General features: G+C 39.8%; 1 protein-coding gene and 1 long non-coding RNA gene across 3 annotated transcripts; both read left to right on the plus strand.

Moving 5' to 3' along the window:
* Window positions 1-26184: 26184 nt before the first annotated feature.
* SDHAF3 (succinate dehydrogenase complex assembly factor 3) lies at window positions 26185-54983 on the plus strand. The gene is made up of 2 exons (XM_054273799.1): window positions 26185-26346; window positions 54205-54983. The coding sequence occupies exons 1-2, from the start codon at window positions 26185-26187 to the stop codon at window positions 54403-54405; spliced, it is 363 nt and encodes a 120-aa protein (XP_054129774.1). The 3' UTR covers window positions 54406-54983.
* Window positions 28046-28743, plus strand: LOC128935435 (uncharacterized). 2 transcript variants are annotated; one of them, XR_008482947.1, is made up of 3 exons: window positions 28046-28168; window positions 28395-28474; window positions 28640-28743. It is a non-coding gene; the product is annotated as an uncharacterized LOC128935435 (long non-coding RNA). The 2 variants fall into 2 exon arrangements; XR_008482948.1 differs by having other exon boundaries at window positions 28643-28743.
* Window positions 54984-72089: the final 17106 nt, after the last annotated feature.

The raw sequence follows: 72089 nt of genomic DNA on the forward strand, positions 1-72089 counted from the left end.
GTCATGGAGGCCTGCAGAGACCCAGAATCAGAAAACCCAGCTTCTCCCAGTGGAGTTGTTCTTCTACCTGCCTGCTCCTCAGGCAGCTGCATGTTGTTATTCCAAGGACTGTAGGTGCTTCAACTGATGTGAGGCCCAGTGGTTTCAAGGAAAGCCAAGATACAAACCAGGCAGAGCCCTCTCCAGATCTGCAGTTTGGGTCAGCAGTGAGAGCTGCAGAATCAAGGCTCCCTGCACAGCTGCCCGAGGTTTCCATAACAGATGTTTGAGCATGGATCTGGAGCTGCGTGGGCCAAGCTGCTGCTGGAGCTGCTGCTCTGATGCAGAGCGTGAGCCAGCACCACTGGAGAGAGCTGAATGTAAAGTCTCTCTTTGCCAGGAACACTACAGGGAAAATATTTGCTCTAGCTGCTCTTGCTGCCCAGAGGTGGTGCCACAGGGAGGGCACTGCAGACATCTGGCACGGCAGACAGTGATGGCAGTGACATCCTGGGAAGGGCCTCCAAGCAAGAGCAGAGGAGGAAAGGACCTCAGCTGTGGCAGCAGGAGGGGCAGGCATGAACGACTTCAGGAAATTCAGCATCCTGGATGAGTGGGCAGCTGGGCGGGATGACTGTAATGATCTTTTCAGGCCTTAAAATTTATTACTGTAGCTTTCAGCTCTGGGTAGCCAAAGGCAGTTGCTCCTTGAGGAACAGAGTTGATTCATCCCCAGCACAGACATTCTCTCTGCTTATTCTCTCCCTGCTGTCACATCTCCTTCAGCTGTAATTCACTTGTCGGCCTCTCAGATAGGAGCAGGATTGCTGCCTCTCTGCAGGACTTCAGATGTGAGATAAATCCCTTTGCATCCCAATGCCACAGGAATGCTTTCCTAGACCTCTGACATCCCTGTTAAAAGATGACCGCTCAAGGAATTCGAGGCACAGCTCTTCAGGCCCTTTGGAGTGCTTTCAGCAGGGCAGGGCAGGGCAGGGCTGCTGGCTCAGGGGCTCAGGGAAGCCTGCCTCCGGGCCCTTGTGGATTTTAGCTTACAAATCTCAGGAATTAAGCTTGCAATTTTCCTTTTGCTCTTTTTATAATGATCTAATACGTTGTTTTCCTACAGAGGTCAGCCAAACTTTTATAATTTAGACCTTGAAGGATTTGCAGATGATGGGAGCCTTAGGAAAAAGTCTCAAAAACTGCTGCTTAGCTAATGTGCGTGCAATCAGCTCGAGTCGGGCAGTGTTAGACCATACACAAATCCACAAAGAAATTAACAACAGCAATTAAACAGTGGGAGCATTGAATATGAGAAGGGACACTGAACAAGGGACAAGGACAACGTGGAGGTCAAAGATTAAAATGGCAAATGCACATGTCTTGTCTTATGGTTCTGTCCCTATTACTTATTCCTTACATGGTCTGCCTGGCCTTACCTATTAAGTTTATCAATATGTACTCACCAACAGTTGAGTACATACTCTAGCTAGCAGTAGAATATATCTAGAAAATTACTTCATAACATCTGGCATCTGACATAAAACCCATGTTGTGTTCAGTGCTATAGCTTTGCCTTTTTAATAATACTTCTAAAGTAAGTACATGCTTGGCTTTCCCCATGCAATTCCAGGGCTGCATTATTTTATTTCATATCATGCCATCTCCTGCCTTAGGTTTCATGTTCTTCACTGACACAAACACTACCATAATTCAAACTTGGTCTCCTAAAAGTTCCCTATGCAGTACAGGAGGACCTTCCTCTCTTTCATCTTTCACAATCCAGTCTGCAGCTGCCAGCAGCCTGCAGGGAAGTTGGATGTCACTGGCTGTGTTGTCAGTGCTGTCTCTTCAAGGGGCTCTGTAAGGTCACCACCATATTTATAAGCATAGAGGAAAAGACTTTTCTTCTCCTGGTATTCATTTTTTCATCTTTGAATTACATCTTTGTCCTTGAAAGAGGGCCTGCTTCAAGAAACATCAAGATGCTCTGCTTTAAGATTCATTTTACATTCCTGTGAAGATATTAATTTATTGGAAAAATGGAGGTTATTTTCTTCTTCAGCTAAGATTTCTTTATCACAATGTTCTCTAGTCAGTGACTGAAAAATACCTCTTGGGGCTGTATAATTTGGGCTTCTGTAAGCCTGCTCATTCTTGTATTTTTAAGAAAATGCCTTGGTTGGGAATGAGAAATAAAGTGGTTTTCTTCAGAGACAGATTTTGAATATGCAGGCACATATTTTGAGGAAAAGTATCCCCTGGGTGGATACCTACAGAAGGAAAAGAATTTTCATTAAAGATATTTAAGTGAAAATACATTTGGATTAGAAATAAGACATGTTTTACAATTTTTCTTTCCTTCTTTCAAAAAGCATAAATTAATTTTTGAAAAGAAGTCCAAAAGGTTATGGTTGCTTCTGCATGACTCATTCTTTTTCATGAAGATGCCTCCTTTTCCAAGTGAGATCTCTGGATCAAGCAGAAGAAGAAAGAATGATGGAGACGTGACCAAACAAGGTTGTACGGTTATGCTGTACAGGAAACCAGAGCAAATGATTGCTGTGTTCCCTTCTGGCCTTCACATCTTTTTGTCAGTTTCATAAAAAGTTCCACTTTTTCCTCCCATGCTGCCAAACAACATTGTAGCACACTGATTTCAGAATTATTCTGTATTAGAAATGGTGTGTGTGTGATGATGCCTGGCTTTGGGACTTTTCATCCCGTGGAAGAGCAGCAGTTAACCCTACAGCTCTGTGCAACACGGTGTGCATGGCCACATCTTCCTTCCTTCTTTGATCTCCACGGGGAACCCACCTGACACAAACCACCACCATGATCCACGTCCTGCTAAACCAACAGAAAGGGTCTCCATTGGCTTCAGTGGGAGCAGATGGAAGTTTTGTGTGCCCACCTTCCCTCTCCTGGTTCAATACCTGGAGCCACAGAGCTGTAGATTCTGCCTTACCCTACTCATTGCAGCGCCTGTTCTTGGCTCTCAGCTGCCCTCTCTCCATCCCATTTTGCTGCAGGACTCCACTGTGATGGGTTGGACAAAATCTTTTCTTCCTCTGGCACTGTTACTGAATTTAGGCAGCTGAGAAAACCTCGTCATGCTTGCTGTTGCTCTCTGCCTTGGTGAACTTGCAGTCTGGAGAAGGTACAGATTGAGAAAGCCACTGCCTTTACGCCTGTCCTCAGCCTTTCTGCTGTGCTATACAAAAGATGACAATTATCCTCTCTGGCTTTGGAAAAGAAGCTAGATAAAATGCAGAGATTATGAAGGGAAACAGTCATATTACAACAATTCTGGGCAACAAAATAATAGTTGTGGGTGGAGTGAAAGGATGGTACAGTGAGATCCAAATGTGCGCTGGTGCCAGTGTGAGTCTTTCCAGCCGCAGTCAAAGGAACTGTGTGCAGCCCTTTGTTTGCTTTTACACTGTGATATAAAAGGTGAAATCTTCCATGGACTGAAGTGACCAGGATGTTATTAGTGTTATTTTACATAGGATTTCAGGGGAGATGGCTTCAGGTGTTCATGACCAGAATTTGGACTGAGGTTCTCTATCAAATCTAGTTCTTTTTTCAGTGGAGTAATTGGTGGTGTTGCAGCTTGAATGGAGCAGAGCTCTTTGCTGAAGGCTTCACATTTAATCTTTTCTCACTAGGACTTCAGGAACTAATAGAGTGTTAACAAAAGAGTGAGAATCACATTTTTCTGCACATTTTGTTTTTATAATTGTAATATTATAGTGCTGTTTACTCAACCAATATAAACCCAGTGCTCTTGGCAAATACTTACAATGTGTGTGCTCTGAATTTATTCTTTGCAAAGCAGACTTTACACGCCACAGATGAAAACGCTTCTGCCTTTATTTAAATAGGAAATAAAAAGGATTCCATTACTCTACTTCTTTGCAAGCTGAAAAAAAAGGCATTGTCCTCTTTCAGAGTTCAGATTTCATTTTCTTCAAATGAAGTTGCAGTGGTTAGATTTACAAAACCTCTATTCTTTTTTTTTTCCACAGATCTGCAAATTTCCTATCTTTAAAGTATTTGCACAGAGTCAAAAAGGAAACAATAGAAACACAAATCTTCAAGCTGGCATGAAAAATGGCAAGAACAAGATTTGAACACTTCTTAATACCAGTGCAGCTATGAGATTACTTTTAAAATATTTTTTTTTCTGAAAATTTTGTACTTTATTTATGAGAGCAAATCAATGTGTAAAGTAGAGAAGACATTTCTAAAGATTTTCTTGGACTGTTTAAAGCTACATCTGAAGACATATAGACAAATAATAGAAACACATAGACCAACCAACTATTGTGTTTTACACTTTGGCATTTTTTGCAAACTTCTGTAATTATGTCTTTTTAGTACATTAAAACAAACAGCAAGGAAATAGAAAATATTTCTTCCACAGCTGTGTTTACAACCTTAAATGTGTTTTTTTTTTCCTCAACCAGGCAACCAGTCTGAGATAAGAGGTTTCCCTGCTGTGTAACACAGCATAATCAGAAGTATACACAGCACCTACCTGGAGTATTCCAACACACAAGAGTAGTGGAAAATTAAAGAAATAGAATGGAAAAGTCAATAGCTTTTTCCAGTGAGATACATTTGACACATCAATAGACATACTTTTAAAATATATGAATGTACATAAGATGTTGGAGAATTTCTTTGAGTGAAAATTCTGCTCAAATGGGGGGGTTAAAAATATTCAAACATTCTTGAATAAATCAAAATTTTAATGGAAAAATTTTAAAAGAGATCCCCATTTTACCATAATGTGAATAATGATTTTCCACTTTCTTTACTACTTTGGGGAGCATATTTTACATAAATGATAGCCTAATGAGCTATTCCTAGTAAGATGAAAATATTTTGTCAAAATTGAAAATATCTAATTTTTAGTTGAAATCAGCAGCACCTTCAGAGATTTCCTGGAGAGTTTTAAGCTGCTTGAATATCTGTTGAGAAATTAAAATAATTTTTTTAACTGCCATTTCTGTAGAAGAAATAAGTTGCAAATTCACTGCAGAAAAGTATCCTTCCCTTGAAATGGTCAATATTTCTTTCTGATTTTCACCCATTGCTAGTATGATATAACCACTTTTCAAAAAGTTCAGACATTTTTAGGATTTTATTTCACCGGAAAGCTTTATGAATCTTTTAAAAACTTACTTTGAATCATCACTCAATAATTATTCCAAATGTTGTAGGAATCAGAAATTCTGACAAAAATTTTAGGTCATGTAAAACATACATTTTTCCTGACTGAAATGAAATATTTTATTTCAACTTCAAGTGTTTCTTTCAGTTCTTTTGTTTTGTATAAAGGAAATGAAAGAAATTTTGTAATCACAGGATGAAAATGTGTTGTAAAACATCAACATGGACTTTTCAGTCTTCCATACTATTTTGTTTTTTTTTTTTCCTTAGTATGGGCCACTGAAGATAAAAACCTCAAAAATCCAGCGATGGACTATTTATGACTAATCAAATTTCTGGTTTTTGTTAAAAAATCCACCTTGGCTGAAAACAAGTGATTGGAACCTACTTTGTTGTTTAAATCAAGCACTGGCCAATGAAGTGTAAGCCCTGAGAGCAGACAGGCACTTAGGAAAGGAGGGTCATGATGCTGATAAGGGGAGTGGAGCACCTCCCCATGAAGACAGGCTGAGAAAGCTGGGGCTGTTCAGCCTGGAAAAGAGAAGGTTGTGCAGAGACCTCACAACAACCTTCCAGCATCTGAGGGGCCCCACAGGGAAGCCACAGAGGGATTCTGTCAGGAACTGCAGTGACAGGACAAGGAGCAATGGTTCACACTGACAGAAGGGACACTTAGGTTGGATATGTGGCAGGAATTCTTTACTGTGAGGGTGGTGAGACCCTGGAACAGGTTGCTCAGAGAAGCTGTGGCTGCCCCATCCATGGAAGTGTTCAAGGCTGGGTTGGAGGCAGCTTTGAGCAACCTGGTCTAGTGAAAGGTGTCCCTGCCCATGGCAGGGGGGCTGGAACTAAATTATCTTTAAGGTACTTCCAACCCAAACCATTCTATGATTCTGTGATTCTATAAGTTCTCAGCAGCTGAAATGTTAGGCAATCTCCTTTGTCTTGTTTGAAGGTTCTGCCCATGGACTTTGGGCATAATCTGGTCAGTAATCTTCATTAACATGGTCTTTGCCACTTTTCTTGCTTTAGCCACATAAAATCCAGGTTTTGAGTCGAGGCCAGTACCTTCAGCTTCCATTGCTGACATGAAGAAGGATTGGATGTGTCTCAAGGTGGGATCACTACTAGGAGAGACATTTTGGGACAGCAGTGGGGATGAAACCCTGAACTTCTACCAAGAATATGGTCACACTCAAGTTTTTAGGATACAGGTGGATGCTAATGTAAGCTAATATAACCTGTCAGGAACAATTTCCAGGTCACCAGTCTGAATATTTAGTACAGTATGGGCATATAATCCAGGAGAATCACCAAGAACCAGCAAATAAGGGTGGTTTTGTTCTGCGTGCACATATTCCATGAGTTTATTCTTTGACTCTTCAAACTCTTAGCTAAACCCATCCTCTAGCATGAGTGCCACTCCAGGAACTATGGACAGGTAGTCAATCACAGGGACAAGTGTAGTTTGGTTTCAGGAAAATCTAAAGTCAGAATACTCCAAACCGCAGTGACACAACTCTTAATAATGAAGATAATTAAACCTCAGACACCATAGTCTAAACAAATGTCATGACAAATTCATTACCATCGGCAAATCATGTCAAAAGGGTTTTGGAGCCAGGCTGCTCCCACTGATGCCAGGGGAGCCTTCCCCAGAAGCCAAGCCAGGTCAGCACCCAGCTTCTGCAAATACTCAGCTTCTTGTCATGGGCCCTAGTTTAGTCACTGAATAAGGCAAGATGAGAGTGACCAGATGAAATTTTGTGTCTCTGCTGCAGCAGATGAAGCTGGCTGCTTGCTCTTACAGCACGTTATTTCACCCTTTGCTACATTCTCCACAGCACCTGGCTTTAAATAGGACTTTGAGATATGTTTAGAAATAGTTTGGTTATGAGAGAGCTTAGCTCTCAGAGTCTATGTCACAAACTTAATAAGATAAATGCAAGCTATTCCTTAAAGTTGGGAGGTGTGTGTTTAACTCATTCAGTTCACATCCCTGGTGGGCTGGCCTTGCCCAGCATCTCAGTACCCACACTGCTGCTCTCTCACTTCCCCACCCAGAAGAAATAGGAAGAGCAAAGAGAGCAAGAGAACTCTCAAGGTGATAGAAAGGCAGTTTCATTGGTGAAGAAAAGAGGAAAAAACAGCAAGCAAAGCAAAGGCAACCACTCACCACCTCCCATGGGCAGACCAATGCCCAGAGAGTTGCTGAACTTGACCAACTTGGAAACTGGCTCTGCATCCCTCCCTCTTCTGCCTCAGGTTTTATTGCTGAGCGTGATGTTACAAGGTAAGGAGTGAACAGCTGCAAAACACTGATCCTTCCTGAAAGGATGTGTGAATTTCTAAGAACTTGTAACCCTTAAAAAATAGATATAGGGACAGATTTGTCCTACCTGCAATGCCTAGAGAGTCCCTTCTTTAGGATGGTATTTGAGTTACGGGATGCAAGTTTCCTTAAGGAGGATAACTGGATAAGTATTTTGGTTTTCTTTTTATTTCAAAAGAAAAAAGACTGTTTACTTATACAAACAATGCAATGAACCTTTCTATTCCCTTTCAGAAGAAACCTGGAATTATAACTAGTTAAAAACCACTTTCTCCAACACAAAGCACTCTTCTGCTCATGGAGATATTTATAGAGAAAATTAGCACAACTTCTTAATAAATCTGCTGGATTTAAAAGGGATGTGACTGGTAAACATAGTTTCCCTTTTTAGCTTCTTGAGCATTTCTGTCATAACAAATATTGTCCCCCAGTTGTGGGACCTTTTCCTCTCACAAATTTTTGTGTGGTGCTGGAACACACTCTGATATGATTCCCTTTCATTTCTGACACTGTTATGTCATTTTATGGATTTGCACTGACAGCATTTCATTTTGACATCATTATAGCATCTCAACTTTCCACACTGAGCACACCAAGAGGCTTTTGTGATGATGCTGTACTAAGAACAGTTGGAATAAATAGGTTATTAACATGATTACAAATAACCTCACTAAAGATTAATTATTATGCATGAGCATGAACAGGTTTTCTTGCTTAAATTTTCAGCTGCTGCAAAACTTTGTATTTTCTATCTTTTACAACTGGTCAAGAGATTCAAGTTATAGGTAAAGCTACCTTGCAACTGAAGGATGCAAGCCTGGTGGGTTCATTGACTGCTGTTACAGCTAGCAAAAGTGGGCACTGCACTCACTACGAGTCAGTTCATCATTTTGGTTCCTTGGGAGTCAGGTGCCTGAGCTGGGCAGCAAGGTGCCCAGGAGTCTCAGTTCCCATCACAGACAGCAGGAGGAACCAAAGGGGGTTTGACCTGTCAGTGTTAGACCAGCTTCTTAAGGTGTGATGGGATTTTGTTGGGACCATGGTGGTACCAACTGCAGAGGGAGGCTGGAGAATTGAAAGGTGTCTCTGCCCATGGCAGGGCAGCTGGACCTAGGTGATCTTAAAGGTCCCTTCCAAGCTAAACCATTCTATGTTTCTATGATTCTGTGAATTAGAATCACTGCTTTAATTAAAAAAAAATTAAAAAAATATTAAACTTAGGAGAGTCTAGTTCTAGCCAAATAGGTAAAAAAAAAAAAAAAAAAAAAGGAAAGTGGAGAAAAATGCCATGACAGAAAACAAACAAAAAAGGAAGAACCCCCAACCTCCAACACATCTCTTCTTATGTGTCTTAGTGCTGTGTCTTAGAGATTCATGGCTGCACTAGGGCGTGCAAAGGAATCCCAAGTGACAAGTATAAGACAGATGCCTTTCTGAGGCCTCTGTGGTTAGACGGAATCCGTGGTGGCAGAGCTGTTCTTGAGGTGACATTCACGTAGGCTGGCAGTGCAGCCACCCCAGGATCAGGCATCTCTGTGGGTGCCATGGCCGGTGTCCCTGCTTCCCTGAGTCAAGAAACACCTCTCATCCAGGTAGCTGGGCTTGCAAGATGCAGATTGAGGTGCAGATTGAGATGCAGATTGAGCTCTGAGACAAAAGGACTCCAAACCTTTGGGATAACAAAGGCCATGAAGAGTCAAGGTGAAGGGACACTAAGAGACACTTCAGGAGCCAGGAACTGCTGACCTTTTGGATAATAAAGGAAATGAAGACAGGTGAAGACTCCTTTGTTGAAGGTCTTCCTTTGACACACCAGCTCTGGCAGTTTCTATGTTACAGTGCTGTGAATAAATGGAACTAGACATCTGAGACTCTGCTATGGGAAAACAAGAGCCAAACTGGTAAGGGAACCTTGTCTGACTGTGTGAGTGCAGTGTGGAGCGAGTCAAGTGGGGCTCCCATTGGCACACTGGAGCTGCCTTCTCTGAAGGCCCTCTGGTCCCAGCAGCCCCAGTCTCTGCTCTCAGGAATGTGACTGGCAGAGGCCTCAGAATGGGTGCTCACACTGGGGTCTGGCTATCTGGGATCTAAGGGTCGTTCCCTTAAAACCTGAACCCTGCTGCAAAACCTCCACCTGCACCTGAGCGTTCCCAGACTTGGATTTGCTCTAAGCAAGAAAAGATATGCAAACTCATGCACAATTACATTGAAAGTTAGAGAATATTTAAATAGCAGCAGAATCAAATACAGCAAAACTTAGATTTATCAAAATGTACAGATATTCAGAAGGTCTTCACTCATCTTCCTTCTGGAAGTGTGTTCCAACACAGGCTCTAATTACATCAGCAACTATAATTTTTTTAATAATAAATTGGAACATTTGTGTTGGTGAGGATATCCAAGGCGTACTTAGGAAGTGAGATAGGTGAGTATTTTTACTGCCATTTTTAAATTAGTGATCTTGTTCACTAGTGCATTTGGTACAACAAGTAGAATTAGTCATTTCGTCATGGTCTTTTGCAGGAGTAGGAATTTTCTACTTTCTGTAATATGCAAGTGCCTTAACAACCTCGATAATGTTTTTCCTAAGGTGAAATGAGACAGTGAATAGCATTACTTCCACTGTTTTAGATGGAAAATTAGACAGAGGACATTTACTGGAGTCCAGATTAAAGTCAGCAATTTGGACTCCCACATCCATCTCACCACTGTCTCCACCTCTGTGAGGATATCCTCAGGCAGATAGAAAAACAGAGATCTCTCCTTTACATTTTATCCTTTACATTTTTCTTCTCCTTTACACCTTCACATTGCAATGATATAGTCAATTGCATGGGAAAAAATGTGCACCTGAAAGAAGAAAAATTTATGGTGTGTTTTTAGTCAGCTAAAGCCTCAGATAAATGTTCCAGCAAGCCCTGGCTGCATGGGATAGGGAACAGGACTGAGAGGAATCAGATGAGGAAGTAGTGAACTGGGAATACAACTATTTAAGACAGTGCTGCATATTTTTTATTTGATATTTATGGATCAGCTGATGCAGATCAAAAAAATTACCAGGGGGCAGTTCTAAATGATCTTATTCGAATGAGAAATCCCAGGTAAATGTGAAAGTCTGGAGGCACAGCACTGGGAGCTCAGCAGCCTGACACTGCTCTCAGTTGAGGAGTACATAGTTTCCTCCATGTGCTTTGGAAAGTGAGCAGCCATAGCAGGTATGTCATGAATGTGGAGTGGTGTGTAGGAAATGGGTATGCCACCTGTAGCCTGACCCATGAATTATTAAGCTGATGTTTTGTCACAACAATTCTGGGGGTTTTTTTGGTTTTTTTTTTTTTCAAGGAACTACTTTGGAATATTAATAAAGACTAGTTCTGCACCCTGGATAGCTCAAATTGCAGGTGAATTTATCTGTAAGACAGCAGGTGAGGCTGCTGTGATCCTTAAACATACAGCCCAGAGGACACTGCTGTAGTACCTGTGGACTTCTGGCTGTTCATCCAAGCTCAAGAGTTTGGTGGTCTAGATTGTCCAAGGGGTCCTCATTTACAGGACCTCTGTATGTATGCCAAACACCTCCTATCCAAGCTTGGAAACAGCCACAGTTCCCATCCATAATTGTGAGTGACCCACAGAATCACAGAATGAACTAGGTTGGAAAAGACCTTTGAGATCATCAAGTCCAGCCTATGACCTAACACCATCTCATCAACTAAACCATGGCACTGAGTGCCTTGTCCAGCCTTTTTATAAACATGTCCAGGGATGGTGACTCCACCACCTCCCTCGGCAGATGATTCCAGTGCCCAATCACTCTTTCAGTGAAGAATTTTTTCTTGATGTCTAACCTAAACTTCCCTGGTGCAGCTTAAGGCTGTGTCTTCTCGTTCTGTCAGTGGTTGCCTGGGAGAACAGACTGATCCCCAGCTAACTATAACCTCCTTTCAGGGAGTTGTAGAAAGTGAGGAGGTCACCCTGAGCACCCTTCTTTCCAGCTCCCTCAGCTGTTCTTCATAGGGCTTGTGTTCCAAGCTCCCCACCAGCCTTGTTGTCCTCCTTTGGATGAACTCAAGCATCTCAATGTTCTAACCAAACTGAGGAGCCCAGAACTGGACACAGCACTCAAGGTGTGGCCTGACAGTGCTGAGTACAGGGGCAGAATGACCTCCCTGCTCCTGCTGGCCGTACTATTCCTGACACAGGCCAGGATGCCACTGGCCTTCTGGGCCACCGGGGCACACTGCTGGCTCATGTTCAGTCAGCTGTCGACCAGTACCCAGAAAGGCCAGGTCCCTTTCGTCCTGGCCACTGTCCAGCCACTCTGTCCACCATTGGAAGTGTTGAAGGTCAAGTTGGATGGGGCATTGAGCAACCTGACTGAGTGAAAGATGTCCCTGCCTATGGCAGGGGGTTGGATGTGATAATCTTTAAAGGACCCTCTCAACCCAAACCAGCCACCTACCTGTTCAGAAGTCTCCCAATCCAGGAAGAGTTTTAGATGTTTCCATGATCAAGCAAGAGGATGAGCCACTCAAGGGAGGAACAGAGTTTCTCTTGTGCCATCTCAGGGTATTCCTGAGCTGGTGAAGCCTGAGTAGAGACTTGTGAAATGAAGTTTGTCCTTTCAAATCCAAGCCTATGCCTTTCAGCTGCCTCACCCCAAGACAGATGTGCTGCGCCAGCCTGCAGAAAACCTGATTCATGGCTTCATCCACAGCCCATTGCCAAAAAGCAAAACATTTCCGTTGACTTCACTCAGTTTCACACTGGCCCCTGGGACTCAAAACACACTGCAAAACACCAGTGCTCTGCTGAATCTGTCAAGGGTCTCCTGTGTTGTTAGAGCCAGCAGGGCCTCCTCACTGGTTACTGCCAGCAGGGAATTCAGCCTTCTGTGCCATTTTCAGCAGGGATGTTTCAAGATGATGGTTCAATGATTTCTCTGGAGTTTTTACTGATAAAAAAATATGTCAGATTTTTGGAAAACCCTACCTCTTGTACCACTGCCAAGTGTTTCCTTCTCTATTGCTACCAAGTTTTGACTTCAAATGGAACTTTCTAATTACATCACAAATATTATATCATGCAAATTTGGGACCTGTTAACATAGTCCAGAATAAAATAACTGAAAAAGAACAGACTACAGCCTCTTTTCATTACACTCTGAGGGTCTAAAAATTCTGAAGTATAAATTCTCAATCCTGTCTGAGTATTGAAGGACAGATGACCTCACAGCAGAATGAGCTGGTGGCCTGAAGAAGCTGGCTAATCCACGAGACATTATTTCTATCTTCTTCTGTTGGCATCTTTTGTAATAGTTTATTAACAATGATTTGTGTCCTATTGAGTAAGCTGTGTTTGTATAACACCATTGGCACTACATTAGCTGAAGCCAAGGGTATTCTGGCTAGTTAGTCACAGCTATCAAATGCTTGGAACTTAATTTTCACTCTTTTCTTGCTAAGAATTTTTAAGAAATATTTTGCTGCAGGGTAGAGAAAATCCTAAATACTCAACAGTATTGTTTGCAGGACCAGACAGGCATTTGCAGCCAGATGAATATGTTTGATGTGCTTCTGTGGTGGAAACACAATGACATCTACTGGCCAATGAAGATGGCTGTCAGAGTGTCTGCTGGAGCACAACAGCCCAGAGTGACTCTGCAAGGAAAGGGCATGGCATTCTTCTGAGAGGCAGGATGAGAAATCAGTACAACACCCACAGATATCCTAAGAAATGCAATAGAGATTGAAAAACAGAAAATATAAGGTATTTTATTTAGGTACCACTTGTTTATTGTTAGTTGAAAAACAAACAAACAAACAAACAAACAACACAAATCCTCTGATGGTGCAAATTTTCTCTATTGTCCTCAGTAATGGCTGTCAGAGCTAAAAAAGTTAAAGCAATTTACAGTGGGTGTAGCCAGCTAAAATTCACAAACAAGATCCAGAATGCACAAGTGCCTCCTCTCCTCTTAAAAAAGGGATGCATGCAGGCAGGACTTTCTGATACCCTGAAATGACACAGTTCTGCACAGCACTGATATTAGTGCACTTTTTCTCTGATGCATGCAATCTCTGTAAGTCTTGTGCAGAAGACTATACCTAATCAACCCCAAAGGCATGGTGCTCCAGCAGTATGGTATTTCTCTTGCAAATAGTGCTATTAAAAATAAATAAAGCAGGCAATCAAAACTTGTCTGTTTCTGAAACTGTGAATGCTAATAGCAATTAATTGAGAATGAATTTTCTACCAGCTCACACTTCTTATGTTCAAAATGTGTATGATTTGAAATCCCTGTCTTCCATCAACTCTGCTCCTATAATTTTTAGTTGTGTTGCCTCAACAAGATGATGCAGTTCAGCACAACCAGCACCTCTGAAAATCATCATGCTAGCTTTCTAAAATGGATAGGTTGTGCAATTTACTCAGCAAGTGGCACTGGGTTGGAAATGTTATACAGCTAGTATATCAGTGCAGCATCCAGAAGAGGAACTGAGTGGAAAAGAAGGCTTTGGCTTCCATTCATGGAAGCAAATCAATCCAGAACTGAGGAGTGCAGCATTGCCTAGATCCTGTCCATGGTTTAGAGGCTTCTAGGTGGTGACAAGAAAATTGAGGCTGTCTAAAATGAATGAATATTGTGCATGGAAGTAAGAGTAGCAAATATGAGCAATGCATTAAATGTGGTCACGGCAATCCATGGAGACTTTAATACCATTTCATGTTGGGTTTAGCAGGAGTCAAGAATGTGCTTGAACTGGAGCAGCATCTTGTATAATGTAAGTGAATGCTCCAAAGCTCTGTACAGTTTTGCATGTCACTCCCTCACTTAGATTTCATCCCTTACAGAGGAGATGAGGGAATGTGAGCAAAAGGATTTGACCCTAATGTCACAACCCTACTGCTCAACAATGGGCCTTTCACAGGGCTGTTGCAAGGAAGAAAAGGGGAGAAGGGAGATGGCATAACACAAACAAGCAAAAAATGGTTCAGTCTGTGATTATAAAGGTCTAAAAGGGTCCTCCTCATAGCAATAAAAGAGAAATCTGTGATAAAAGTGGTCTGACCATCAAAATATTGCAGGAAGTTCTTACCAGACCATATACAGTAGATGATTCCTTCTGCACATTGTATAGCAATGGGAGAACTGTGGGCTGGATTTCCCTCCTCAAATAATTTCAGAGTGTCAGAATTGGCATTTGATTCCTGACTGTCAGCATTCAGGATGCGGGACAAAACAGGAATGTGTATATCTGTGAAGCTCCTTGTTTGCATATGTCATCCTGAATTTGGGTTCTGAAAGGCTACATTCTATTGAGATAAGAAAACACGACCAAGAACAAGGAAATGTCTTCCATATTTTTCTGATATGTGTAACTTCTATAAACAGAGCTCTTATGGGATGTGAATTGTCATGTTAAACATAGTGACACCTAACATGAGTAAAAAATAAATCAGATGCAGATTTCTGGGCTGCTGTCCTCTGTCACCACACCATCCGTGACTTTTGCAAGTGGTCATGTATGTTAGTGGTTCTCACACTGCAGTAGCTGGGATGCAGCCTGAAAACAGCCAGTGTGATACTCATGTCCCTGTTCAGTGCCAATATAAATCCTCTGTCTTTCATGCTGGCAGGCGGGTGCACCATGTGTCCATGGGTGCATTCCACAATAATTCTGGGTCATAATTATTTCCAGAATAATTACTAGGGAATAATTATTACCAGAATCATAACTAGGACTCTGTGGAGTCCCCCTAGTTATTGTCTTCCCTCATTTGACTTTCATTTACATTTCCTATGAAAGTACTTACATAGAAATATTAAAAAATATTTGTTTAGATAACAAAGGCTGAGATTTGTTTTTTTTTTCTTCCTTCCAAACCCCAAAAATCTGCTGACTGTCTTGGCCAGCCAAGAAGATGTTCACTGGTAACCTTCACTCCCCCTCCAAAAAGCATTGCACTGCCTGGATTATTTGTTTAAAGAGATACTGTGATGTCAAACTGGGACCTAAAGATAGCAACTTTAAACACAATTCTTTTAACAAACCAAAAACTCCTGGAGACATTTCTATGTTTATAATTTCCAGTGGATACAGGGGATTTTCTTGAATCCTTATTGCAAATAAACATCTTCCACTCAGCTAGTCATCCCAGACAATGCAGCATGGGAGTTAGGGAGTAAAAATTATGAGAAATTCATTACTTAAACTTGCAATGAATCAACTAATTTTGTTTAATTTGGAAGAGTGAGAAAATACAGAGGGGCAGCTAAATACCTGAAAAATATTTATGAAATCTCAGAAAGTAAAGGTGGGAGGTTTAAGCACTCTGGTTAAAAACACAAAAACACAGTTGGAAGAACATTTGCCCTCAGCTGTGCTAGATCACTGCTATTTCCAGTTAAACAAAGTTAGGAGGAGCCTTTTACATAATTTTCTTCATTTCTGTCTTCAATACAGAGATCTGTTTGCATAAATATGTACCTTCTCCATATACATATGTAGAGATGAACCAGAGAACTTTGCATGCACAGAACTGCAGTCTCCATCTGCAGGATCCACTTCAGGACTGAACTGCATTATTCATTTTGTGCTCACTTTGAGACATCCTGGAAGATCCTGCTTTTGGGGAGCACAGAGCCTATACCATCCTTGGGACACTTAATCCAGACTCTAGACGTGAAGAACACTGTTTCCAGCCTTAGAGCCTCATCTGTCAAGCCTAAAGACAAAACTCCTCTAGGACATGCAAAGCTGGGCACAGGAACACCCTGGGTGAGGGGTGATGCCAAGAGAGGCAGGTGAGGATGCTGATGTTGAAGCTACTCTCATCTTGCCTTGATCCCTTGTTGGTCCTGGGTAAATGTCTTCATTTTTTCAGCAAGGAGACACCCAGTGAGGGACAACTACTCGACAGTGAATAAGCCAACTGTGGAATGGCTAAACAACATAACCATGCTAATAATTCTTAGCAGTTTTTAGTCCTCATCTCATTTAAAATAATTTTTTTTCATCCTGTGGCAACATTCAACTGCCTTTCTCTGGTCCTGCAATGTGGCACAATGCTGAGGTTTGGCTTACCACCATCTGGAGATGAGATGGATAGAATAAAAAACTTCCACTTTGCTAAATGACCAAATACAAAGGGTTGTCTTTGACCACTTCCCATCCTTCTCCACCCTGAAAAGACCAACCAGAAAATGGAACAGGATGTATATAAAATATCCTTAAGCTTGTAAGCATCTCCCCGTAGTTGGTGTTCGTATGACTTTCGAATGTTTCAGCATATCTTTAGTTCTCTTTGATTCCTCTGAGGTTATATGGGTGGTTGCTGGCAGAATTACACAAATACAGTCTTCACAGCTCAGCAATCCTTGCATCCAGATTTGGAGCTCAATGTGGGTGGCATAGGAGTAGATGCCAATAAGAAGGCTAGGACAGTGTTGTTACTTTCAGAAGCTAAATGACTCAGTACAGAGCCTTTGCAAGCAGCAATTAAAGAACCAGAAGAATGTTTTGTAACTACTAAAGAATAAGAGGGAAACCTCATTTTTTTTGTAATGATGTTTTATTTTCACTCTTTAATGAATGTTTTAATCTTGCCTTAAGATATATTTCTGTTACTGAATGTCAGATAGAGACAATCAGTATCTTTCAAGTTTTTTGCTGCTAGGGCATTTCCACCTTTGCTGTGGGAACACCTTTCAGTTCATTCTAGGGTTAAGGCTTCAGATCTCAGTAGCTGCACATTCCTGTTGTTGAAAGAGCCTCTATAGGATGTATAGAAAGCATTTACTAAAATCCTCATAGGCTTTAGGTTGATTTGTACAGGTAATCTATCTGATGATGATGACAATGATATTTTGTCCAAAAAGTTTTAAATAAAATCTGACACACTGATAAGAATGTGGAATAATACAAAGTTGTCCAAACCTCAGAGACAATATCAACTATTAACTGAAGCACTGAACTGAGACACAGGAAAGCCTTAAGTTGTTGTACCATCTCTGACACTGTATTACTGAAGGCTAGGTTGGCATGATGACCCACTTTCTCAAGTTTCCCATATGTTGAATGGTGATGTGGTACTCTCACACAATCTCAGTGCACCTGGAGGCACATTTTGATAGGCAAGTGTGCAAAGCAATCAGTGAGTGTCAAGTACACATGCACAGGACACAGTTTATATTGTGGAAAGTACTGGAAAGAGCTACCGGAAAGAAAAAAAAAGCACATATTAAAAGCCTTAAAAATCTGATTACAAAATAAGCCAGGAAAAATGGATTTGTTATGTTATTTCAGGAAGTTACAGTAACAAAGTTCTGTGTGCACTTGTGTGTGTGTATTTGTGTCCATGGTCATAGATAACTGAGTTTGGAGGGGCATGTGGGGGTAAGTATATGTATATACATTTTTATAAAAACAGGTACATGCACATATAGCTCATACTACTTGTGTGGCATGTCTATTCCTTTGCTTGTACAGCAGCACATGAATCAAACGGACAATACTTGAAAAGGAATTGAAAGTATTTACTGACAGCAAGAGAAATGATTCATGTTCTAGTATCAGAAAAGTAATTTTTGATTTTGTTTTGCTTTTTCTGAGCTATCACTCTAGTGTTAAATATTTCTCAACTTGCTGTTTACCAAATTTCAAGTGTCTGTTTGGTTAGCTGAAAAATTAGGCTTAGGATCAGTCTGCAATAAATAAATATTTCATGGTTTCATACCCTCAGATTTCTCTGAATTGTGCTACAAAAAAAAAAAGATTTAAAAAATCAAGAACCAAAAGTTGCTTAGCAGTTTCACAGGGAGGGAGGAATTACTCCAAATTTACACTGGGAAATGTTCCAGTTATTGTCACGACTAAGTTTTCAAGACCATCATCATATCCTAGTGGATTTCCAAGCACATAAAATGCAGCTCTACTGGGAAGGTTGAAAGAAGGGGTATTATCTGAAGACCTGTTAGACCAATTGACTTCAGACCTGCATGGATAATGATGCCTCTAGCTCTGGTGAGGTGTAACAATTTTCAAAACATGTTGGAGATGCCTGTGGATTTCAGAGCACTTTGAAATCCAGGTCTTTAATGAGAAGTTTTGCTCCCAGGGCATAACTTTGAAAGCAGAGTGCAGGAAGACAGTAAATGAGTCCCAGCAAAGCCCTCCGGAAGCTGAGAAGAGTACAGTTTTGATATATGAAGCTGAACAACAGAAAGGGTACAATTCTTGTCCTTTTGAAGAATTTCTGAAGTGCTGATCTCCTCAAGAACATCTTTTGATATCACGGCCTGATATTTTACATAGACACTGTACCCTGGACCTAGATGGGATTCTCCAAGTTTTCAAGATGCCACAGCAATTATATGAATTTTGGAGCTCACAGAAAAATCTTCTGTCCTACAGAATGTTGTTTGCACCATAAACTCCAGGAGTACATTGCTGCACCATTAAAAAGTTTGCTTTCAAGATTAATTTTAAAGGATTTTAAAATGTACATTATCTTTACACCCTACTAATGAATATATATATAAAAAAACTTCTATATAGTGGGAAAATAAAATTGGAGAATAAACAATGCTAGGACACTTTGTAGTTGCTATATTCCACCAGTGAAAAGTCTCCAACTTTTTTCCTTTCAAGAGACTGTGACCATCCTACTGTCTAACACATTAGAATGAAAGAGTTGAAAATTTTCCCCTACATTTTGGTCTGTGCTTTCTACAGCACCTGGAGCTGCTACTGCTCCATAGCATACAAGTTATCTTTCAACATCTCAGTTTAAAAGCAAATCTCAAAGAAGTCAAAAACCAAATGCCACTTCCACAAAGCAACAAGCAATTTGTGATCACTAACTTGTTTTCAGTCTAAAAATTATTCCTGTGGCACCTTGCAAATAACTTTTGTTTTGGTTTAGGAGAAGTGAAAAGCCATTATTCACAGAGCAACAGCAATAAACTCACTATTAAAAACCATATCTCACTGAGGTGATAATTTCAATGCTAAGAAATGCTACGTGTCCTTTGATCACCACTGATCCTGCCTTCAGGTGGTTTGGGGAGGGGGTGGAGGGAGGAACTGATTAACAGTGATAATGATGTTGGATAAAAAGGGTTTAAGGAACCTTGAGTATTTATTTAAATACTTTTAAATATTTTTTTTTCATGTGGTATCCTATAGTTCTATCTTGAATCCCAACCATTAACACAAGATGTTATATCAAGAAACCACATAGGAAAATCCTGACTATCAAGAAATGTAATTACAAATATTACCAGATCCAGTGAATAACAAACCTTGGATGAGTAGCCATCCAGATACACCCCCAGTTTGCAGTGTGGTGCTGAGTTTCAGGGCAGGGAACACAACAAAAGAGCACAAACAGTTTCAGAGCTACACAGTTTCATGTTGGATTTGTTTTCCTGATTGATTACAACATCAGAAACTGGATAGAGACAAGAGATGCCTATCCAAGGCTGCACATCAAAGGTGATGCCAAGTGTTTTAACGTGAGGCCAGTTAAGTATTCCAGAAGTTGGCCTGCATGTTAAATTGTCCTGGACAGACTGGATGCATTCAGAAGGCTTTTAAAGCACTAGAGACCTGCGATGGAACATGTGCTTTGCTGATAGCATATTGTTTATGCCAAAATAATGAATGATGTTGGATTATGCACGCTTAATTTTAAACTGCAGACAATGATCTGGATTTGTGAAACAATAACAATGTTATAGCAAAGCCTTGAACCTGAAAACATGTAACCACTGAGCATGGTAAAAGGAGAAATACGAACACTCTCAGAGGCTGTCAAAATTTATGTTTGGCTTTGAATTTTGTGGGTTTGCCCTGCTTTCTGCTCTGAAGTGTGCAGCATTGGCTGGACACTTGCAGCTGCACCTCCCATGGTCAGGGCAGTCAGTGGCTTTGTTTCTCTCCCAGTGGGAAGGTATGGGCTCCCAGACCAGTAAGAGCCACAGGGCTCATGCTTTATTTGTGACATGTAGGCTGCTATCTGTAGATCTTATAAAAGCAAGAAGGGATTTCCAATTGATCTGTGGTTACTTGGTGGAGGGAGGGAGGGAGAAAGAGAAAGCACAGTCTTCTTCCCAGTCCCCTTTGGCTCAGTGCTAATGCCAAAACTGAAGCAGCCACACAGAGAGCAGAGGAAACTTAAAAAAACTTAATTAGGGAAGAAAGCAAACTAAATAATACTATGGTCTGTTTACTTAGAGCTGCAATGCTGCCAGAGAAACCTCACAGCTTGCATTTGTAAGCTATGCTTTTCACATAAAACGCATTTAATGAAAACAGGAGACGGGACAACAAGCTTTCTTCTAACTTCATTTAAACATGTTTATGCTGCACTTTAAATTCCTCCTGGGTTAATATGAAGCTGGGCTAAAACTTTGGAAGTGATGCAGCCTAGCTAGCTTTATTCCCTGAGTTTAGGCTTCAGGGCCTGACAGCATATCATCTGGAGCTCCCAGGGCCCATGGACGCCACTGTTCACCCAGGGTTTGCTTTTGCTCCCCTCCTGATGCCTTGAGGCTGGGCAATGCTTCTGCAGTCACATATATGTGGTCTCTTCTGCAGTTTTTCAGAATATTAATTTTTTTAAATTTGATCATCTACTCACTTGTTCTGTTTCTCCCCTCTGTGAAAAGCATCAACATAAAAATTTCTGTGCTCTTTTTGTGTTATTCTGGAAGGAATTTTAATGGATTTGTGGAAGCATCTTTGCATGGCCTTAAGTTTTACAATGACTTAATAAGTAGAACAGGAAAACAAAGCCTTATCTATGAATGGTGCACACTTCATATTATATTTGAAATAACAAAATGTGTGCTTTCAATTTGTATTTATTTCAGCATCAACATTCTGCTCTTAATTCACTTACTATGTGAATTAAGAGCAGAATATTGCATCTCTTACAGAATTTTAATGCAGTTAAACAGAACAGCACATGTGGCAGATTAACCAAGTGAAATAGTACTGTATTTAGCAAAAAGATTGTTCACAAGAAGACACACAGCAATTCCAAATAAATGACATTTTCAAATTCTGTTTGAATTTTCAAAAGTAGAAGAAATGTTTTGCAATATAGGCAATCTTTTGGATGCTTTCTTTGAATGTTGAAAACAACAATAGCTTAAGGATGATAAAGATTTCCAGCTCACAGTCTGACTTGGCACCATCTATAAAAGACGGTGTAGGATTTTCCCCCTAAAACCATCTTGCCTGCCATTTACATTGAGTTTGGATGCTCTTTAATCATTCTACCCAAAATTTTAATTTTGAATCAGCTCACTGAGTAGAACTCTTTTTGAAAATTTCCACTGAATATTAGATGTGTCTGAAAGGAGATTAAAGAAAACCCTCACAAGGTTAATCGCAATCTTCTCTTTTTCTTTCACAACACTTCCCTGAGACATGCTGCTGCCTGTGTGCTTTGAAATCCAGTGCTGGACTGGGGAGAGGAGATGAAGGTGGGGAGATGGTGAGCAGGAGGGTCCACGTGCAAGCCTGGCACTCCTTCAGGCTGATGTTGCCTACACTTGGCTTGCTGCAAAGCACTGCTCTCACATATTCAAGCAGAAACTTGATAGAGTTTGGTAGCTAAATACTTTGAATATTTTAGCACACTTGGCATCTTTCATGTCTGCAGGAGGCAAGCAGAACTTCCTCAGGAACTGTCAAAAATTTGTTTTGGATGATATGGACCATGTGTTTCAGATGAAAGTACAAGAAATCCTGCAATGAACGAGCAGCTCAAGCATAAGCTGAACCAAAGCAGAACTTCCTTTTAATGTCCAAAAGCTACCAGCATGCCAAGCATGTAATTGACTGTAGTCCAAAACCAGCTGACTGCCTCTCCCTTCCAAAATTGTCATGTGCCGTATTTATTTCATCAGAATTGTGTTCTATTTGTTTTCATCCTACTATCAGATGCATGTGTGAGTACCTGAAGCCATCCTGATGAGCTGCACCAAATGACATTTATTATGGCATCTTTTTCCCTCACTGAAATGGAGCTTTTGGAAGAAAATCATCTGTCCTGCTCTCCCTACCACGCTCTGCTGACCAGGCTGGAGCATGCCAAGCACAGGCTGTGTGCAGAACGCTGGGCCAGACAGGGACAGGCAGTGTCCAGCCTCTGCAGCCAACAGCAAACACCACTGGTGTCCTCATCAGCTCTACTTCCCCAAGCCTGGGGAAAGAGCTGGAACAGTTTTAGCAGCATCCAACTATAGTAGGTTGCACATCCAGCTTTTGGGTGGGTTTTGGAGCAGACAGTCCCGTGCTAAAATTGATTTTTCTTCTGTTGAATCAAGGACAAAACTCTACTCCACTTTGACAGAGGCAGAAGCGTCCTCAGAACCTCAAAGTACCCAAAAAATGACATTTTTCTAAGTCATTTATGAAAGTTAATATTAATTTTCTGTTTATGTTTCCTACAGAACAGGGGTAATTCTGTGTCTTTTTAGTTTATGAGGCACATTGGAAGGTGCCACAGAATGTTTAGTAGACAACTTGTGCTGTCATAACAGATCTTTTGCTTGGTTTTTGAATCTGCTGTGTTCTGGAACAGCATGCAAAAAGAAACTGTATTGAATATATTCAAATACTTAGAGAGTTTATTAAAAACATAATAATTCTGAAATGAGAGATGCAATTTTATTGTGATCTACACAATGCAAAAAAGGAAACACAGAACAGGGCTACACTTTTTTTTTAATAGCAGGAAATTAGACTGTACTTTAACATTAATCCACAATTTAGAGAAAAGATTGCATATTATTCTGGGGGGTATATTTTAAATATGACAATACAATTTAGCTTCATCAGGAGTACCAACAGTTCTGGAAAGAAATACCACTTCATTGCATTCTATATTTAATCATTTATTTTGATTCACAAAAAGAACTTCTCTCAGGATGCTCTTGATAATTTAAAAAATTACAGCAATTATACCAGCTCAATAAATACTTCAGCTTCATCTTCTTTAGTCAACATATTACTGATAAAAGGAAAAAATAAACATGGAAGTGTTCCTCCAGTCTTTCTATATTTGGAATTAGGACTGTAGCAAACAACACAGCCACTCTGACAGATTCAGGGTCAAAAGCTCAGAAGGATGGCTGAGAAACCACTTTGCATCCATGCTTTACCACAGGTTTCTTGTATATCCTTGGGAAAAGGCTGAGATGCTACTCACACAGTCACTAGCCATGCAAATAGAGATTTAATATATTGGCCAAGCCACTCCACCTGCCTTTGTGCTGACCTCTTGCAGGGCTGACACTGCCTCCCCAGACCCAAAGGCACTATGATGGAGCATGGCACAAAGACACTCTGGTACCTTTGTAGGATCCACACCAATTCTAGCAAAACAAACACTGACCCAGTGCTCTAAAGACCAGTCAGATGCAGAATCAGCCATTATGGGTTGTCTAAATCACATGTACCACAGTACAGCTTTCTATTGACACTTGAAAGGAAGTAGCGCTTAATTGCCTCCATCTACACAAAAAGGAGTGGGATGAGCACTCTCCTGAGGTGCCTTTCTTTGATGCAAGCTAAGAAGGGGCTGTGGGGCACCAGGAGCAGCAGGACAGATGCCCCAGTGCCCTGCACAGAAGCAGTGCTGCCTGGAAGCAGAGGCAGGCACTAACAAGAGGCAAGCAAAGGACTTGTGCTCGTGTGTTAACTAAAATTGTATCTGGATTCAAAGTGTGGCACAGACATTTTGAGTACTGATGACTGAGAAGTCATTATATGGAAAGAATACCTCTAATATTGTATCATGTCTTACTGAGTTCTGCTGGTGAGTCTGCTTGTGCCTGTACACAGAATATGGCACTCAATTGCCTCTGCTGCCTCACCACACTGCCTGATAGTGCAGAGACCTCTGAAGACTTAGGCATTTAAAAATTGATATTAGACACAGACTGACAACTCAGACTGTTATCAGCAGCTTGATGAACTTACAGCTCTATCTCCTGCTGCAGGGGGAACTGACTGGTAAATCCTCACTTCTGTTGCAGCACCAAGGGAAGGCGCAAGGATGAGGCTCAAGAGCTGCAGCTGAAGCATTCTGGAGGTGCAGAGATGCTGCAGGAATCCTCCTGGGCAGGAACCACCTGACCCACAGGATGGGCAAAAATGGCTTTTGGTCTCTGTGGACTGAAAGATGAGATGTAAGAAATGTTGAAGGTCACAGATCTGCCTGAGTTGGTATTTGACCCTGGTGAGTATCTGAGAGGCAAAGTGAGTGCCCAGCAGAGGGCTTAAGCAGGCCGTGGAAGAAGAGGGCTCCTAAAAACCACACAGGGTGGATGTAGCAAAAAAAGCTCTCAATGTGCAATACGAGTATGGTGGTAAAGATACAATAAAATATTTAAATAAATTCTCTAAATGAATGCAGCCTTAGATGATTCAGAGGAATTGCATCACTGCAAATAAGCGATACAGCAAATAGGTTTTCTAACCTCAATCTTTTTAAACTGTGAACATATTGAAAGACATATGGTAGACAAAATGCTTTAGATCCAGAAATCTTCCCTCAAAGAAATGTCTGCAGAAAATACAGTTTAAAAATATGAAACTGTACCAATCAATTTGAGGATCAGGCCACCTCTGCCAGGGCCCGACTGCTCACTCTGACAGCACCACTGCAAGGAAAAGGACAGGAGAATGTAATTGAGAATAGTTGAACCTATAAGCATTTGCTTTTATTTCAGTAACTTTGTGTTACTGGGAACTTCACTTTTCCATCAGTGAAGTGCTTAGGACAATAAATAAACATAAAGACATAACAGTCAGTAAAACAGTCTGTACTTTGCTCTTTATTCTGTTGCTCTCATTTAATGACTTGGGCATTCTATGAGGCAGTATATTTTTGTAATTTCCTAGTATTTTAGTAAAGCTTAATGCTCCCTGGCCCTACAGAAATGTTTCCTTTTTCTTTTGAATCATGAGCAATTTCACTGGCTGGAAGGAGCTTAACTCTCACCCGCAATGAGGCAGGACTTCTGCCACTGCTGCCACTGCCTGACTCTGCTTTTTCCATTATATCTATGACTGCTGACATTTGAGGGTTTTTCCACACGGGTGAATTGGAAGTGATGTTAAGCTGCTGAAAAAGCTTTATGGAGAGCTAGGGAGTTGGAGTTTGAGCTGTTAGTGGGGGGTAGGAGAACGCAGGAGTGCTCTCGGTAGTGACAATGTGGTGGCACAAAGTCCAACAGGGGCAGTAAGGCTTCTTGCTATGACTCCTCTCGTCTTATGGTGAAAATGCAAGTAAATCAAATTTAAGCGTATGAAGCTTGGGGCTTAGCGGCCTAATTAATTTGTGCCACATTCTAATCTGGTATAAAGTATACATTTCATTCTTCTGGTGGTGAACCTGGAGCGAAAAATGAACTGATTTCTTTATCTATCTATATATCGAGATCTCTGCCACCCGCACCCGTCTTTGTGAAACAACATCCTCCATGCATTCTTACAAGCACTATTTGCAATCCCATTGCTGGGGATCACTCTAAACGCCCCCGGCGAGAGGCAGGCTCCCGTTCGGGGGCAGCGCCGCCCCACACGGGGCGCTGGGCGCCGCTCCGGCCGCGGCGGGGGAGGCGCGGCCCGGCCGGGCCCGGCCCCTCGGGCCGCCCCAGGGCCGCCATGGCGGGCGGAGCGCGGCGCCTGTACCGCCGCATCCTGCAGCTGCACCGCGCTCTGCCGCCCGCCCTGCGCGACCTGGGCGACCGCTACGTGAAGGAGGAGTTCCGGAGGCACAGGGCGGCTGGGCCCGCCGAGGCCCAGCGCTTCCTGCGGGAATGGGAGGCAAGTGGCCGCCGCCCCGCGGGGCAGGGACGCGGCGGGGCCCGGCGGGGCGCAGGCAGGCCCCGGCAAGGTCAGGGGCGCCGGGCGGTCGCAGCTGCTCAGGTGTCGGGCTCGGGGATCTCAGAGGTCTTTTCCAGCCCAGCTGATTCTCTCTGCTCGGGCAGAGGAGGGGCGAGCTCCTTGCAGAGCTGCAGAATGCCTTGTGGCTCCATGTCTCTAGGCAGGTTATCTTTTATGGTTCTCAGTGCTTTGCCTCGAATGTGTGTGAGCACACACAGGTATATGTAACAGAGTGGCCTCAGTTATATAGTTAGCTATGTATAAATATATAAATAAAAGTATATGCACAATTATCTGTATGATCTATAATAATACATTGTATAAGCATATATAAATATTTATAACGACATACATAACTAATTGTACAGTTATAATTAGCTAAGTATGGGTGTAAATAGCTTCCCTGTGAACTTGCATTTGATTTTGGAGTAACATTTTTTCATTGTTTCTTAAGGAACTAAGTCTTATGTGAACATTGCTTCTCTGCTTAACACCCCTTCCCCTGAACTTCCTGCCTGGTTTCTCCAAGGAGAGAAAAGCAGATCACTCCCAAGTGACGAGGTTGTAACAAGTTTCACAAGCAGCAGAGGAAGGAGACCTGTAAGGTGCTTTCCCCACATGCCTGGACCCCAGTAGGTATCAGCATATTAACAGGTCACCAGGAGTCCATATGGCAAATGTATAGGCACTTCACAGAGGAGAAGCTTCAGTTAAAGCATGAACACAGCTGCAAGAGACAGATGTATTGACAAGCTTCACATTAATTTTCATGCGCCTTGAATTACTGGCTTGGTAGTACTTTTGAATCTCAAAACTGTTTTCCTTTCTGTGGAAGGAAACTCTGTTCTGCTTTGCAGTGGAAGGTGGTTAGCAAAGGTAGCATCCATTGCCTCCCAGTTTACAGAAGAAGAGTAGTGGGGAGAACTGCCCCATCCCTTCTACCTGCAGTAGCTGAAATCTTAGGGCTTGAAGTAACTGGGGCATCAGGAAGAAGCAGGAAGAAGACTGCCTCATGTACAAAGGAAAGGAATAAATGTATTTTAATTGCCTCTTGCCAACTGATAGATCCTCAAATCAGAGAATTTGTATCAACTTCTCAAATGCCTGATGCTATTGTGATTTTCAATTGCCGTTTACTTAATACTGCTGAAATGTTTCCGCATCACTGCTTTCAGTTTTAACATGAGCTAAAGAGACAAGTTACAGGTTACTATTTCCAGTGCTAAAATCTTCCTTAAAGTAGTTTTAGAAAAGGAAGGAAATGTTTACATTGAAGTATCTTTAGCCATTTTTAAAGTGAAGTGTACAAATAGTGAAAATGTTTCTCAGTTCTGAAATGTTTTAAAGGTAGATTATAGCGAAAATGGTGACAAAAATTAGACTACGAGTAATGAGTTGAATTTTGAAACCTGACATTTAGTGCTATTAGCTATGATATGTTCAAGGAAAGGAAACTAATTTAATAACTGTTTTGAGTGTGTGAATATAAAGAACTTTGCAAATATGTCTGTCTTCTAACAAGATGCTGGGAGATATTAGCATGTAGTTAACATGTCTCTTCTCATCTTTAATTTTTGTTTTGTTCTGAGGTCTTTTTCTCACCCAAATAATAATTTATTTTGAGTGTGAAATTTAAGTCAGACTTTCACATTTTTGGCCTGTGAGACTTGCTTTGCATCTTATGTTATGCTGTGGTTCCCAGCCCCATGAAGACTTGAATGAGGTGATTGAGGAAAGTGGACTGTGGACAAACTGGGATTAGGTAACTCTGGGCTCTAATTACATGCTAATTAATTCATGTTGGAATCAGTCCTTTGACCTGGTTTTGGCTAAGACAGAGTTAATTTTCTTTGTCGTAGCTTGTTCAGTGCTGTATTTTGGATTTAGTGTGAGAATACTGTATTTTGGATTTAGTGTGAGAATAATGTTGGTAATGCACTGTTGTAGCTATTCTGAAGCGTGCTTACTCTAGATCAAGTATTTTTCAGATGCCCATGCTCTGCCAGTAAGGAGATGCACAAGAAGCTGGGAGGGAGGATGGCCAGGACAGCTGACCCAAAGTGGCCAGGTCCATACAGCCTGTAGTGTGTTCAATATATAAACTGGGGAAGTTGGCCATGAGGGTTGATCACTGCTCCGGCGTGGGCAGGCCATCAGTCAGCAGGTGGTGAGCAGTTGTACTGTGCACCTCTTGTTTCTCTTGTATTTCATTCTTTGCACCCTTCCTGGGCAGCAGGACACTCTGAAAATAGGCTGGAAGCTCCAGGACAGGTCTTGCAGGACAGACCAGCATAGCTGTGGAGTGCTGGGTTCTTGCCTAAGAGTCACCCAGTTAGCCACGAGGGAAGCTGAGATAATGCTGCTGTTCATGTAGCTTGTACCATAACTGTACTTCTTGCCTCTAATTTTATTAAATGAAACAAAAAAGAATCAAACCAAACAAATCCACCTAAACAAATCACTGCAACATTAATACAAACTGGTTGTTTAAATTGCCTGTTAAATTTCTTTTTTTTTTTTTGGAAAAAATGCTTACAGCTCTGATAACAGTATTGTGGCATGTTGCACTTCCAACTTTTTTCTTCCCAATTTGCTTGTTCATTAGGCTAAGCATATACCTTGCTGTATGCACTTTGGTGTTGTCAATATTCAGCTTCCATCTGGAAATGTTCTTTCCTCATGCCTTCTGTTGAATGCAGGGCAGGGCATCTGGTACAGGGTGGTATGATGTCTCATGTTACAGAAAATTAGTATTCTTAATTTTATGTTAAAGTAATATATCTTGATGTATATTTATCAGAGGGTAAAGATTATGGATATGATGATTGCAGTGATGTTTCTTGACTTTGAATGAGGATTTCAATATGAAGTGTAATCTTAATAAGTCATCTGAAATGCTTTTTGAATGAAAATTTCCAAGGATGTCATATTTGAACATGAAACTCCTTGACTATTGCTAAATCTCTTCAGGCTCTCTTTGGGTAGTCAGACCTTCTGAATATACTATTTCATAGCCTGTGGTGTGCTTTTTTGTCCTCCAATTTGATTCAAATTAGCTGAACATTTAGAAAACAGGCCTGGCATTTCAATCACATTGTGGTTGCCTCACATAATGCCCCTGCCCCCCTTGCTATTTAAATTATGTTGATTCAAGGGAGCTGGGCATATTAATTCGAGTTTGTGGCCACGTGGGAGTCAGCCTCTTGTCCCAGGCCGTGGTTGCTGTCCCAGCCTCAGGTTCTGCCACGGGGAGGTTCGGGTTGGACATCAGAAGGGATTTCTTAGCAAAAATGGTTGTTAAGAACAGACTGCCCAGGGAGGGGTGGAGTCACTGTCCCTGGAAGTGTTCAGGAGATGACTGGATGTGGCACTTAGTGCCATGGTTTAGTTGACATGTTGTGCTTGATGCAAGGTTGGACTCCATGACCTTAGTGGTCTTTTGCAGTCTGAATGATTCTGTGATTGTGTCTCACAAATGGAATAAATTTCCTTTATTTCTTATGAAACACAGTGGAAAACCTATAGGGAGATTTTTAAGATCAGCTTTAAAAATAAAAGGAGGAGAAACAAGAAGTAAAAAGCTCTGAGATTATATTATTGTAGGATGTGAGTGGTTTGTGTTGTTTCCCTGTAAAGGAGATGAGAAGGGACCTCATCTTGTTTAGAATGCACAGGAATTGAGGGATTTAATGTTAGAGCCAACCATGTAGATGGCTACTGAAGTTTTGTAGGAAACCTAAGCTGACCTATTTGCACTTATAAAATAGGGAAACTATCCATTGAATATTCTTGGAAGAGTTTTTAAGTGAGTACCACCAATGGTGGACTGCAAGTCCATATGTGCTCATGTCAAAGTAGAAGAATATAAATATTGTGGTTTTCCTATCATTGGTATTGGATTCCTAGTTTGTGTCTGGAAACCTGCTGGAAAATATTAAAGAGGGATGATACAAAGAAAGTAAGCTTTGTTGTTCAGGAATTATGCTTCTTCAGGTAGATTCAAATTAAGCATATAAATTATTAATATATGTTCCTATCTATTTTCTAAATATTTAATATTTTAATTAAAATAATTGGTACTCATTTACAGGAGACTGCTGATATAATTAGATTGATACTGATTATTATCTTGGAATGGTATTGAATTAATGTTGACAGGTATCATAAGTCAATTAGTTCAGCAGTCTTCTAAATCATGGTAGCTGATGAGAATGCTTACATAAGATAAGCAATATTAAGGTAGTATTGATTACTTCATTTCAGATTGCAATGGGTTCAATATTCAGCTAAATAATTTAAGTAACAATTTGTTTCACATTTAAGCATTAATTTTGAAAATGACCATTTTGTACTTGGCTTTTTTAAAAAGCCTAACCCTGTAGATGAGAGGGTCTGGACTGTCTCTGAGACAAGCAGAATCATTCGGCAGAATTACACAACATTTTCTCAATTTAATAGATTGAATAAATTGCCTTTGAAATTCTTTGGCCACTCTTGACCCTGAAAATCTTTTTCCAAGCTTTCAAATGAACTGTCACATAGCCTCTCAGGAATGACTGAATTTTTGAATCAGTGCATTTGATGCAATACAAATAATTGTCATTCATCAAATTTATTTTCAGTTGCCTGCGTCACTTGCAGTATTTACTTTGCTGGGATCATTGTGGGATGCTGTCATATCTCAGAGAATGAAGTTGTTCTGATATGTCTTTTTCTGCTCATGAGCAGATACACTTACAGAACTTTTTGCTTCTTAATTTTCTGGGCAAGTATAATCTTCCCTCCCCTTCTTGATTTATTTTTAACCTACTAGCACTCAAAAATATGTTGAAATGTTGAATGGAGAATTTGAAGAGCAAATAGTCAAAGAGGGTGGAAGAGGAAATTGTGGCCAGTACTGGAGTCAGACTGAAATGGGAATGGGATGTGTGGGTTGCCCTTTGTGCTGTCTTTCAGCAAATAATGTAGGTAGTATGAGTATAAACCAGCTGCTGGCATTCTGAATTCTGCTCTCAGTTTCAGTGGAATACATTATATAAGAAATGTTTTCTTTGCCTGACAAAGAAATACAGTTTTTTTGGAAGTAAAATATGTCTTTAGGTTTTTTGCCATTTTATTACTTTTATTAAAGTTGTGAAACAGGATTTTAGAGTAGTATTTCATTTTAACATTACTGGATACATCAGAATTTGCTTTTAGTGATTTTTATGGCTATCCGGATGAAAATCTTACTAAGAGTAAATTCCTACTGAGTCCTGTGTTTTTATCCCCCACTTAGGGTGCTCACTAGTTATTAATCTGTAAGAACTAAATTGGAGTCAATTTCCTGTATATTCTTTTATATTTCTCAAAAGGTAGGAAGGAATTTTGCACTTTTCTGAGAGCCAGGGAGTTGTGTCTGATAAACTGAAGAGCATTTGGGATTAGGGCATGAATGGCTGCAGGAAATCAGGCTGCTGCTCTGACCTGGCGTTCCTGGTGGCCTGCTTGGTTGTAGGATTTGAAGCCTACCTCTGATGAAATTTTGCCTGAGTGCACCCATGATTTGGTGAGTGTCCTGAATTTATATTTATGTGCAATTGCAAAGGTTGACGTTTGTTGTGAATCCCTGTTGTGAAGTTTCATACAAATGAAGCTCTTGCATATTATGCCATCTCTTCCATCCTTTCAGTGCTCTTTCAGTTTTGGGTTAAGAAGCAGGAGCTGGTGTCTGCTTCTCTTCTGTAGAGAATCCAGGGAGTCTGGGAGCTTTCAGAAGTGCTGACACTTGGGGTAGCCTGGTGGATACCCACTGCCTTGTGCATGATGCACACCCATTGCAGGAAGGGGCATTTGTTGCTTCTCACCTGGAAAGCAGCATCCTTGTCCTTCAGGTTCACCTGGCTGCTGCTGAGACCACGGATTTCTTGCTGGGTTGGTTGTTTTGTTTATTTCCCCCCCCTGTGTACGTGCTGGTTTTAGACCTTTACTGTATTTTCTAAGTTCAAAATTTTATAAATTGTAGCATCAGCATTCTCAATGCTTCTGTCATGTTACTCTGCCAATTATCAGTATGCTATCATATCTATGGTTGCAGGTAGCTAGTCAGATGGCTCTTTTGATAACTGCTTATCTGCTAGTTGAAGTTTTTATTTATAACTGTTTTGACACAGCAGGAAATCATATCCAAGTCATAGGAGTGACACCCAGCAGTAGTGTCAGTCATTTGCTTGTGCCAGTCACCTCAGGTACAATGCAAGTATAAATGCATGATGTGCAAATAGGTTTATAAATTTCAGATAGTTTCATAGCATGCCTTGGATATTTAAAATGTGGCATGAATTGAATCCCTGACCTGAAATTTCTGGCAGAATATAGCAATTTTATTAGTTACAACTTAGCTTGAGAAGTTTAAATTGCTGTAGAAGTGGGATGCATCTCTAATGAGTGTTAACAGTTTACTCCTTACATTGAATAGCACTGAGAAGCCACATTTCTCAAGGGTTGAAGATGCTGTAGAACTTTTATGAATGTCTGCTCCATGAGCAGAGACCTGCACCTTCCTAATGAGTCCAGGTTAGTGACAGGCAGTGTGAGAATAGGTCTCTAAATAAGAAAAGAGCCAGACACAGTAGAAGCAGCACCAGTAATGAGCATTTACAGAATTGTCAGTTTAAAAGGTAATTCAGGTTTCCATCTAGTGGTGGTATAAAATCCTGTCCAAGCCAGATGAGACAGCATCTGCATAGCCATGTTCCTAACATATCATTGTACTTGTGTATTTGTGTGAAACTTAGGGACTCAAAGGCCTTTATTATGTATAAATTATATATGTAATAGCATGTCATTCTCAGGACCTCCAGATTTTTTAAAGTTAGAGCTGCAATGACCAGCATTCTGTTATTTTGTGCATTCAGATATCCAAATACTCTTTGAATGTACGTTTATCTTATTTGCTGTGAATTAGGCTGATTTCTCTTTTTCATTATTCCATGACAGCCATTTAAAAAAGTTTAACTTGACACAGGTTATTGAAAGCAAACGGGTTTCTTAAAAGGTTTTCTGCAAGTTGTATCTGTGCAAGTATGAGTTTTGTTCAATTTCTTCCTTTCTCTTATATGTAAACAAAAGAGAAAGAAAAGGAAACAGGAACAGATGAGTATTCTGATTCTTTTGCTCCAGTATCTTAGCCCTATTTTTAGTATTTAAAGTATTTTGCGGTAGAATTTAGAAAACCTACCAGATTATGTTTTGAGGTGAGGGTTAACAGTGATTGAAAGAAAGACCAAGCAGTGTGATGCTGCAAGGATGTTCATTGACAAAAGGCACAGATATTTAAATTGTTTTTTACTTCTGCAGAAAAATTTCCAGTCGTTCAGTCTACGTGTGATTTATTACATAGCAGGCCATACTGTGTATATTTTCTTTTGCACAATTACTTATCACCGCAGGCTGTTCTGTTCTTTGGGAGGGGACACAGTTTCTGCAGGTCCTTTATGTATCCTTCTCAGTTTCTGCAGTTCTTTCTCACAGCTTTTTCTCACAGCTCTTGCTGTACAATCTTCAGCAACTCAAGAGTATTGTTCGTGTCCTTTAATTCATTCTGCTCTGCAACACAAGGTATTGAATTCTGAACTTTGTTGCATTTTAAGACAGGGTAGTATCTGAAACATTACATGGGTCAAACAAACAAACTGAGTATAAATTGCAGTTGCAAAGCTATGAGGATTTCTGCTTGTTTGTATTTTATTGACACCTTCCTTCTAGCATTTGTTTGGCACTTGTGTGAATATTGTCAGCATGTAGTGTTTTGTAAGCATGGTAGGTTTTTTTACCGCCTTGTCAGTGCATTTCCACTATCAACACTGTAAACACTGCCAACTTTCTACAAGTGCTGTCAAGTACCATATTTTGTAATTACTGCAATAATATTATGAGTGCTGTAATTGCATATACTGTATAGATGTGCCTTTCCATCCTGTGTAGACAGAAAATTGATATTTTCTGCAAGTTAAAATTGCATCTGGAGCACATCAGAATTATTGTTTAGAAGCTGTTTTTTTTTTTTTTCTTCTTCTTTCAGTGTAATGTGAGGTTGCACAAATAGAGTTATGCATATTGGAGGATTTTAAAGCCCCAGATTTTTTATATAGAGAGCTATACTTAAGACATACTGATGTGTACCCCTTGAAGAATGAACGAGGTTTTTTACACAGTTCACTAATATTCAAGTAATTTAATTGAATATTGTTTTTTGCAAGAAGGTGAACCTCAGATTTTGACCTCATAATCTTGAATTTAGTGGCATCTTTCACCATTCATGTTGCTTTAGCTGTCTTTTGTAATGCTGAGAGCTTTGGCTGTTTTGAGGCTGAAGCTGACTGTACTTACAGCCATGCATCATCTTGGTGATATCCTGCTTTTTGTGCAGCTCACTTCTGGGAATTCATCGAGCAGAAAATGTCTGCTGAAATATATTTTGTTTCTGTGTCTCAAAGCTGCTAATTTCAAACTGTATTTTTGAAGGATATAATTTAAAAAATAAATTTAATCATAGCGTATGATAAAATGTTTGTACTTCTATCTTTTAAAGGTCGTTTCCAGAAGTAATGTATAGTAATGAGGTATTTCTAATGAACAAGTTAGAAATCCTACTAGAAGCACAGTTACTGAGTGTTGGATTTTAGGCTTATTGAAATGTGGGGAGTTGAGTCCTGTCAATGTCCTATTTTTTATTGTTTCAGGGATATTAGTGAGAGGAGCAGTCTAAGATGAAAGAGCACATGACACGCTTTTTTCCTCGCTGCAGTAACTAGGTAAATTTGTAAAATACCTTCTAAATTGATCTTGCACCCATATTTCAAAACTAGCTAACAAGAGACACAATGTAGATGCATCTTCACTTTCTCTGTGGGAATTACTGAATGGTGTAAACTTGATAAACTAGTTTTATGCAACTTAATGGTATTTTTCTTTTCTTGCTGAACTATTCTATCCAGTAATTTAGAGGAAATGAACATTAGGTCACTGAAACAATTATTTTCTTTTCTTTTTTTTTTTTTCTTCCTGAACTGGAAGAAGTGTGGTGGAAGGGTTTATGTCACCATCACCATTGCTGCTTTGGAGATGTCGTGGCTGAAGGTGTTGGGTGGTGTTGAAAGTATTGATATTTGCATGGAATAAGCCAGAGAAACTATTTTTTTTAGGGGCCATTAAATACTATTTATTTATAACCAGTTTTTTGCTTCTTATGATTGCATAGTGAAAGCATGTGGACTTTGTTGTAGAATTTGAATTCTAATAGGCAGTCTGTATTGAGGTAAGGTTTCATATTACATTAGCAATCCTCGAGACTTCATCACCTTTTGACTGGAGTCTCTAATGCCCTTATGTGTAATCTCATGGCTGATTTTTGACCTGATGAAGGAAAAATGTTGTTCACAAGTTTGCAGTTTTTCAAGTGTACACATGATGGCAGCAAATACTTAGCTAGACAAGCCTTGTTCCTATGCTAGAAAAAAGAGGCTGCTGAATTTTCTAATACAAACTAGAATTCTTACAGATTCAATTATTGTTAAATAATTTATTGTAATACATATTGAGAATTGTTAACTTACTGCTACAAATTTTGAGAAGGCTTTTCAATTAGAAAACTTTACTGGGCTTTCCACCTGGTTTAGTCATAATGTATTTTCTGGTTTGGATTTGCATTGGTAAACAACACTCTTGGGCACAGGGTGTGGCTCTTGTGGATGGTGCTGGGCAGGGCCAGGGGTTGGACTGGTCCTTGTGGGTCCCTTCCAACTTGGCATATTCTTTGATTATAAAATTGAGATCAGCTGTGGGAGTCCCCAGGAGAGTAAGCCCAGAGCAGATGGAGCCTCAGTATGTAGATACAAAACTCTTTTGAAATTAATTTTATTTTTTTTCATAGTGGATCTATTGAGTTTTAAAGCAATTATTTTTGGAAGTGTACTGTAATAGCTCAAGTGCAAATGTTTTTTCCACCAAATAAAAAGTTTTATTGTTAGTAATGTCACATTTTAGATGCTGTTACAAAGTGTGTTGGTATTGCATAGTACTGTTTAGAGTAGGAAGTTTTCTTTAAAAATGAAAATATAGTATAAAATATTTTTTATTCCTGCTGTTATTCCTGGATGCCAGTGAAACATTTAAGCTGCATCTCTTTCTCTTTTTTCTGCCCCTTTCAAAATGAATATGGCATATGTCAGTCATCCTCCATGATATTTTAAGCCAAAAAGTTGCAGGTTGTCACAGTTCCAATAATAAAACCTTGTGGAAGGTGTAGGTCAGCTTTTGGCAGTGGTACAAGTAGGCTGCTCTAAAATGAAGGATATTTTGGTTCATGTTCAGTTGCTTGTTCTGTCTGTGTACTTTATTTGCAATAGTTTAAACTTGATTTTATGCTTAGAATTATTTTTAAGGTGTTCAGGAAATCAGGATATTCTGTTGTTTTCTGGGCCTTTTAAATTCAGTTTATTGTTCACAGGTTAGTACCCTGGTGAGCTATTTAACATCATTATTACAGTGAGTCATTTTAAGAATTTATTTAAGAGATCCATGATGGGAAGGGTTTTAATTAAGTAGCAAACGTGTCTTTTGTTCTTCAGTTCAGCTGCTGATTGAGGAATGGCAAGAAATTTCATTGGTAGCACTAGTAATGTTATTCTGGTTCATGGACAGTTCAGTACCATCAGTGTAACTGAAAGGATTTAGACTGTTGAGAAAAACATCATCATCCTATCAAGAAGGAAGTGAGAGTTGCTTTGTGAATAATGTAAACTCTGATTTGTCTTTTTAAAAAAAAATATTTGTTTTACTGGGGAATCTGATTTTTATGGAGTCTTTGTCTGCCAGCAGATGCTACTCCTCAGCAGCAGAGTGTTTCCCACACCTCACCAAGTAGAGGAAAATAATTGTGGTAGACCCTTGTTTTTAGATATGAACCAATTAAATATTTATATTGCTATAAATATGCTATAAACAATTAAATATTTATATTTTACAATGGAGCTGTTTTTAAAGGTTTGTTTCCTGCTGATGCATTAAACCCCAAGGCTGCAAAAATGGTAGGGTGTGAGGTAAGCTGCCTTTGTTCTTCAAAGTATTTTAGTTAAACAGAGGATGACCCAGAAATCCTTTGGGGCTCAGGGAGCTTCATTACAGAAGGTGTAAAGGTGTCTGTGTTGGAATTGCTGAAAAGATGTAATGAGAAAGCCTTGGAAGCTGGAGTCTCAATGGCTTCCAATAGGCCAAGTCCTTGTAAAACCTTTAAGCATATGGAAAAACAGATGGCCCAGTTTTAAGTGTAAGAAGGAACTAAGGAATGAAAATAGACAAGGAAATCCTGGTAAGAGTATTCTGTTTGTAATTTCTAAATTTTGAAAAGACATTATGATTATGTGTCCTGGGACATGAATAATGACATACTGCTATCTAAACTTCAACAGCCAGTGTTTTTAGCATCTGGTGTTTTGGATATGGGCAAAACCTGTCTTGGTCTCTGTAGACATCTGCAGTAGAAGACTATTTTGATAATTGTCAAAAATGGTTGGACCACCAGACCCTGGATTGAGATGATGGGAGTCACCTTTCCAGCCTTGACCCCTTCCATCTATCTGGCAGTAATGGAAATACTCCTGATATAGCTGTCAAGTTTTTGACTTTTCACACAGAACCACCTGTGTGTGTTGTTTCATTCTAAAGGGTTTTGATTTATATCCTGGTGAGAGAAGATAAGTTTTATATATATATACACACATCTTACGCCTCCTCGACTTCAAAAATAGTGCAGACTACTTTCTTGTGGCTGGTGGGAAACCTGTGAAGATCTGGGGATGCCATTTGAGCCCTGGAGAAAAAAACTGTGAAAAAAGCCATCAGTGCCAGTTTTATTGCATTCCCACATGTTTCCTGGGAAAGTTCTCCTTTACCTTCTAGTTTGTGTTCTGTAGTTTGGGTTTCATCAGCTCTTCCTTGGAAATTCTATATTCTGCATTTTGTTTTGTTCCCATCACTTTCAGGAAAAAGTGTTTCTGACTTCATTTGTTGTTACAACAAACCTGCTTCTCCTAAGGATGTTTTCTGGAGCATTGATTAGTGTCAGTTATCCAGTGTTAATAGACTTAAGTGTTTCACAGACTTAATGTTCTAGATGTTAACTATTTCCAACTTTTTGGAATTTTTTTTTCTGTATTCATATACCTACAGCTGTGCAGTATACATGCATGGTGCATTTCAGGGGTTTGGCACCATCTACGTCATTGAGAGTTTAATGACTTTAATTTGAAGCAAAGAATATTGAAATCACAGGGTGATTCCAGTGGGTTCTTCTGAAATGGCAGAAGAACAGTCTCCTCAGTGGACAGTAGCTGTGAGTGAATTTGAAGTTCCTTTCAGCTCTTTTACTGAAAGCCATTCATGTATCACAGTGTTTGGTTGAGAGAAAATAGTTGGAATTTTGCAGTTAGATAACTGAAACATTTCTTGTTTGCATGCAAGCAAACCTTTGTATTAATTCTGCTTGACAGCATTCCAAATGTTGTACTCTGCCATTCAGAGCCTTTGGAGGCTTCCCAGTGATGGGGTTTTGAAGAAGTTATGCCAATTCAAAAACTACACAGCACAGAGGACAAGACAAAAGCAAGCAGTATATGAAATGAGCTTTTGGTTTGGGAATAGAGATAACTCCTCTTGCAGAGTTTTCTGAGGCCTGTTTGGCCACAGCATTGTTGAGCTAAAGGTGGGTCTGTACTGCTGAGCTGATGTGCTTGGGCTGACAGTGGAACAGCCCATTTCCATGCTGTTGAACTCCTGTGCTCCAAAGCCAAGGTGGCCATATCCAAACTGCCTGCTGGGAGCTGTTCCTGATCTGTGCCAGCTCACTGAACTTGGGAGTTGTTTCACATAAAGATGGTTATCCTTGATCAAAACCTGTGCCAGGGACTGTGGCACCAAGCTCCCAGAGTGGATGCTTGAGAAAGGTACCTTCTTAAAGCTTTCCCTGGCACTGCTATGAGCTGTAACTGCACTCAGAGTGCTGACTCCTCTGCTGTCAAGTGCAAGTGCTGCTTTTGTTCTGAATTCTCTCCGTCACACATTAGCAGATTCTTAACAGCTCTTGGATTTATCTGCCTTTCTCCAGATCAAGAGTGTGGTATCTGAAATCCATGTGGAGGTTGAGCTGTCTAAGAAACAAGCTCTGAGCTCTCTGGTGCTGTTCTGCTGTGGTCTGGTGAAACAAGAGGAGACTCTCTGGGCCATAATGAAATTGCATGTCAGAGCTGGGCACTGTGTCTGCACAGTAGCATTTGTGAATGTTCAGCTCTGGTGGAAAGTACATTCCTGGAAGGAAAAGAAAATGAAAAAACCGACCTTTGCTGTCTTTCTAACCAGCAGGGATTGCCAGACATGTCTCATTATTCTGCATTCTAGATCTGTAATATTCAGTACCATTCAAATATTATTTGAAAAACTAGCATATTAAGAAAATTTCATTTGTGATGCAATTCAAAGACAGCATTCACTGCTATTTCAGAGGCCTCTGGAGAACATAGTCTATCTGCTGTCCATGTTTATGCTTTGTGTTGATAAGACAAGTAAGCACACACCTTTTCATCATTCCCTTTTACTGACCTGCTTCTGAAATGTCATGGGCCAGATTTACACTCTCATGGGCCATAGATGAGGCTGAGTTTGGGAAGATTGTTTGGTGCGGTGACTTTGAGAGGGTATTGTGAGTATGGGTGAAGGAAAAGCTGCATGAAGAACAAGCTGCATGAGCAAGTTAACAAGCTGTTAACTTGTTTGGGTGATGGTGGGTATAGAGGAGCTCCTGAGTTCCCTCAAAAAACTAGAGCTACTATCATCTTAAACAATACCTCAAGGGCAAGCAGGCAGAAAAGAAACCTTTGAGTAATGCCAATTTGTCTATCAGAGCATTTCTAATTATGTTGTGTTGTCACTGAGCCTCATTTGGTGAACTGTTAAGATGTACTGCTTGTAAATTTTGTTTAGATTTTTTTTTTGAGTGCTGTTGCATAGTGTGTGTTGTTCCCAGTACAAATGAGGTTTTGTTAGTTTTTTCACTTGCATATTGTACAAGTAAAGCTTCAGTGACTTTGGTATAGAGAGGAAAATTATAAATACAATCTGTTTCTACCTGAAAAATAGCTGTTAATAAAGTTTTGTGTTGATTATGAAAGAGTAGGATGGAAACTAGCTTGTGTGTGCTAGTAATAGCTTGTATACAAAAAGAGTTTGAATGAATCAGCTGATTATTGAATAATGTCAGTATTATATTACTGATCTTTTAGGTGTGTGAACTTGTCTGTCTTAGTGAACTATGTAGTTGATTCAATTATTTTGAAACAATTGCCTTGGGGGAAGAAGAGAACTGTTTGATATAGTATGATATCTTCAGTACTGAAACATTTGAAAAAAATCTGAAATCTGATAGTCCTCAAAACATAATGTCAGATCTTAGCAATAACCTGAGAATTTAAATTTGTAATTTCAATATTTTTATCTTGGGAGTAGTCATTAAAATACAACTTGAACTAATCTTGGGTTTTTAATGAATGGAGTAATAAAGCACAGGTAGCCTGGAAGATCTTTACTGGAAGGGCCATTTTAGATCAGGTTGGTTGTGACCTCATCCAGTCCTTTACACAAACCCTTTTGGATTTTGCTGGTAGAGGATGTGCAGAAAAGATTTGACTTAAAGTATAATTTTCAAATGTTAGCTGAGAAGGTTCCCAAAATTTCTTATGTTGAAGCAAGAGTAACTACAATTCTAAAAGTCAGTTGTAACCTAAGATGTATTCACAGGTGAATGGTGCTGAAGTACAAGTGCTGACTCAGCACTCTGAAGGTACATGGTCACCGACACACGTTGGTATCCTTTGTGGCACTTTGAATTGCTTGGTTTCAATCCAAGAGTAGTATGGATTGAAAACCTGAAAAATTTTTAATCATACTATATTGGGTTTTGCCTAATAATTAGTTAAGTTTATATAGAAATGTAACTGCATAGATGTGATATAGTTAGAGGTGTGTTTATGCTTCCACAGTATGTTTAGTATGCTTTAGTTTAGTTTATCTGTTTTTATACAGAGACACAAGTCAGCCATATAAATTGTATATGTCATTGAAATGAGGATTAATGTGCTATACAGTGTGGAATGTAACTGGATGGAACAACTTTCATGGTAATTAGCAAGAGCCTGGAAACCTGTGACTGCTACCTACATCATTATTAATTTTTATTGTATTATTTTTTATGGATTTTTTGTGTACTTATTTGCACAAATACACACTTTTAATGCACAGTAGCAAGTATAAGAATAAATGAAGTGCATGAGTATTTTTTTTAATATTAATGCCATGGTATCTAAAAGATTTATTTCCAATCTTTCATGGCATTTGATTGATATCTAACAGTTTCACTTGAATTTATTTAGTAGTCTAGCAGAAAGCATGCAGCAGTGTGCAGTGGATTTAATTGTGAAATTGAAATTTATCTTGAATTTATTTGGCTTTGTCCTTTTTTTCTTAACCTTCAGATGTTCAGTTCTGTTATGTGAGATGAAATTCTCATGGTCCCTTGTACTAATTTAGCATATCCCATTTGTTGATTAAGCTTTTGGTACAGTGATGCCCCTGTCACTGAGTACTTACCAAGTTACCTGCCAAAGGTTTCCTTTCTCCTGAGTAATGGAACTTTTTTGTTTTAATTTGTGATTAGGTAGCTTGTAAGAGCATTTTTGAGGGAAGACAGATTCTGAAAAACATTTCAAATAGGTATGATAATTTTGACAGCAGCTGTAGCAGAACTTTCCCAGGGAAATTCTCTACCTACCTGACAAAATGAAGCATTACTGAGAGGTTCTGTAAAGGAAGGTGTTTTGCAAAGTTGTTATTTGTAAATTCGCTGCTGTAGTGGATATAGCAAAGAGTTCAGTGAAGATGAGGAAACCTGCTTTATTTTTCTCATAAATATAGTAGAATACAAATGATCCCATCACTTTCCCCCAACACTGTACAATCTTGTTTCAGTGTTTTCCCCTACTGAGGCATTAAAAATTGATGTTAAAGCATTATGCTTTGACACAGAGATGTTACATTTTGTTCTGGTTTCTAGGGCAGCGGTCACCAGGCAAGGCCAGTCCTTTGCTACAGCAGCAGCTGCACTCCAGGCTGGCTTTGCTGTAGTGCTCGTGCCTGTGGCTCAGAGGTCCCTGGGGAGCTTTCAGTGTCTGGCCCATAGGGACATTTCCCAAGCAGCCCACAGGTGGCTTTTGGAAGTGTTTATTCTGGTTTAGCTGTGTCTTCTATGATACCAATGATGCACGTGCTGGGATGGCAGAGAGGCCCCTGCAATCCTATGCCTTCCTGTGCATGGCCATGCTCACAGCTGTGACCTGCAGCAAAGGTGTGCTGTGCCCCCCTGCTGCATCTCAGGATACAGGTGAGGGGGAGGGCTTTCCCCTACATCACTGAACTGATGTGGTGGGACTGGTCTAGATCCCCTCTCAACTGGTGCCTTCACAAATTACTTTTTTTTCAAAGGTACATGAAACATTCTGCAGGACAGCAAATCATGCTAATAATTCTCATCCACTCCTTTAAGATTGAAATAAACCCCTGCTCACAAAGACCCCATAAATTGCCATTCAGTGTGATCTGTGAGGTTCTGCTCTGGTTGTGGGCAGATGTACACAAGACTTGCTTTTCCATATTTGTATTGGCTAGCATGTAAAATCCATTAAGATGTATAAAGAACTGAAAAATAATTCAAGTTTTTATTACTCAGATAGCATTGCATTGTTTTAAATGAGTCCAGAGTAATTTTAAAGCCATGCAAATATAACCTGAGATAATTCCTTAGTGTTGAAAAGTCCTGAAACACAAATGAAACCTCATGAATAGCTTTGGTATTCTCTGACTGGTAGGAGCCATACTTATTGCATCATCACTGGATGGCAGGCAGAGATTTTTCTAATCTTATTATATAGTCAATTTAAAACCCTTCCTGATCATATACAGTAGGAAAAGAACTTGGTGTTCTTAATGCAGTGTAAGCAAACAGTGCAGTGGTTTGACATTGATGCGAATGATGGGAGTATCTTTGTATTAGTGTGCAGAGGGCAGCTGAGCAGATCTGGGTGCACCATACCAAAATGATTAAATGGTACCACTTAGAACAGAGGTAGTTTATCATAGGAGTTTTGGACATACAAATACAACTAGTATGTGACACTTCCCATTTGTGCTCTCTGGCACAGGCAGGCTGCTTCTGCTCCAAATGTTAATGTTTTCTTTACCTCTAAGTGAAGACTGTGGCTGTAGAGGCACCTGCAAGAGTGCCAGAGCACAGAACTGAGCTTGCCTGACCAATATTTATCCCTCTTTCTGAAAGGTTGCCCTGACATTTTCATGGCTCTGGTATTTTCACATGTTTTTTAAAGTATTGAGGTAAATTAACTTCTGTGCCAGTTAACAATCACCTGTTTTCTTGGGATCAGCCTGGTTTTGGATAGAGAAAAAGGAGAGGTTCTAGGTGGGTGAGAATTTTTAGAAATTTAGGAATACATAGGCAGTCTGGATTTTTGTTGTGAAATCTTAGAGCTTTGTTAACTGAATGTTCACTTAAAATGGAAGTACATACAGCTCTAAGCTATTTGACATACTTGATTTCCATTCCTTTATTTTTCTTGTTTTCCCTGTCATTTGCTAATTGAAAGCAAACCCCCTTTAAAAGCAGGAAAAAAGAAAAAAAAATAGAACAAGATATAGGTGAGTTGCTTTTGAAGTATTTGTTGTATAGAGATTACTGGAGAACATGTTGAGGCTTGAGTTTCATATGTATTTGATCTCCTCAAGAACAGTACATTTGATGGATTTTTTTCAGAAGTACTTTCAGATTAACTGTCTCTACAGTACTTTATTGAATTTTGAGACTTGTTTAGCAGATGACTGAATTTTCCTTTTTCATTTTCTGCTTAATCCCTCCAGTCTTTGATGGTGTGGCTGTCACTTGCTGTATTGTGATAGACACTGTAAAAATCCTCTTAAATGCCAGAGCTGTTGGATAAACAGATAATGACTTGCAGGTGATTACAGAAGGCTTTTGCTACCTCAGATTGGAGGGTTCTCATGTAGTCAGTAAAGATTCATGCTCCCTTTTAGCAGCTCTCGACTGTACTGACAACACATTTGTTTTCTTCAGTTAACTTCTGTGGCCGGTTCTGAAGTAATTCAGAAATTCTATAAAAATCTGCAAGTTAAAAACCCTTGGTAAGATACATAAATTTGTAGGCTTTAGAATTTTTTTACATTAAGAAACTATTGAAAAAATAAGCCCAGGTTTAGAATGGCAACTTCAATTTCTCTGAGCATCTTTATCTGCAGTTACACCAGAGGACTCTCTGGCGACATATGTTAAGGAACTTTATGTTGTAATTTTGAGAGCAATAAAACTAAAGATGAAGGAAATGCCATTATTTATTCTATTGTTTGGAGGATATGGAAGACTTTTTAAACAATGTATGTTATTAATTTCATTTGACAGAGGTAGGTGTATGTGTATACAAAGCATTTGTCTGGTCTAAAACTTGGATGCCATTTAACATATTTCGCTGCCGCAACAAGAACTTTAAAAATTTGCATTTTAAAAATTTGCACAGAGAGTAATAAGTTAACCTATTATTGCCTTTTATTAAGTACTGTGAAATAGATGTTAATTGCAGTAACAAGCTTTTTTTCTATAGAGTGAATTTACAAATATAAACTAGTGTGTTGTTTGTTGTTATAAGGAAGATGTTAATTACATCAATTTGCATTTCTTTTCATAGAGATGTCCTATTGCTGTTTAAAAGTAAGAAGGACTGAATTGCAACCAAGTCATTGTGGCTAAATACACTGATTTATTTTTACAGAGTAAGACTTCCAGAAGTTCCAGACTAAATGTCATACTTAGATAAGTAACACCCTTATTAGAATTCACCTGTGTTTCCCACTGGCAGCATCTTTTTCATTTTTTAAATCATGAGTCTGCCTGTGTGTAGGCTTTTCTTTCTTGATGGCAGGTCTCCTAGGCAGTGCTTTGGGAAGGGCACACCTCAGAATGTTTGTGTCTTGTTGAAGAAGCAGGTAGATAAACTTCCATGACTCCTTGTTTGTCTGCTTTAAATTCCTCCACAAGTGCTGAGGTAGGGTTTGTCTCTGTCCCCTGTTCCTGGAGGGTCCATGGTAATACTGGCCCAAGAAATCAGCCTCTGATTCAGTGATCTCTGACACCAAGTTTGCTTGGCTAAATTAGTATCACATGTATTGTATTAGAACAGGTAGCATTGACTATTTTCATTTAAAACTGGGGAAGTTTCTGTCTGTTTGTCCCAAGGGGTGAATCTGACTTCTACACTACTGATCTTGTATGCTTTTAAAATATTGCCCATGACTTTTTACTTAATTCATATAAGCACGTATTTCTTCTACAGGTCCATTAAAGTAAAAAATTCAGTGCAGCCTCAGCACAAGGGTTATTTGTGGTGTCATGGAAATCAATACAAGGTGCCTATTAGTGGATTAATTTTTTGTTCATACTTGAGGTTTTCTTTGTTGCTGTATTAGTTTAAGGTTTTGTTTCTAATGAGCATGTAGAAATGCATGCAATGGAAAAATAACAGTACCAAATTTCTTCTGGATATATATGTACACTTTAAATGCATCATTAGGTATAAATTGAGTAGAAGAACAAGCATGGAAGTCTTTGAAATGTTATCATCTAGAATATATAATCTTTTGCATGTTCTTAGCATCTAGCAGTCTGGCAACTAATGTGGTTGTCTTGGAAACAGGCTTTATTTTCCTTTTGTGAGTATCTAGATGTGAAATTATTATCTTCCTTAAAAATCTATAAATAATACTTCTGAAAGAAATAACTGCAGATTTAAGCTGCTTGTCGTCTATTTAAAGAATTGATACAGAAGTCTGCAAGTGATGTTTGCGTTGTGAGCTTTAATTATAGTTGTGTGCTTATGTTGATAAAACAGTGTTTTAGTGGTTTTTTTCGGTAAAATGCCTGTCCTTAGTGTTGATATTTGTCTGGGAATTATCTGCAATGAAACACTTTGCCAAGATTTCCTACCTTAATGTTTAAATAGAAATATTACAGTGTAACTGATGCATTAGAAATGAAATTCCTAAAACCAAACTGATACTGTGACTTACAGCACTTTCCCTTGCCTTGTTTTAAATTAACAGCATGCAATAAATCCTTGGGTATTCTGTGAGATTATAGCATAATATTTGCCAGATAAAACTTTGCTTTTTTATTAGCCAGAGAGCTGCCTGGCTGTGCAGGGCATAAAATGTCGAAGTAAAATAGAAACTGAGTCCAGAAATTACCATCTTTCAAATTGTTGGGTTTTTCTTAGGATTTGTATGCAAATATGAAATAATGTTCTTGAAATTTAATTTTTCTAGTCTGTAGCTTATTTGTCCTTATTTGTCAGCAGTCTCATAATTTGGTATTAGTAACAGTGTATTTTCATTCCCATTTTTACAGATGAAGGTCCAGACGGAATAATTGTCCATGTTTTGTTCTTAAATTGTTAAGTTTAATAAGTTTTCTAATGGAGGTTTTAATATATTTCTCTTCCAGGTATTTTTGTCTCCAATACCAATTTAAAAGGCTTTTAAATTCAGATGTGTACATCAGAGAAGAATATTTTTTAAGCCTCTCATAAAATAACAGGTTTTTTCAGTGAAACTCACACTTTGAATGATACAACCTGTCTGAGGATAGGGAACCATGGCAAGATCTTGTTTAGCCATCAGAACTCAATTGCATGACCACTTCTTTAATTCTTCTTCCCATCTCTTCCTCCTGCTTCAATTCTTGTGCTGCACCCACATTTCAGATTGATCTCTTTTTCCAGAACTTAATTGACCATTTTATTTTTGCTTAAATGTTCAGGTGCGTTCAAAATTTTTAACTTCCTTATCCCCTAGAATAAGTTCAGGCTTTCTGTGTGAGGCCTGAGATGAAGCTTGTTGACCTAAGTGGAGAGAATCTTGAACGCTTAAAGACTATGGTTGTTACCAGTTGGTGCAAAAAGCTTTTAGTGACCTGTATTTTTGCCCTAATATACAACAGTTGCATAAGTATTCTGCACCCAGAAAGAAATAAATAATCACAGCTTGTTTTTCCACAAATGGTGCTGTGTTCCATTTTGGATGCAATAGCATTTATATATGTTTACCTTGATGGCCAGGCCATAAGCTTCCCACTTTCACCTCAGATTATGATCTCATAAATCTTACATTAAAAAAGGACATTAAAATAACATGTTATTTAAGCTACAACAAAGCTGATTTAGCCTTGAGCTTTTTTTCATATTCTTCTAAATAAATGTCATTTCTTTGAGTTTAACAATATTAGTTAACTGTGTTCAGAAAAAGCAGTCCATTTTATACCTTCCTGATCAAATAACAATTCTTCATGCTGATTACTAAGTATTACATAATTATATTCCCTGTCTCCATTTTAGCTGAACATTTTTTCGTCCTTTGCTCCTAAACTGCAAACAAGCAAGCAGCTGAAAAAAAAACCAAAAAAAACCAACCAAACTCCTTATGGTAACAGTTGTATATAGTTACATTATGTGCATCATTGTGTGAATGTGATCAGTTCCCTGAAATTGGTTGATAGTCACACACTAGCATCCTTCTTGAATATCCTGGGAAAACCTGATGTTGTTAAAGTTCCTTTCAGATTAACTTTTTATAAACTTTGATGTTTTCTTGTTCCTGTTCTTTATGATGCAGAGATGTTGTCCTGAAGAAATTTGTTTTACCTCTGTGCATTGTAAGACATGGGCTTTCATCCCCAGAAACGAAATTACGCATAATTCCAAGTTAGTTCTAATGATAAAGAGGAAGTACAGGTTTTTTCTCTCATGTGTTTCACTTCAGGATGTTGCCAAGTTTGATATCAGCAGCATTAGGAAAAGATAAAACAAACTTCAGAGAAGGGATTGCAGAGTCATTCAAGGAGAAATGGTATTTTTGTTGCCTTTTGTAATTAAAAAAGCACAAAACAAAATGACTAATGAACATTTTTCTTTTAGCATAAGCAAGGAGGTTGATCAGATAGTCATCTACAGCCAGAGACACAGAGACATGTAGTGACTTTCTCAGTAATGAGAACCACATCTCTGGAGGACAGTGTATCCACTCATCACAGTGTGTTTAAGACAGAAGTTTCTCTCTCCAGTGCCCAGCACAAAGACAAGCTACATCTGTAGCCTCACCTAGGCACATGATATTTAGGCGTAGGCAGTCCCATTGCAAGTGCATGATGTGCCTTGAAATGATCTCTGCAAATCTTCCATCTAATATGGACTGAAATACAAAATAGCTTATCCAAGCTGCACTTTACACAACTTGTTTTAGAGCTTCTCATGAATCACAGTATCTTGTTGCTATTTCTTTCTTGTATATGGTTGGTGTGTTGTTACACATATGGTGGATGCTCAGGTGATTCAAATGCCACAAGAAAAAGTTGCCTTTTCATGTTCTGGCAAGACTTGCAGTAGGAGCTGGACATGTTTATTCCCTAGAGGTCCTCTGCTGTGCTAGGTACCTCAGAGTGAAAGTCTTGATTCTCCATTCTGTTGCCCTTTTCCCGGCAATTACTGTTTTAGTTATTCACATAAGAAACTCTTCTAACACTGCCATATGTCATTACTTGGTATCATTCAAATACCATTTGATAGGTATTTTCAAAAGCAGGGGGAAGGTTTACTCAGAACTCTTTTTAGTATATTGATTTTTCTTTTTTCACGTGTTAATGGTGTGACCTTTACAAAACCAAAAGTGATTTAGAATTTAAATTTTGAAATTGATAATACATTGCTCCTGTTAGAAGATGTGGGACTTTACATAGGTTTTCATTCACATCAGGTAATTAACTTGCCAGTAATTGTATTTTATGCAATTTTAAAAATGTTTAGGGCTATTTTTAATGGTCTTGTCTCGTGGAATATAGATTGTTATGGGTTAATGTGTTTGTGAGTGCATGAAAATGTTCACTGTAGTGGTATATTAAGCTGAACTGAAATGTGGTAGAATTTTCCTGGGTTTATTACTGCATTTTTAACTATACTTAGAGCTTCAGGTAAAATGTGTGAAGAAGATATTCTGGATTTTCATGGGGTGTAGCGCCCATTAAAAAACCCCTTCTGTAATACTGTATTTTTTCTGATTCTCAGTTTATCATCAAAACAGCTTTGCAGTAAAAAATATAGTAAATAATTTGCACAATTCTATCTGAATGAATGTGAAATTATTAATTCAACATATCTCTGCACAACAATAAGAACAAGGTGCTCCTTGCTGTGCTGTTCATTCACAGCTGTTTTTTCATGCTGCCATCCTTCGCAGCATGTGTTTGATTTTGCTCTGAGTAGCTGCAGAAACACTTGAAATGCTGCAATTTGAAATTACCTTCCAGGGAGTGATGACAGTGGCTTTTCAGGCCATGCTCTTTTTTTTATGTTACCCTGAATAAAATAAATTGAAATAAATTGATAGCATTTTTCTAGTGCCTGACTGTGCCTTGTTGAACACATCTCAGAGTAGCATTTTCTGATCTGGCCACAGTAAAGTTTGTTATCAGTGCTGTCATTAATTTGGCTGCAAGTGGAGATAGCCTTTTGGAATGGATGAATACTTCAGCTTTATACTTCAACTGCTTAAAGGAGATCAAAATTTTAGACCTTTTTAAGAGAAAATCTGACTAGAAAGTGAATTGTACAGGTGGTTACTGTGAACAGACATATCTTGAGAATTTTGGAGCGGTTGTCTAAAATGCAGCATTGTACATATTTAGGAGGATGCCAGAGAAAATAAAAATTATGATTGTTGTTCTTTTCAGTGAAAATGAACAAATGGGCTCTTAACTAATTTGATTTTATGATTAAATAATAAATGTTTATCAGCACTTTGTATTAGCATGTGAGATAAATGTGTGTCATTGTGGACTAGATCTGGTAGGAGTTTGTATATCTGGCAGTCAGAGAAGTGGGGCTTTTGGTTGTGTGATTTTTGCTTTTATTTTTCTCTTTAATCCTTTCTCAACTTGGAAAACAAGAAGGCTGATGCTCTTTCTGTAGTGTGTGGTATTTTAAACCTCAAATGTCAGCCATCCCCTTGCCCTTTAATGAATTTGTGCATTCTATGAATGCCTGTGAGTCAGAGAGCAGAGGGGAACTCTGTATTTGCTTCAATTAGTGAGTTTAAACAAAAAAACCCTAAGGTTATTGATTATAGCAAACACTCACCTTCTGTTTTTTTGTATAAATAATTTAGAGGTTCAAGCATTTACTCATAGAGGATTTAAGAGAGCCTGATGCTTGGGTTCAGCATGCATGCTGTAGATGCCAGTGATCTGAGGCAGAAAACCGTGACCTATGTGTGAGGAGTGCATCAACCTTCCAGGGGAGGCATCTGCCTCCACACTGCCCATACAGAGGGTTTTGGGGTGTCCCTGTGGTTGCACACGCTGATGGCAGTGCTGTGACATGGCCAGTCTCACCTTGGGCTGTTACCTTGGGCCTCCTTGAAGGTGAGGAGGGTGTCTGTGATACAGATGGGCAGCAGGCTGGGATTTAATATGGAATAAAATAGCCATCTTCTGATGCTAAATGGTCAGGAGACGTGGTTGTAACTTGAACTTGATTCTGACCCTCTGTTTCTGGTGGCGGTCATGTACCAGGGGAAAATTCAGCAAGTGGTTTGGGTTTTGCTTGCTTTTGCCATGTAAAAGCCCAGAAAGTTTACAGCTGGTGCAGGCAGAGGATCATTGCAGTAAGAGCTCCTTCCAAAGAAACAACTAACCAACCTGAAAAACGGCCAGGGAGGAGAGCTCCTGTGTCCCTCTGCCATCTTTGTGTGTGTAAGAGCTCCTTCCAAAGAAACAACCAACCAACCTAAAAAAGCCAGCAGGGAGGAGAGCGACTGTGTCCCTCTGCTATCCTTGTGTATGTTGAGCCTGGCTCTGTGAGGGTGCAGGATTACTTGTGTTCCATTTTGTGTCTTCTGTCTCTGTTTTTGTGACCACAGTATGATCCATAATTGAAATAAGATGCCTTTGAAAACTCTGCTAAGGATTTATGTCATGAATGATGATAAAGGAGTTTTGTTATATTTGGAAGATGCAGTTAAATATAACGTCAAGTGAAAGGCAGAAGTGAAGTAATTTTCCTTGTTTGAAGAAGCTAAGCAAGAGTTGGTTTCAGTTCTGCTGGTGGAAAATAGTTAAATTCTGTATTTATTAAGTTCTAATGAAAACTAGACCTTACATGACCATACTGCTCCTTATTACCTGAGAGGGACTGTGATCATTGTATTTTATGATGAAAGTTATATTATTGAAAGAGCAAATGTTAGCTTCTCCCGTTTTTATTTTTTCATTATGCTTTTAAACCTGTTACAAAACCTTGGAGTTCAGCACATTAAGTTCATTTGCTGTTAGGAAAATGGCACATTTTCTAGATAGAAGTTGAATCTTAAATTATTATATACAATCAAATCATGCAGTACCTCTCCACAAATCAGTGATCACATAATAATAGTATTAATTTCTGAGGGAACAGTAATGTATTAAACAGTTAAATATTCCAGGCTTTGTCCCTCATCTGGTAACACTGGCAGAAAAAATGAGATATGCCATATAGATCATCTTATTTTCAACACTTTTATAAAGGCTGAAGCATATTTTATTTGATGCATCACTGACATTTGGTAAAATGAGGTGAGAAAGTTCCATTTTCTGTCAGGAGTCAACCAGAGCCCAGCATGTTTCCACTGTCCAGTATTGAATTTCTGTTCACATTGCAGATCAATGTGAAACTGCAACCACTGAGGCTTTCTGGCATGTACAAAACATTTGTTCAGCTAGAAAATGAGTGGGGGAAAAGAGCCAGGGGTGATGTCCAGATGGGAGCCCACTGGAGTGCTGTGAAGCAGAACACCTGGTGTGAGGAACAGGGGATGTGCAGTCCATGACCCTGGGTCTGGGTGCAGGGCACCTGTGGGAGTGGGTGTTGCAGCTTTATTGGGGACCACCACTTCCAGGATCTGGGTCTGGAAATGCTGGTGCACTGTGAGATGAGTTGCTGTGGTTAAAAATTGTTAGATTAAAAAAATTTATTAGATTAAAAAAAAATTGCAGAGGATTTGTCAGGAATTAATTTGATGTTTTTGGAAAACAAAACAGTTTGTAAAATTGTAACTGTTTCTTAAATAGACTTGAGTTATTTCTAGGTACCAGAGGTCATGCCTGCAGTAATAGCTGCAGGCTGCTCCCAGGTGGTTGTTATTGGCAGTGGGGAGGACTTTCCTCCCTCTCTGGTGGTGGGACCCTGCATGGAGGGGTTCTTGAGGTTTGTGTGTTCAGTCAGATCTCTTGATACGATGTGAAGAGTTTTGCATTGCTTGCTTTCAGTATTGTTTCTGAATTATATGCTGTGAATGATGTTGTTTGGCATAATGAAAGTGGTGTGGGGTTTGTTTGTTTGTGTGGGTTTTTTTGTTATATTGTTCTGGTATTTTTTAATGTGGGTTTGTTAGTTTTTGTTGGTGTGGTTTTGGTTGGTTTTTTTCCTAGTCCAGAGTTATTACAGACTGAATTGTTCTGTGCAGAAATACAAAGATAGAATAAAGTAGAATGAGGTGGAATGGTTGATGTGTAACTGTTGGTGTGTTACTGGTCTGCTGGGTAGCTTGAGAGATCACATTTCTCCATCTGCCTTGATAAGAAATTCTGTAAATTGCAAAGTTGAAGAATTAACCCATTACAATTTTTTATCTTATTACAATGTGATTGTTCAATCATTGGGAAAAAAACCTATTTAGTTTCTTTTAAACCCTACAGCAGCTCTACCATGAGGTAATACCACTGAGGTGTAGGTTTACCATGGGAATTAACCCTGGTGTCATTGTTTCTGAATGTCTGTTTAATTTAAAAGCAGGAGAGGTGATGTTGGGAAGAACCTTGAAGTATCAGTTTGATTCAGAGTCTGTACAAATAATAATTTACTTTTGTTTGCCCCAGTTTGTTTTAGTTGTCTGTTTTCTTTAAATAACCATGAGTTAAGCTTTGCAACAGGGCTGGTAAGATCCTGCTGACTTCAGTGAGACTTGACACGGTCCATTAACAATCTAATGTATTTATGTTAGTAAATGGTGTCATTTTGAAATTTATCACAGGCTCGTGAATATCTTTATTTCTTCTTGCCCACTTCTCTGGAATTATTAGACATACAGTTGAAGTAGTGGCTTGGGTTACTTTGCTGGTAATTGGATTAACAATTCAGTATGCAGTGCCAAGGTATCTTTTAGCAGAATTGGGAATAATGCTTTTCTGGATGTATCAGTTTACTAAGTGTATCCTATTGATATCCTGCTGTATAAGAAAGATTATTTTAATACGTATATTAAATCTAGAATTAAATTTTGTTTTGTTTTCAATAGTAGTATATGATAGGGCATTAATCTGTAAATATATGAATTTTAAACTAGCTATATAAAATTACTGGAGATATTAGAAATGCTTGAGTAAGTTATCTTTCTTATAAAAAGTGTTAATTTTTCAGTCACCTGTTGTCAATTAATAGACTGTTGTAGGAGATTGTGTAAGAGTATGCTATTAACATATAATGCTCTTAAAAAAAAGTTGACCTGAATATTGCTTTTTTCAGTTTTGTGACCTTTATATTTCTTTCTCATTAGAACTATGCAGCACTGATCCAGCAACAAATTGAGGACAAACAAAACTTGAGAGAAAAGGCTGTATATGGAATTCAGCTCACAGAAGAAAAACTTAATGACTTCCGTGATGAACAGATTGGGCAGCTGAAGGAACTGATGGATGAGGCTACCAAACCTCATAAAAAAATCACCATTTCTAAAGACTCAGAATACAAAACCTAAAAGATTAAAAGGATTATTTTAATGCATATTGCAACCATTTTGAAGCTTTTTCCAGTTGTACTTTAATGTGGTTTCTGTGAGATAATGGACGCTGCTGATGCTGTAACTTGTCTGAAATGGATGTGTTTGGCTTTCTGTGCAAGAACAAATGGAAAAATGGAATAATCACACTTTTATGTTAATTGCATTATTTTTTCTCCTTTTTGTTTTTTCCTTCCTAATGGATGTTGAAGACTGAAAGAATTTGGGGAAAGTAAATTGGCATTTTTAAAATATGGAGTTGTTAGTTTTGGGGTTGTTTTGTAATCTTGGCACCTACAGGGCAAAACATCTTTCTGTTTGCTTATCATCCTCTTCCTTAATGGAAAAGATGCTATTAGCATTTATTTTCTGGTGAAGATTCAGTAGACAAAAGAATGGTACTAGAGTGGGATTGTTTTCATGGAAAGAAATGAGCAGTATTAGAAAAGCATACTGCGGGTGAAATTGGAAGTTGATTTTTGTCTTGAGCTTTATTGTGAAATGAATTTAAAATAAAAGATGTAGCTCATTATTAAATTAACCTTGAATCACTCTTATGCAGAAAATCCTGTGTTTTTTTGGAAGCTAAATTCAGATTATTGTTAGGATCTAAAATTTTTAAAAACTTTTCATGAATGGGTTGTGCTGTAGTTTGAATTCAAAGGTTCTTTAAAAACTTGGGATCCCATATTATGCAATATTTTGTACAGACCAGAATTTGTAAATGACTCGATCACAGAAATTATCCTGTTGATAATACTGTATGACCAAAATTAGCAATTTATTTCTAGTAGGTTAGGTCTTCAGTAAGACAATGTGTGCAACACTTGTTGTAACTCATACTGTTGGAACTAAAGACGAAGGGGGTTTTATCTGCTAAGAAAAACACACACATTTCTGTGCAAAAGACAGCTTTAATTTCATCTTCCAAACCTAGTTTTATATTTCTAGTTTTGTTCTATTTCTGGACCTTTCTCTGTCTGTTACACACAGCACATTTAAGACAACAAAATTTCTTTGCTCTTGGGGAAAAACAGCTTTGACAAGGAAGCACATTTCCATCTGTCTCAATTTGTAACAGCATGCTGTTTGCCAAAGCTGCGCTCCAGGATCCTTACAGAGTGGGGAGCAATCTAGGGAGCTGCCTCTTTCTTTCTCCTGTACCTCTCTTCCCAATTCTTTGATGGGATTGTAGACTGCAGGTTGCTCATTTCTATTAAAAGTCCACTTGCAGGCTAGTATGTGAGGAACATGTGGTTGCTTTGCTGCATTGTTGTGTTTTCTGAGACGCCCAATGAAGGAAGGAGTGATGAATCTGACTCCATGTTCTTAGAAGGCTAATTTATTATTTTATGATCTATATTATATTAAGGAATACTGTACTAAACTATACTAAAGAATACAGAAAGGATACTTACAGAAGGCTAAAAAGATACTAATGAAAACTCGTGACTCCTTCCAGAGTCCCAACACAGCCTGACCGTGATTGGTCATTAACTCAAACCATTCACCCAATGAAACAATCACCTGTTGGTAAACAATGTCCAAACACATGTCCAAAGCAGCAAAACACAGGAGAAGCACATCAGATAATTATTGTTTTCATTTTTCTCTGAGGCTTCTCAGCTTCCCAGGAGAAGAATCCTGAGCAAAGAGATTTTTCAGAAAATACAATGGTGACAGCTGCATCTTCTCTGGCACCCACTGCCTTTGCTGTGTGTGCAGTAGGAACATGCTGTAGCCTCAGGCACCCAGTGCAAGCAGGATGGAAGGGCAGAGATGACATCCAGGCTGCAGGGCTGTTCCCAGGTCCTGATTCTGGTGCTTCAGGGGCATGGGTGGAGAGAATGGCAGCTCCCTCCTGGCCTGCTCCATACCTAGGATGCGCCAGCGTCAGTGGGAAGCAAATGGCATGTGCATACAGGAAGCTTGAAAATTTTCTCTGATACTGCCATTCACACATTGCTAAAGTCTTGTTCTTTTTACAGTTTAAAGGCTGTAAAAATCTAATCCGGCTCTGGAGTTTAGAGCATAAAGATTTATTCTGTTGCACTTCCATCAGATGTAATCAGTAATTCCATCACTAAATCTATTTGGTTTTCCTACCAAAAGTAGTTTTTGGGTGTTGACAGCAGAGTTGGTTTCCAGTCCTTCATTGGTAGTAGATCTGTGCCTGCTTTCCAGTCAATATCCAAGTTGCATCAAATTTATTTCAAATACTGCAGTTTAGAGCACCTTATTTTTATCAACTCATTTAATGGAACTTGTTAGTTCAATGAAACTAGGTAAAATACTTTTTTTGCATCTGTCTACTCATGTATGCATCTAGGTTTTAGAGGCTAAATTAATTAATAATGAAAAACTGCTATTTGGTATGAAAAACATAAACTTGTAATGAGACCTAAAGGGAGTTGGAGGTGAGGGTAAACATCTTTACATGCACAACCCCTTGTCTAATAAATCCAACAATTTTTTTCTTTCATTCCCAGCAGTAGTTTGTATTTGGTACAGTATTTGTATTCTTGTTTTAAACAACTCCCACAAAAGTCAAGATTCCATTACATGAATGAAGCATCTTTCAGGATTCCTGGCTTTAAGACAGGCAGTGCTAACAGTAAGGTGTGCTCTGGTCTGAGCAGGGCTTATGTGGATGGTGGGGCCCCACAGAAGCTTCATGATGCCAACACTGCCATGCATTAATAAAATTCCTTGATTTACAAATGTGATTAATGACAGTTAAGTTGAAAACAATGAGTTGGAGTGAGCTGAAGCTTTAAGTAGCTGGAAAAGACACATGCTGAAGTCTTATCAACAAGTAAAGAATTTTCAGAAATCTCTGCCATTAAAAATGACCAGTTTTGATATGCAAAGTTACACATCTTAAAAGGAACAAATGAAATGTCCTTCTTGTAGTGTTTAGTTAGGCCTGGGATGTGGGTTTATGCTGTTTTTAACTGACTGCCTGGCAAGAGGTATTGGGACATATTTATTCCTTAAAAGTGAATTAATAATGTAACATCTTGAAGGTAGGATTTATGAAGAAGTTTTATTCCTTAGCTATTTGGACTTTAATATTTTTGAATTATTAGTGGACGTTCTATTTCTTCTTGAATACGTATTTGTGAGACACTGAAAATGCATGGATGAGTCAGTGGCCAAATTTTCATTGGCTTCTAGGTAAAAATATTGGAGAATTAATGAAGGAACCATGGCTTTCCCTGCCTGTCATAATCTATTTTATCTTCTGCTTTCTGCAGCTAAATTAATAGCAAAGGGAAGACTGAATCTTCCAGCAGACTGATTTACCCAAGTGGGACCACAGAGGATCTATGTACCTTTGATGTATTGTGAAAGCTGAATCACTGTGAAAAACAGCTCACTTTCTCAGGCAGAATAAGTCTCTGTGTGCTATCCTGCTTAACTGTTGATTTTCAGACCTCTTGGAAAGAGTTTCAAGGTAAATTCTTCCTGTTAGATAGTGTAGATGCAGGAGGGTATAGATGGAGCAGCCCAGGTGTTGCTGGGCTTGTTTGAGAAGCAGGACTGCCTGATCCATCTCCTACTGCTCCATGTCCTGCTGCTGGACCAGGCTGGGTGTGCCCACCTCACAGTGAGCAGTGGTTGTACAAGTTTGAAAACAAACCAGTGGAACATTCCAAGGCAGAACTACAATTTAATAGGAAAATTAAAGGCAATAGTACAGAAACACTGGCCTAAACTGACAGTCAGAATACAACCTGACTTTGTGTGTGTCAGGGTGGTGGTAACAGTGTGATTAAATGGTGGCTACAGTCCTGTTGGAGTGATGGATGTGTTTTTGTCAAAACAGTGATCCTGTAGAACAATCTGATCTTTCTGTCTTGAGGTCCAGGAGTGGGTGTTGAGCTCTTGTTCGCTGGGAATCCTGTGGCAGTGCCCTTGTGGTGTTCAAAGCCTCAGATTGTATCCACGTAAGAATGTCTGGTTCCTCCCCCTGGGCGGGGCATCTCACAATAGGATGATGTAATTTTATGAGTCATGCAGTGGGACTCGATTTTCCCATTAGCAGAGATAGCCCCCTCAGAGGGAGTTATCAGGGATGAGTCATGGAAAAGATAAGGAATACTGCCCCACCTATTTTAGCAGCTTATGGAGATGATAATAGAATACATTATTTTGGTTACATCTTACATTGTAACCTAGGACAGTGGTGTATGGAGGGGTCTTCCCTATGAAGCCACATCAGGAATTTGGCTGCAAAAACTGACACAAATTAAAAGCTGTTAGAAGTGGTAACATTTGCACTTGTAAATGATCTGTGTTTGTTCATGGAGGTTATGCATCTGCTGCAAAACCACTGGCTTTGGTAGGAACATTTTCAGCAGTTTCAGTGGCCACAGCTCTGCTCTGGGAGCAATTACAGTGTTGAGTCCTTCCAGATTTCCCAGTGCTCTGTCTACCAGGTAGGGTACATGTAGATCACAGAACCAAATTTTATTTAGTGCAACCTTTACATATGTATATACAGAGTATTCTTTGTTCATTGAAGTTGAGAGCTCTAAGTGAGTGCTTAAATTCAGTGCATAAGAATGAAATGGTTTTGCTACTTGTAGCAGTGTGTTATGAGGAAATATCAGGTATTTCAACAAGCTCATTTACAGGACACATGATCCTGCACAACTGAATGTGTGTCTGGGGAGTTCAGTGTTTAATCTCTGTAACCATTTCAAAGCTAGTATTTGAAGTATAAACAAGGAAGAATCCTTTTTTAGATAAAATGACCTTTAGTCATTGAGTATTTATCAACTTGTTATACATGCTTATTACCACTGTAAAACCCTCAATAAGTACTTTGTTGAAACACCACCGCTTGCAACACAACTTCTATCACTATTGAGCCTTCTGGTTTATGCCAGTTACGTTCCTTGAATGTTGAAGTGAAATTTGTGTTAAACAAATGAACATATTTACCTGTTTTTTCCCCAAAGGTTCATATTTCTGGTTTTGACTGGAGAAAACATGAGTTCAGAATCTGAAACACTGATATGTGTTTATCCTGTGAGATTAACAGCAAAACCAATAAAACATGCAGATGAATCTAAGATGGGAATTCCCTGTTGGGGTTGTATCAAAAGCGGGATTTCACTTTGCTTTACTGTGGTGGAATAATGTACAGAATCTGTAGCACAGAAAGTCTGCCAGAGCAGACTACTTGAGTACATTTTAAAAATATCATGCTGTTACCAGTGAAGTCACCTTTAATTCTAAATTAAAAGAACTTTTCAGAGCTGAAAAAATCTCTAGTTAATCTAGTTAATCCAATACTCAGTTAAAACTGATTTGAGAACTCTGTCCTACTAAATTTATAATGTGAGCACATACTACTGGGTAGTGGGAAAATGGACCTGTTCTAAGTATCACCTTGGTATTGTACACTGCTCCCAGAATGTACCCTCAGGTACAGTAAAAAGGAAAACTCATATGTGGCTTTTCTTTACAAATGATGAAACTGAACTACTCTGCTTTGTTTTTTTCTCTGAGTTAAATTACACCATTCCTGTCCAGTTCAGCTATTCCAAATTAACATTGTCAATTGCAAGATGAGCTTGGAAAAGAAATTAAGGGCATTTTTATGTGCAATAAGATTTGTTTAGATGCATCTGTATTTCAGCCTGCTTTTGTCCTTCTAGTCACAGAATCACCAAATAACCTCAATTTGAAGTGACTCATAAGGATCATCAAGTCCAGCTCCTGGCCCCATAAAGGACAGCCCTAAAAATCACATCAAGTGCCCAAGAGTGTTGTCCAAACACTTCCTGGACTCTGTCAGGCTTGGTGCTGTGACCACTTCCCTGGGGAGCCTGTTCCAGTGCCCAACCACCCTCTGGGCGAAGAACCTTTTTCTAATATCCAACCTAAATCTCCCTGGCACAGTTTCATGCCAATCCCTTACGTCCTTTCACTGATCACCAGAGAGACTGGCCAGCGCAGCACCAGTCGTGCTGTTGGTTGCTGATTTCACATGGGGGAACTTAGCTCAGACTGAGAGAGGGGAAATCAACACCTCCTCCACAAACAACTCTAATGATGTGCCTAATGATGTGTGACAGACACGTTGCTGTGGTGTGGACAGGAGTGTGGCACCACACAGCTGCACATCTGCAGCCCCTGCCTGCTGCTCATGGCAGCCCCTGCCCAGGAGACTGGCAGGCAGGTAAAAAAGGGTTTAGGAAGAACTGGCTTTACTAAAACTTAAGTCTTCCAAGCATTTCTTGTTACTTTAAGGTACTTTTCTCTGGAGAGCCACTGCCGAGTGCTGATCCATCACACAGAACTCCAAAGCCACAGCCAAGCTCCTGGTGTCAGACACTGACTCAGACTGTGGGGTCCAGTTTTCCTCAGGCTCAAAATCCCCCACTTTGTCCTGGCAAATTCAGTTTGTGCACTGCAGGAGAGAGGGGTCATGGATGTCTGTCAGCTGCCCTGTGCTCAGGGGTGCAGCATTGCGTGTGTGCCTCATGCACTCTGCGTGGCTGTGGCACGTTCATGGCACTAACCTGGGACAATTACTGTGATTTTGGTGCAAATACAGCAATGCAGCCCCATATTTTCTAGAGATTTAGTACAGTGTTGCCTTCCTGATCCTGTAGTGGTGGAATGGTCAGAGGAAGACCAGCACTGCTTAGTCTTAACATTTTCCCTTCTCCATTGCTGTCTTTGTCATAGGCAGTCTGTGTTAGAGCAGTGTGCTTTACTGCATACGAGTCCTTCAGAGGTAAATTGATTACTTCCTATCTGCCCTTCCCAAGCCCTGCCTCACACCCCAGATCTCAGGAAAGCTTTTGGGTCTGATTTAGCCTATGCTACTCACCCCAATAGCCTGCTTTCAAAACTGCAATGAACAAGTAAGTTGGAAAATATTTTAATCTCTTGCTGCTCTCCCAAGCCTCAGGTGAGACTATAGGATTGGACTTGTAAAACTGAGGGAAGGGAAACATTTTTCATTGTTGCTATGGAGACTGGAGTTTATGCAGCAGTGACTTGTTCTGTTTTCTCTCTCCTTTATCTTAGACCAAAGAAAAAAATAAATAAAAGGGGAAAGGAACATGAAAATATCACGGACAAAACCTCTGGGACATAAGATTACAATTTGAATGACCTCTCAGCAGTATTGCAAAGAAGAACAAAGATGACAGGAACAAGGAGGAAAAAGTCTTTATGTGTCAAGACAGTCTCTTTCTGCAGAAAAGGAACTAGGACCACAGTGAACATAAGAGCAAAGAATCTGGTTGCAGATTCTTTGGAGGGTCCAGTGTTCCCTATCCAGAGCCACTGCTCCAGCTCTGCTGTTCATGGAGCCTGGCCATGCTCAGATGCTAAGAGAACAACATAACACTTTTAACAGTAAGATAGACCCACATTTTATCTGTAATATGCATCTTTCAACAACAGGGATATGGAATCTGGGACTTCACCTCCTCCTAAGTGGCTGTGGATGTGGTCTTCCCTTGCTAGTCCATCACCTGAAGGAAAATCTGCTGTGGCAGCTGTATAGCAGTATGGTAAGGAACAGACATGTACCTGTTCCTTGTGAGCACATGATCAGTAAGGGTATGAAGGGTACATGAAGTCTGTACCAGGCTCTGTTGCAGATCAAAGCATGAAGTGTGTCTGATCACATTGCTGCAGTAAATAAATTATTTGAAAGCAGCTCTGAAGTTTCAAAAAATGGCACATCCTAAGTATAATGGATTGCCCTTAAAAGACCCCCAGCATATCAGTACAAAAAAGTGGGACTCTGCCAGACTAAAGGTGTTTTGATGTTGCAGGATTTAAGCCCTGGAGTGGAGACAAAATGCATCCTCGACACTGTGATCAGACAGGCTTCAGAGCATCGTGGAGAAAGAACCCTTTTGGTTTATGAGCACTGAAATCCTGTGCTGAAGGAGCAAAGAGGGTGGCCATATGGCCCCATCCTGACCTCTCAGATCCATCAGCAGCCTCTTCTGCTTGTCATGACTGGGGACATAACTGAATCCATGTGCTTTTCCACAGTGATGCATGTGTCAGTCCTGAAAAAGCAGCCTAACAAGTGGAAATGCTGCAGCACAAGTAAATCAGGTGGAATTAGCTTCTCCATTTTCTCTCCCTTTTCACTGTTGAGCTCTGCAAAGCTGCAGCTGGCTCCCAGAGCAAGAAGTGTTTCTCCTGGCTGTTCCTAAACATCTGTATTGCCTCTAGTTAAGAACAGCAAGGCAGAGGGTGTACAGATGTCTGTGCTGACTGACAGTTATTGAAGGACTGGATAATGGCTTTCAGTGTTAAGAAAACTCCCAGAAATGAGATGACAGGGGATGTGTAGGAATTTACTAGTTTGATCCCTTATGTTGAACTGTTGTAGGAATTTTAGGGGATATCAAACCAAAAGCTCACCAAAATCTATATAGTAAGTCAAAACAAGCAAGGAATTTTGACCTGAATGCCAAGGGGGTGATGCCTTGAGAGGCTGCCTGGAACAGGCTAGACAGTGTTAAAGGAATAAAGTGGGTATTTATTAGAAAGGCCTTCAAAGGATACACCTTGGGCGGTACAAGAGCCTCCCCAAGGCTACACCCAAGATGGACGACGGATCACACGTTTTCACACTTTTGTACATTTTGGTCCTTTTACATATTGGGGTTAATTGTCCAGTTACAGCATCAAGTTATGAAGTCCCATCCTCCCAGATTGCTCTCCTCAATTTGCTGTTGTTTATACTTTTTAGGCCTGAAGGTGCAATAGTGTCTATTGTTCTCAGGCTGGGAAAGGATTGTTTTGTCTAACTAAACTGTGAGGAGAATTTGTTAACACATTATATGAAGTTCAGAGTTATATACTAATGCAGTACAGAATCTGGAAAATATGAAAGCTAAAACTTAAGGCATCAGGGGTACTTGGAGCTAGAGACAATCCTTTAAAAGCTATTCCAATGTTATTGACATCCTACAATGTATATAGTTATTTTGAAACCAATTTTCAGCAAATTTACAGGCCAAAATATGATTCTGCTCATCTCAAAAGCTGAATAAATTTAAAAGTTTATTTGATGTAAAATCAGCCTCAAAGGGAGAGTAAATTAGCTCCTGAGAAAACATCTAGAGAACTGGAACAGGGATCTGGGGGATTGTTTTAATTCAAGAGTGTCTTCAAATGTTAAGGGTGAGTTAAGAAGCTGATTTTAGCTTGAAGACAGTTCTTGACTGGTTGGACTTGATGATATTGGAGGTCTTTTCTAACCTTAATGGTTTCGATTCTCTCCTTTATTTTGCTCAGTTTAATTCATTTCTTTATTACCATAAGAACTGCTTGATGATTTAAAAACTGGAGCTATTTTTTTTCATGTTTGGGAATAAATACAAAAACTGATAGCAAGAGTTCTTAACACCAGTATAAAAAGTTCCTATAAGTAACTAAGACTTAAGAAATTTGAAAATGCCTGGGCTATACTCCACAAAGCAGCAAAAAAGGCTTAGAAAATGAATAATGTTATTAATTACTCCTGAACAAAATATATGTAGTGAGATACCTGTGAAGCTCTTCATATCACATAAACCTTATGTATGATCTATAATCACTTCTGGGTCTCATCTTTATCACAAAACCTCTTCTATTATAACTAACTGATCACTGTAATTAGTGATGAAATAGTCATTTATAAGAGCAAAAGTTTGTTCCCTGCACAAAGGTAGCAGGGGAAAAGCAATAAACATGAAATATCAATGCTACCTGTGGGATTAAATTGCTGTTTTCCAATAGCTGCAATCCTTAACAGCTTGTTGCTGTAGCATGGGTGTTTCAGAGATGTGAGGCATGATATACAGCCATGGTTGAGTTAAACCACGCTCTGTCTTTCATCTGGCTACCCTCTAAATCAAGTAAACACTGGGTGTCACATCCCCTGGGGTGCAAAGGAGTATTTGTGCTGGTGGGAGCCAGGGAATGTCCTCCTGTGGAAAGGGGGGACCCATTCCCCATGGTCCTTACTCCTGCCTCCTCCCCAGGCAGCGTGACCAGCTTCAGGGGACAGGGCTGCCACCTCCACCCTCTGCATGGGGAGGACGGGCTCTCCTGACACAGCTCAGCAAACCTCTGAGGGAAATCCTGACATTTTGCTGCCCAGTGCCCTCAGCAGGCTGAGTTTTGGACTGCAAAGTCCACACTTCTTCCCTTGTGGGGAAACAGAATGGAAGAAACTGAAAATTGCATCAAACCAAATCTGGTCCCAGCTGTGTTTGTTCTTACTGTGTTTTTTCCAGTCCTGAGGAGGCACTTCTTGACCGGACCTGTTTGCTTTTCAGCTGAGAAAATGGAAAGCCTGGCTTGGGAAAAAGACTTCTTATCTCTTCCCCTTTGCAGGTAAGAAAATCTGCTCGAGGTCTGCAAACCTGGCTAAGATTTTTGAAATGGATGCTATTTTACTAAACACCAGAAGCTCTGGGAAGCTCAGGACCCACTGCACTGGCCTCTGCAATAGAGGTCTCCTCTGTGCAAATGTGCAGGGGCTTCTGTCTTCACTCCAAGGGACCTGTGTGGATTTTCTGAATTAATTTCAACATACCACAGAGGGGATTAGGAGGGAACCTTTGTACCATCTGTTGTGGACTGCTAGTGAGCCCTTCTAGAAATTACTGAGATGCTTTGATGTGGACAGGCTGCTTAGATGTGGTTTTTAGCCTCAGGTCACTGCATAAGACCTGGAACACCAACATTTTAAAGAGCATGGCCTTAAAATTCCATATCTTTAAATTAAAAATGAACTTGTATATAAACATTTGCAATAAACCCAAAAATAAGCTGCTGTATCTTGTTTAAAGAAATTATTCTTACTTTCTGTGCCAAGTGCCAAGTATGCAGCAACATCTACTGCATAAAAAGCACATCTGGTGAGCAGGGGGAGAGGGGGCAGCCACAGAGGTCCCTTTTGGAGGTCATGGTGAGCGGTGGGCATGGGCAGATGTAAGAGGCCATGGAGGGTGTGAACAGCTCTTGGTACAGCTGCTCTCTGAGCCTCGTGCTGCCACTGCCCTGGCCTGTGCCACCCTTGCTCAGCCTCATTCAGCATGGAGAAGAAGGCTTCCCAAGCCCCAGGAGTGTGGCTCGTTGCTAGACTCAGTCTCTGCCATAAATATGAAGGGTTTTTTCTACTCTTTCTGACCAGATTACATGCTGTGAAGATTCAGAGCTGTCATGGAGACTTGACGTGCTGGTGAACACCTTGTCCAAGCAAGATTTTAGTGTATTTTCTTCCCAACAGGTGGGAGAGGCAGCTCCTCCTAGACTTTGGATCACAGGTCTTCCTAGGCCTTTGGTGTGTACTGTGCTTCCATGGTGCTTGGAAGCAGGGTATGAAACAATTTATAGTACTTGGCATATCTCTATGAAATATTTATAGAAGCACTATATTCCAGTGAATTTGATTGCTGGCTCATGCAATTCAGATGATAAAAATGCCCTTTCTAATCCACAGAAAATAAATCCATCAGCACTGTAGGAATAAGATTTACACCTGGCAGCATCACTGAGTAACTGGAATCCAGAACAAGGACAAGCCCCATTCCTCCAGTAAGCCCCAGAAACAGGTTCAAGGTTCACCTGTGTCTGTGGAGCCAGGCTCCTGCTGCTGGTGTTAGAGAAGGAGATTTGTCAGCACCTTGGCCTGAGAACCAGCCTGATTTCCAGTCAGAGCAGCACAGCTTGTGATTAAGGAGCAGCATTGCTCATTGCTCACCCTCACACAGCTGGCATAAAAAAACCCCAAAGCTGCAGACAAGTTCACAGTCTCAGGTCCTCTGCTGGGAGATAGAAATTGCAATGATCCATAATGTCTGTCTAGAGGCAAGAACAGTATTTCATTTGGTTAAGGGGAACCTTCCCATTCCCTGAGCACATGCATAAATGCTGGTGCAGAATAAAACCCACCATGAATGAGTTTTCATCAAAAGCAGAAGTCAGTTTTGAAACTGTGTTCAATATAGTGGTGATTTTCTTTTTCTACTGCAGGACAGACTCCAAGGTATGCAAGATAGAAAACTTTGAAATAAAGTCTTCCTTTTCCATGGAGATTTTATTCTAGTTCTTCCTTTGTCCTCCCTTATTTTCCTGCTTGAAAGTAAGTTGTTTCACCAGTGTCTCAGGCCCTGGCAGCCCCATCCCACAAGCAAAGGAGGTGGTGGCAGGTCAGTCTCCTTCCTGCTGCTCAGCCCTGCCATGCCCTGCTCCCAGGACACAGCTCTGGGGCACAGCTGACTGTGGGGGACATACTGGAGTAAAGGAGACAGGAGCCAAGAGTGGCAAGCATTGGTTTAACTTGTTTTATATTTTCTTCTTTTTTTCCCTGAGTTTTTTTTATTTCAGGGTAAAAGTGGAGTAAGGGACTAGATAAAGAAGTACTGAATGAAGAGGGCTTGGATCAGTGGTGGTGAAGGAAAAAAGGGCTGGAAAAATAAAACACATACTTAGTCATAGGAATCCCACACTCACTTTGAGGAGAGCAGGCTGCTGGATCCAGCAGAGACCACGGTACTCCAGGCCACTGGGTTATCAGGGAGCAAAGCTGTCTTTTTGCAGGAAAGGCACCTTCTGTGTTGCTGTTGTCCTGCTTTGGAGTGTAAGTTCAGCCTTGGTGAAAGCAAACACTCAGTGGCTGAATTGGTTTTCTGCATCTCAAACTTGCAGTCTGGGAAACATCACCATTTCTGCCTCTCCATAGTCTTCTGGGTTTTCTCAGCTGTTAGCAGGATGAAGCCCTAAGTGATGTTTCCAGTAAGAAGCTGTTTAGAAACAGATGTGCAACAATTTCAGGAGCATCCTTATTTTAATGTAGCCTTATATGAATTTGTCTTCAAATCCTTTGGATAGCTAATTCCTCGTTGCACATGATGATTCATCATGAAAATAATAATCACTTTACTGGCTGCATAGCGTTTAATCTTTCAGCAAATAAAGAAGTGATTGAAACTTGCTCTTATCACACCAGAACAAGTTTGTTCAGAAGAAGAAAATAATTATGTTATTTTTGTACAAATTGGTATAATGAGCTGTCTCTGTGCTATTATCTCTGAGCATTAACTGGCTCTATTATGCAGGATAATACTCTGAATAATTATTACTTATCTGCGTGTACATACACTGAATAATAAAATAATTAGACCTTTTAAAACAGAGGATATAAAAGATTCCATTTACCGTAATTCTGACTTTCTGATTATAAGGTTGCAATAAAAAATGTGAAAAAATGTGATATTTCATCAGTGTGTCAAGCCACTAAATGCTGGATTTGTAGAAATCAGTGCAGGCTTTTGTGTAAGTCAGTCTAGACTGAGCAGAGATTTACATAAGGATTTGAAGGATCTGGGATGCTGAAATTCAGGGATGGCTGAAGCTGCTGAGCACAACAAGCTCTTTGCAAGAGCAGTGCTCCTGCTGCAACTGTGCTTTGGTGCAGTGCCTGTCCCATGGGAGCCTGCACATCTGGAGAGCAGGATGAGCAGCTGGGCTCCTGCAGATGTGGAGGCTCCTCTTTCCTCTGGGTGGGGGCTGCTCCTTTCCCTCCCAGCTGGCCAAATTCCTCACGAGGGGGAGTGAGCACAATCTGCCTGCCAGCTCAGGCTGACCCAGGGCTGACCCAGCCATGGCATCTCAGAGAAGCTGTCTGGGCTCTTGGGCGGTAGGAGCACAAGGATTCTCCTGAATTAATGCACTTCTTTGGAATATTACATAGGGAGCTGTCACGTGCTCAGACTGCCAGAGCCTCCCATCTGTCTGATGGGGCAGCTTCTGCTTCACATGTGTGCTGGGAAGACAAAAGTGATTATGTTAAAAATGGTGGTGTCTTCCTGTAATAAAAGGTAAAATGCTCCAGCCCTGAGTTTGTTAATTTTTTTGGGTTTTTTTTTTTTGGCATATCTGAAAGACACGTGTCCTTCAGAAATTGAGTCATAGAATTATAGAATAGTTTAGGTTGGAAAAGACCTTAAAGACCACGTCTGTAAGTACCACATCTGTACATCCACTAAGTACTCACAGGGATGGTGACTCCACCACTTCCCTGGTCAAGCTGTTAGAGTGCTTAACACTTTCCATGAAGAAATTTTTCATAATATCTCATCTAAACCTCCCTTGGCGGAACCTGAGGCCATTTCCTCTCATCCTGTTGCTTGTTACTTGAGAGAACAGACTGACCTCCACCTCAGTACAACCTCCTTTCAAGCAGTTGTAGAGGGCAACAAGGCGTCCCCAAGGACATCCCTGCTCTCCCCAGGAGAGGGATGGGGAGCCTGGATGCAAGCCCCGATGGCTGCCAGCAGGGAGCAGATCTTTAGGTGGTGTAAGGCAAACCTCTCCTGCCCCAAAAGGCTCTTCAGTGCCAGGAGACAATCACACATACACTGAGGAATTAGCTTTTAATGTGATTGCAAAAGCAGACAGATCCCAGGGATCATCAAAACCTTCTTATTGTACTGGTCCAAACAGAATGGAATCAGTGGGAGATGGCTGCTGCAGAGGACAGGGTTAAAATGTTGTGGTGGGGAGATGAGTGGTGCTTTGAGCTCCACATTTTTTGGATGTTGCTCATTATTTTCCAAAGTTGCATTTCTGTCTATCATGCACCCAATTCTCTTGCCTTCAGTCACAGTTCATGAGCAGGCTGGCCTTGCCCTGTGTGCTCATTCTTGGCCTGGAGTTGAATTTCCTTCATTTGCCATCTCAAGAGCATGCACAGTGGTCCTGAGGAATGGCAGTGGGTGTTAACCATTTCTGATGGCTCACTGTTTAAGGAGAATTTGCTTGGCTGCTTGTGTTTTCAGGACGCCTCAGAAATAACCGAACTGTGTCAGATAATGAAGAGAAACCAATTCATCTCCTACTCTCTTGCAAATCCCAGACACTGGGTTAATCACAAAAATGATTAGGAATTCGAAACAGACTGGTGGAACATTTTAATTCTGTTTGTTGAGAGCTGTAAACATAATTGATTTACATTTCTCTGCAATAAGTTAATTTGAGAGAGTGCTCCCATTGTGAATAATATCAGATTCAAGGCTGTATGGCTTACAAATCTCAGTGGCTCCACTGGAGAAAATACAGATCACTCCTTGCTGCAAAGGATGAAAAGAATAAAGACTAATGACTGGTAAATGTTGGCTTCCTGTAAACAGAAAATTACCAAATCTGATAAATACAATACATTAGCACTGTTACACAAGAAGCAACATGCTCTCCATTATCCCTGATAAGTTAATGGATCAGTGCTGAAATTCAAAAAAAGAAATTAAAGAGAATCTTTGGATGCAAATTCTCCACTATCCAGAGTAGTTTTGGTTAAAAAAAAATCCTGAAAATACTACAATTAACTGATGGTATGATATATGAAATATTTTTCCATCACAAAATGTAGATTGACTAAAGATGAAGATCCCTACGGAAGAACATCCCTTGAGATTGAATCTTTGGCTGTAATTGTGGTGAGTCAGACAGAGGGAGGGAGCAGGCTGAACATGGAAATGCAGCAGACCCAGATTCAAGCTCCTGCTGATGCTGCAAATGTTAATCTTAACTGGCTTGTCGAAAGACTATTTAATGTGTCTTTTTCTTTCTTTCTTTCTTTTTTCCTTTTTTTTTAAACTTTTCCGTTTCCAGAAAAAACTTTGTCATGTCTGCATGGAACCAGACCTTATGTGATTTTGGTTTTTTTGTTGTTTATTTTTTGTCTGAGTGAAAGAGATTTTTTGTATCCTGGAGAGCTCTATGGTCCTCCCAAGTAGGCAGGAGAAACACAGACACTGTGAAAAATTCCTTGCATACTATTGTTACCTCCTGCTCTTTCTACAGCAAAATGAAACAATTCAGAAACTAGAAAGGCTCAGTAGTCAGCTTAATCAAAAACTCACTAAAAATTCCATAACTAGTAAAAGAAAAAAAAACCCATGCCCCCAACAAATGGGCACAAAAGCCCCCTTATCAGGATGATAAAGGCAATTGGGTGAAAAGAGCAAGAGAAAAGGCCTTAGTCACAGTGAAATGAAGTTTAGTTAAATAATGTCAAAGCATTTCAATAAATATTAGTAACTACCAATATGGAAAAAGTTTCCTTCTGACACAGCCAAATCACAGTGACAGGCAAAATAATTCCCCTTTTTAATGTGGTAATGCAGGTCAAGGTTTGCTGTGTGTTTTTGCAAGCATGGCTTGTAATCACACAGATGTTGCAAGTGCCTCTGCCCTTGCCAGCTCTCATTCCCACAGCTCCTTGTTGTTGGCACAGCTTCCCCAGGAGCTGGGCTGGAGCACTGAGCCTTGCTCACCTGTCCACTCTTTCAGTGCAGGATGCTTGGGCTCCCAAGCCTGTCTTGTTAGGGAAGAAACATATGAGGAAGGCTCTTTTTAGCAGCAAAATTTGAAGATATTTGTAATGTTTGATACAAGCTTCTTGTAGGTAGCACTGCAAAAGCAGCTCACCTGCATATGCATGTTATATATCCCTAGTAATCCTAACCCTTTCAGAGTTCAAATTTACATCCAAATCCCTTTGGTAGCAACTGAACTAAAACAAGAATTTTTTATGAGGTATCATGGAGGTGCAGTTGACTATCACTATAAACCTGAGTCTTTCTGATCTCTGAAAAGAAAGAAAATAGTGTTTTTCAAATGGATCTAAAAATTTTGCTGCCTCACTAGACTGAATATTTTCTGCTTCATGCAGTGAATTTTAGGGAGGCCACTGTGGATGCCACTGTGCTGTTAGGATGTGCAGGACAGAAGTTGCTGGGATAGGTGCTTGAAGAGTGGGCAGGTGTCTTGCCTCCTTCTCCTCTGCCAAAGCTCCAGTGAGAAGAATGCTAAGATCTCCAGTCTTTCCAGGCATGGGAAACACCATTTAGTTCTTAGCTCAGGGATCCTGGCCAAGACACCCAGAAACACCCAAATGTGGGCTGTCATGAGAACTGAATGAATATTAGAAGTCTGCTGGGAAATGCAGTTAACATTAATGAAGGGCTAACATTTTGTTAATTTAAAAAGGAGCAGAAGAGGACCTTGTGCTGTGAAATTGTCACAAATACCTAAATATATACCCCAAGCCAGTAGTGTCTGACAGTTAATCACAGAATTAGATGGGGTGCAGGTGTTAGTGGCAAGGACTTTTCCAATATTGTTGTCCTGAGACAGACACAGACCCCATCCTTTCCCATTTCTTAGCAATTTCCTCTGATTTGTTTTGAAACCTGAGTTTCTCAGAGAGATGATAATGATTGTCTCAAACTGTTATAGATTTACAGGATCCACTCTGGCTCAAATTAGCTAGAGGATATTCTCCATAGGTGCAGACATGAGTGGGTTGTATTTCATCCTGTTTTTCTTGCTGTGAGTTTAATGGCACATGATCTTTATGAAACATTCACCAGTCTATAAAAGCATGGTGTTTTCCCTCTTTCAATCTCATTTTGCAAATCTGCTTTACTTACGAAAAATATGACAATGGCACATATGATTTGAATAGCTCCCTGGTAACCTCTGTTTAAGATGAGGAACACAGATTTGACCTAATTTCCTTTGTGAAACCTTGTTATGCTCCTGAAAAACACGATCCTGATTTTGTAATGATTGGCTTATTTAAAAACAGGTTTACAGCCCTTTGCTTTGTTTTA

The sequence above is a fragment of the Melozone crissalis genome, unplaced genomic scaffold, assembly GCF_028551555.1.
Source record: "Melozone crissalis strain CALT ecotype California unplaced genomic scaffold, PUWL_Pcris_2 ptg000016l_1, whole genome shotgun sequence".
Taxonomy (NCBI): domain Eukaryota; kingdom Metazoa; phylum Chordata; class Aves; order Passeriformes; family Passerellidae; genus Melozone; species Melozone crissalis.

What these genes read in the sequence shown, in the direction of transcription:
- SDHAF3 (XM_054273799.1), top strand. Translation starts at nt 26,185, where the DNA reads ATGGCGGGCGGAGCGCGGCGCCTGTACCGCCGCATCCTGCAGCTGCAC. An exon ending in GCTTCCTGCGGGAATGGGAG is followed by an intron (nt 26,347 to 54,204) that starts GCAAGTGGCCGC and finishes CTTTCTCATTAG; the next exon opens with AACTATGCAGCACTGATCCA.